Source organism: Schistocerca serialis, unplaced genomic scaffold, assembly GCF_023864345.2.
Source record: "Schistocerca serialis cubense isolate TAMUIC-IGC-003099 unplaced genomic scaffold, iqSchSeri2.2 HiC_scaffold_1417, whole genome shotgun sequence".
NCBI lineage: Eukaryota > Metazoa > Arthropoda > Insecta > Orthoptera > Acrididae > Schistocerca > Schistocerca serialis.
In genome coordinates, this window is record NW_026047644.1 from 18,618,643 (window position 1) to 18,690,731 (window position 72,089).

Below are 72,089 nucleotides of genomic sequence, written 5' to 3' on the forward strand. Positions count from 1 at the left end.
TTTAATTCCGATGCAATTTCTGTGTTTCATCGTCAATAAGAAGGTCAGAGGGATACAGTTAACCTGAAGTGAAGCATCGGAATCTATAACTAGTGTCACATGAATGGTTCAAAGCATAGACAGTAAGAAGAGTCAGTTTTCTTGTACTTAAGTCGGCATTGTGCCTTTTGTATTTAATTCCGATGCAATATCTGTGTTTCATCGTCAATAAGAAGGTCTGAGGGATACTGTAAGCCTGAAGTGAAGCATCGGAATCTATAAGTGGTGTCACAGGAATGGTTCAAAACATAGTGAGTGAGAAGTGTCAGTCTTCTTGTACTTAAGTCGGCATTGTGCCTTTCGTATTTAATTCCGATGCAATTTCGGTGTTTCATCGTCAATAAGAAGGTCCAAGGGATACAGTAAACCTGAAGTGAAGCATCGGAATCTCAAACTAGTGTCACAGGATCGGTTCAAAACATAGACAGTAGGAAGAGTCAGTCTACATGTACTTAAGTCGGGATTGTCCCTTTTGTATTTAATTCCGATGCAATTTTTGTGTTTCATCGTCAATAAGAAGGTCCAAGGGATAAAGTAAGCCTGAAGTGAAGAATCGGAATCTATAACTAGTGTCACTGGAATGGTTCAAAACATAGTCAGTAAGAAGAGTCACGCGTCTTGTACTTAAGTCGCCATTGTGCATTTTCTATTTACTTCCGATGCAATTTCTGTGTTTCATCGTCAATAAGAAGGTCTGAGGGATACAGTAAACCTGAAGTGAAGCATCAGAATCTATAACTAGTGTCACAGGAATGGTTCAAATCATAGACAGTAAGAAGAGTCAGTCTTCTTGTACTTATGTCGGCATTGTGCCTTTTGTATTTAATTCCGATGCAATTTATGTGTTTCATCGTCAATAAGAAGGTCCAAGGGATGCAGTACACCTGAAGTGAAGCATCGGAATCTATAACTAGTGTCACAGGAATGGTTCAAAACATAGACGGTAAGAAGAGTCAGTCCTCTTGTACTTAAGTCGGCATTGTGCCTTTTCTATTTAATTCCGATGCAATTTCTGTGTTTCATCGTCAATAAGAAGGTCAGAGGGATACACTAAACCTGAAGTGAAGCATCGGAATCTATAACTAGTGTCACAGGAATGGTTCAAATCATAGTCAGTAGGAAGACTCAGTCTTCTTGTACATAAGTCGGCATTGTGCCTTTTGTATATAATTCCGATGCAATTTCTGTGTTTCATCGTCAATAAGAAGGTCCAAGGGATACAGTAAACCTGAAGTGAGGCATCGGAATCTATCACTAGTGTCACAGGAATTTTTCAAAACATAGTAAGAAGAGTCAGTCTTCTTGAACTTAAGTCGGCATTGTGCTTTTTCTATTTAATTCCGAAGCAATTAATGTGTTTCATCGTCAATAAGAAGGTCCAAGGGATGCAGTACACCTGAAGTGAAGCATCGGAATCTGTAACTAGTGTCACAGGAATGGTTCAAAACATAGACCGTAAGAAGAGTCAGTCTTCTTGTACTTAAGTCGGCATTGTGCCTTTTGTATTTAATTCCGGTGCAATTTCTGTGTTTCATCGTCAATAGGAAGGTCCAAGGGATACAGTAAACTTGAAGTGAGGCATCGGAATCTATAACTAGTTTCACAGGAATGGTTCGAAACAGAGTCAGTAATAAGAGTCAGTCTTCTTGTACTTAAGTCGGCATTGTGCCTTTTCTATTTAATTCCGAAGCAATTTATGTGTTTCATCGTCAATATGAAGGTCCAAGGGATGCAGTACACCTGAAGTGAAGCATCGGAATCTATAATTAGTGTCACAGGAATGGTTCAAATCAAAGACAGTAAGAAGAGTCAGGCTTCTTGTACTTAAGTCAGCATTGTGCCTTTTCTCTTTAATTCCGATGCAATTTATGTGTTTCATCGTCAATAAGAAGGTCCAAGGGATGCAGTACACCTGAAGTGAAGCATCGGAATCTATAACTAGTGTCACAGGAATGGTTCAAAACATAGACAGTAAGAAGAGTCAGTCCTCTTGTACTTAAGTCGACATTGTGCCTTTTCTATTTAATTCCGATGCAATTTCTGTGTTTCATCGTCAATAAGAAGGTCAGAGAAATACAGTTAACCTGAAGTGAAGCATCGGAATCTATAACTAGTGTCACATGAATGGTTCAAAACATAGACAGTAAGAAGAGTCAGTTTTCTTGTACTTAAGTCGGCATTGTGCCTTTTGTATTTAATTCCGATGCTATATCTGTGTTTCATCGTCAATAAGAAGGTCTGAGGGATACTGTAAGCCTGAAGTGAAGCATCGGAATCTATAAATGGTGTCACAGGAATGGTTCAAAACATAGTGAGTAAGAAGTGTCAGTCATCTTGTACTTAAGTCGGCATTGTGCCTTTCTTATTTAATTCCGATGCAATTTCGGTTTTTCATCGTCAATAAGAAGGTCCAAGGGATACAGTAAACCTGAAGTGAAGCATCGGAATCTATAACTAGTGTCACAGGAATGGTTCAAAACATAGACAGTAAGAAGAGTCAGTCCTCTTGTACTTAAGTCGGCATTGTGCCTTTTCTATTTACTTCCGATGCAATTTCTGTGTTTCATCGTCAATAAAAAGGTCAGGGGGATTCAGTAAACCTGAAGTGAAGCATCAGAATCTATAACTAGTGTCACAGGAATGGTTCAAAACATAGACAGTAGGAAGAGTCAGTCTACATGTACTTAAGTCGGGATTGTGCCTTTTGTATTTAATTCCGATGCTATATCTGTGTTTCATCGTCAATAAGAAGGTCTGAGGGATACTGTAAGCCTGAAGTGAAGCATCGGAATCTATAAATGGTGTCACAGGAATGGTTCAAAACATAGTGAGTAAGAAGTGTCAGTCATCTTGTACTTAAGTCGGCATTGTGCCTTTCTTATTTAATTCCGATGCAATTTCGGTGTTTCATCGTCAATAAGAAGGTCCAAGGGATACAGTAAACCTGAAGTGAAGCATCGGAATCTATAACTAGTGTCACAGGAATGGTTCAAAACATAGACAGTAGGAAGAGTCAGTCTACATGTACTTAAGTCGGGATTGTGCCTTTTGTATTTAATTCCGATGCAATTTTTGTGTTTCATCGTCAATGAGAAGGTCCATGGGGTAAAGTAAGCCTGAAGTGAAGAATCGGAATCTATAACTAGTGTCACTGGAATGGTTCAAAACATAGTCAGTAAGAAGAGTCAGTCGTCTTGTACTTAAGTCGCCATTGTGCATTTTCTATTTACTTCCGATGCAATTTCTGTGTTTCATCGTCAATAAGGAGGTCAGAGGGATACAGTAAACCTGAAGTGAAGCATCAGAATCTATAACTAGTGTCACAGGAATGGTTCAAATCATAGACAGTAAGAAGAGTCAGTCTTCCTGTACTTAAGTCGGCATTGTGCCTTTTGTATTTAATTCCGATGCAATTTCTGTGTTTCATCGTCAATAAGAAGGTCCAAGGGATATAGTACACCTGAAGTGAAGCATCGGATTCTATAATTAGTGTCACAGGAATGGTTCAAATCATAGTCAGTAGGAAGACTCAGTCTTCTTGTACTTAAGTCGGCATTGTGCCTTTTGTATTTAATTCCGATGCAATTTCAGTGTTTCATCGTCAATAAGAAGGTCCAATTGATACAGTAAACCTGAAGTGAGGCATCGGAATCTATAACTAGTGTCACAGGAATGGTTCAAAACATAGTAAGAAGAGTCAGTCTTCTTGAACTTAAGTCGGCATTGTGCCTTTTCTATTTAATTCCGAAGCAATTTATGTGTTTCATCGTCGATAAGAAGGTCCAAGGGATGCAGTACACCTGAAGTGAAGCATCGGAATCTATAACTAGTGTCACAGGAATGGTTCAAAACATAGACCGTAAGAAGAGTCAGTCTTCTTGTACTTAAGTCGGCATTGTGCCTTTTGTATTTAATTCCGGTGCAATTTCTGTGTTTCATCGTCAATAAGAAGGTGCAAGGGATACAGTAAACCTGAAGTGAGGCATCGGAATCTATAACTAGTTTCACAGGAATGTTTCAAAACAGAGTCAGTAATAATTGTCAGTCTTCTTGTACTTAAGTCGGCATTGTGCCTTTTCTATTTAATTCCGAAGCAATTTATGTGTTTCATCGTCAATAAGAAGGTCCAATGGATGCAGTACACCTGAAGTGAAGCATCGGAATCTATAATTAGTGTCACAGGAATGGTTCAAATCATAGACATTAAGAACTGTCAGGCTTCTTGTACTTAAGTCAGCATTGTGCCTTTTCTCTTTAATTCCGATGCACTTTATGTGTTTCATCGTCAATAAGAAGGTCCAAGGGATGCAGTACACCTGAAGTGAAGCATCGGTATCTATAACTAGTGTCACAGGAATGGTTCAAAACATAGACAGTAAGAAGAGTCAGTCCTCTTGTACTTAAGTCGACCTTGTGCCATTTCTATTTAATTCCGATGCAATTTCTGTGTTTCATCGTCAATAAGAAGGACAGAGGGATACAGTTAACCTGAAGTGAAGCATCGGAATCTATAACTAGTGTCACATGAATGGTTCAAAGCATAGACAGTAAGAAGAGTCAGTTTTCTTGTACTTAAGTCGGCATTGTGCCTTTTGTATTTAATTCAGATGCAATATCTGTGTTTCATCGTCAATAAGAAGGTCTGAGGGATACTGTAAGCCTCAAGTGAAGCATCGGAATCTATAAGTGGTGTCACAGGAATGGTTCAAAACATAGTGAGTAAGATGTGTCAGTGTTCTTGTACTTAAGTCGGCATTGTGCCTTTCGTATTTAATTCCGATGCAATTTCGGTGTTTCATCGTCAATAAGAAGGTCCAAGGGAATCAGTAAACCTGAAGTGAAGCATCGGAATCTCTAACTAGTGTCACACGATCGGCTCAAAACATGGACAGTAAGAAGAGTCAGTCTTCTTGTACTTAAGTCGGCATTGTGCCTTTTCTATTTAATTCCGATGCAATTTCTGTGTTTCGTCGTCAATACGAAGGTTAGAGGGATACAGTAAACCTGAAGTGAGGAATCGGAATCTATAACTAGTGTCACAGGAATTGTTCAAAACAAAGTCAGTAAGAAGAGTCAGTCTCCTTGTACTTAAGTCGGCATAGTGCCTTTTCTATTTACTTCCGATGCAATTTCTGTGTTTCATCGTCAATAAGAAGGTCAGAGGAATACAGTAAACCTGAAGTGTAGCATCGGAATCTATAACTAGTGTCACAGGCATGGTTCAAAACATACACAGTAGGAAGAGTCAGTCTTGTTGTACTTAAGTCGGCATTGTGCCTTTCGTATTTAATTCCGATGCAATATCTGTGTTTCATCGTCAATAAAAAGGTCAGGGGGATACAGTAAACAGGAAGTGAAGCATCAGAATCTATAACTAGTGTCACAGGAATGGTTCAAAACATAGACAGTAGGAAGAGTCAGTCTACATGTACTTAAGTCGGGATTGTGCCTTTTGTATTTAATTAAGATGCAATTTTTGTGTTTCATCGTCAATAAGAAGGTCCAAGGGATAAAGTAAGCCTGAAGAGAAGAATCGGAATCTATAACTAGTGTCACTGGAATGGTTCAAAACATAGTCAGTAAGAAGTGTCAGTCGTCTTGTACTTAAGTCGCCATTGTGCATTTTCTATTTACTTCCGGTGCAATTTCTGTGTTTCATCGTCAATAAGAAGGTCAGAGGGATACAGTAAACCTGAAGTGAAGCATCAGAATCTATAACTAGTGTCACAGGAATGGTTCAAATCAGAGACAGTAAGAAGAGTCAGTCTTCTTGTACTTAAGTCGGCATTGTGCCTTTTGTATTTAATTCCGATGCAATTTCTGTCTTTCATCGTCAATAAGAAGGTCTGATTGACACAGTAAACCTGAAGTGAAGCATCAGAATCTATAACTAGTGTCACAGGAATGGTTCAAACATAGACAGTAAGAAGAGTCTGTGTACTTGTACTTATGTCGGCATTGTGCCTTTTGTATTTAATTCCGATGCAATTTCTGTGTTTCATCGTCAATAAGAAGGTCCAAGGGATATAGTACACCTGAAGTGAAGCATCGGATTCTATAATTAGTGTCATAGGAATGGTTCAAATCATAGACAGTATGAAGAGTCAGGCTTCTTGTACGTAAGTCAGCATTGTGCCTTTTCTCTTTAATTCCGATGCAATTTATGTGTTTCATCGTCAATAAGAAGGTCCAAGGGATGCAGTACACCTGAAGTGAAGCATCGGAATCTATAACTAGTGTCACAGGAATGGTTCAAAACATAGACAGTAAGAAGAGTCAGTCCTCTTGTACTTAAGTCGGCATTGTGCCTTTTGTATTTAATTCCGATGCAATTTCTGTGTTTCATCGTCAATAAGAAGGTCAGAGGGATACAGTATACCTGAAGTGAAGCATCGGAATCTATAACTAGTGTCACATGAATGGTTCAAAGCATAGACAGTAAGAAGAGTCAGTTTTCTTGTACTTAAGTCGGCATTGTGCCTTTTCTATTTAATTCCGATGCATTTTCTGTGTTTCATCGTCAATAAGAAGGTCAGAGGGATACACTAAACCTGAAGTGAAGCATCGGAATCTATAACTAGTGTCACAGGAATGGTTCAAATCATAGTCAGTAGGAAGACTCAGTCTTCTTGTACTTAAGTCGGCATTGTGCCTTTTGTATTTAATTCCGATGCAATTTCTGTGTTTCATCGTCAATAAGAAGGTCCAAGGGATACAGTAAACCTGAAGTGAGGCAACGGAATCTATAACTAGTGTCACAGGAATGGTTCAAAACATAGTCAGTAAGAAGAGTCAGTCTTGTTGTACTTAGGTCGGCATTGTGCCTTTCGTATTTAATTCCGATGCAATTTCGGTGTTTCATCGTCAATAAGAAGGTCCAAGGGATACAGTAAACCTGAAGTGAAGCATCGGAATCTCTAACTAGTGTCACAGGATCGGTTCAAATCATAGACAGTATGAAGAGTCAGGCTTCTTGTACGTAAGTCAGCATTGTGCCATTTCTCTTTAATTCCGATGCAATTTATGTGTTTCATCGTCAATAAGAAGGTCCAAGGGATGCAGTACACACGAAGTGAAGCATCGGAATCTATAAGTAGCGTCACAGGAATGGTTAAAAACATAAACAGTAAGAAGAGTCAGTCCTCTTGTACTTAAGTCGGCATTGTGCCTTTTCTATTTAATTCCGATGCAATTTGTGTGTGTCATCGTCAATAAGAAGGTCAGAGGGATACAGTAAACCTGAAGTGAAGCATCGGAATCTATAACTAGTGTCACAGGAATGGTTCAAAACATAAACCGGAAGAAGAGTCAGTCTTCTTGTACTTAAGTCGGCATTGTGCCTTTTGTATTTAATTCCGATGCAATTTCTGTGTTTCATCGTCAATAAGGAGGTCCAAGGGATACAGTAAACCTGAAGTGAGGCATCGGAATCCATAACTAGTCTCACAGGAATGGTTCAAAACATAGTCAGTAAGAGGAGTCAGTCTTCTTGTACTTAAGTCGGCATTGTGCCTTTTCTATTTAATTCCGAAGCATTTTATGTGTTTCATCGTCAATAAGAAGGTCCAAGGGATGCAGTACACCTGAAGTGAAGCATCGGAATCTATAACTAGTGTCACACGAATGTTTCAAAACATAGACCGTAAGAAGAGTCAGTCTTCTTGTACTTAATTCGGCATTGTGCCTTTTCTATTTAATTCCGATGCAATTTCTGTGTTTCGTCGTCAATACGAAGGCCTGAGGGATACTGTAAACCTGAAGTGAAGCATCGGAATCTATAAGTGGTGTCACAGGAATGGTTCAAAACATAGTCAGTAAGCAGTGTCAGTCTTCTTGTACTTAAGTCGGCATTGTGCCTTTCGTATTTAATTCCGATGCAATTTCGGTGTTTCATCGTCAATAAGAAGGTCCAAGGGATACAGTAAACCTGAAGTGTAGCATCGGAATCTCTAACTAGTGTCACAGGATCGGTTCAAACATAGACAATAAGAAGAGTCAGTCTTCTTGTACTTAAGTCGGCATTGTGCCTTTTCTATTTAATTCCGATGCAATTTCTGTGTTTCATCGTCAATAAGAAGGTCAGAGGGATACAGCAAACCTGAAGTGAAGAATCGGAATCTATAACTAGTGTCACAGGAATGGTTCAAATCAAAGTCAGTAAGAAGATTCAGTCTTCTTGTACTTAAGTCGGCATTGTGCCTTTCGTATTTAGTTCCTATGCAATATCTGTGTTTCATCGTCAATAAGAAGGTCAGAGGGATACAGTAAACCTGAAGTGAAGCATCAGAATCTATAACTAGTGTCACAGGAATGGTTCAAAACATAGACAGTAAGAAGTGTCAGTCTACTTGTACTTAAGTCGGCATTGTGCCTTTTGTATTTAATTCCGATGCAATTTCTGTATTTCATCGTCAATAAGAAGGTCCAAGGGATATAGTACACCTGAAGTGAAGCATCGGAATCTATAATTAGTGTCACAGGAATGGTTCAAATCATAGACAGTATGAAGAGCCAGGCTTCTTGTACGTAAGTCAGCATTGTGCCTTAACTCTTGAACTCCGATGCAATTTATGTGTTTCATCGTCAATAAGAAGGTCCAAGGGATGCAGTACACCTGAAGTGAAGCATCGGAATCTATAACTAGTGTCACAGGAATGGTTCAAATCAAAGTCAGTAAGAAGATTCAGTCTTCTTGTACTTAAGTCGGCATTGTGCCTTTTCTATTTAATTCCGTTGCAATTTCTGTGTTTCATCGTCAATAAGAAGGTCAGAGGGATACAATAAACCTGAAGTGAAGCATCGGAATCTATAACTAGTGTCACATGAATGGTTCAAAGCATAGACAGTAGGAAGAGTCAGTTTTCTTGTACTTAAGTCGGCATTGTGCCTTTTGTATTTAATTCCGATGCAATATCTATGTTTCATCGTCAATAAGAAGGTCAGAGGGATACAGTAAACCTGAAGTGAATAATCGGAATCTATAACTAGTGTCACAGGAATGGTTCAAAATATAGATAGTAAGAAGAATCAGTTTTCATGTACTTAAGTCGGCATTGTGCATTTTCTATTTAATTCCGATGCAATTTCTGTGTTTCATCGTCAATAAGAAGGTCAGAGGTATACACTAAACCTGAAGTGAAGCATCTGAACCTATAACTAGTGTCACAGGAATGGTTCAAATCATAGTCAGTAGGAAGACTCAGTCTTCTTGTACTTAAGTCGGCATTGTGCCTTTTGTATTTAATTCCGATGCAATTTCTGTGTTTCATCGTCAATAAGAAGGATGTAGAGGCCTATCTCACTAGGGGTAAGATAGATACCGCCTACAGGAAAATTAAAGAGACCTTTGGAGGTCAGAGAACGACTTGTATGAATATCAAGAGCTCAGATGGAAACCCAGTTCTAAGCAAAGAAGGGAAAGCAGAAAGGTGGGAGGAGTATATAGAGGGTCTATACAAGGGCGATGTACTTGAGGACAATATTATGGAAATGGAAGAGGATGTAGATGAAGATGAAATGGGAGATACGATACTGCGTGAAGAGTTTGACAGAGCACTGAAAGACCTGAGTCGAAACAAGGCCCCCGGAGTAGACAATATTCCATTGGAACTACTGACGGCCGTGGGAGAGCCAGTCCTGACAAAACTCTACCATCTGGTGAGCAAGATGTATGAAACAGGCGAAATACCCTCAGACTTCAAGAAGAATATAATAATTCCAATCCCAAAGAAAGCAGGTGTTGACAGATGTGAAAATTACCGCACTATCAGCTTATTAAGTCACAGCTGCAAAATACTAACACGAATTCTTTACAGACGAATGGAAAAACTAGTAGAAGCCAACCTCGGGGAAGATCAGTTTGGATTCCGTAGAAACACTGGAACACGTGAGGCAATACTGACCTTACGACTTATCTTAGAAGAAAGATTAAGGAAAGGCAAACCTACGTTTCTAGCATTTGTAGACTTAGAGAAAGCTTTTGACAATGTTGACTGGAATACTCTCTTTCAAATTCTAAAGGTGCCAGGGGTAAAATACAGGGAGCGAAAGGCTATTTACAATTTGTACAGAAACCAGATGGCAGTTATAAGAGTCGAGGGACATGAAAGGGAAGCAGTCGTTGGGAAGGGAGTAAGACAGGGTTGTAGCCTCTCCCCGATGTTGTTCAATCTGTATATTGAGCAAGCAGTAAAGGAAACAAAAGAAAAATTCGGGATAGGTATTAAAATTCATGGAGAAGAAATAAAAACTTTGAGGTTCGCCGATGACATTGTAATTCTGTCAGAGACAGCAAAGGACTTGGAAGAGCAGTTGAATGGAATGGACAGTGTCTTGAAAGGAGGATATAAGATGAACATCAACAAAAGCAAAACAAGGATAATGGAATGTAGTCTAATTAAGTCGGGTGATGCTGAGGGAATTAGATTAGGAAATGAGGCACTTAAAGTAGTAAAGGAGTTTTGCTATTTGGGGAGCAAAATAACTGATGATGGTCGAAGTAGAGAGGATATAAAATGTAGGCTGGCAATGGCAAGGAAAGCGTTTCTGAAGAAGAGAAATTTGTTAACATCCAGTATTGATTTAAGTGTCAGGAAGTCATTTCTGAAAGTATTCGTATGGAGTGTAGCCATGTATGGAAGTGAAACATGGACGATAAATAGTTTGGACAAGAAGAGAATAGAAGCTTTCGAAATGTGGTGCTACAGAAGAATGCTGAAGATTAGATGGGTAGATCACATAACTAATGAGGAAGTATTGAATAGGATTGGGGAGAAGAGAAGTTTGTGGCACAACTTGACCAGAAGAAGGGATCGGTTGGTAGGACATGTTCTGAGGCATCAAGGGATCACCAATTTAGTATTGGAAGGCAGTGTGGAGGGTAAAAATCGTAGAGGGAGACCAAGAGATGAATACACAAAGCAGATTCAGAAGGATGTAGGTTGCAGTAGGTACTGGGAGATGAAAAAGCTTGCACAGGATAGAGTAGCATGGAGAGCTGCATCAAACCAGTCTCAGGACTGAAGACCACAACAACAACAAAGAAGGTCCAAGGGATACAGTAAACCTGAAGTGAGGCATCGGAATCTATAACTAATGTCACAGGAATTGTTCAAATCATAGTCAGTAAGAAGAGTCAGTCTTCTTGTACTTAAGTCGGCATTGTGCATTTTCTATTTAATTCCGAAGCAATTTATGTGTTTCATCGTCAATAAAGAGGTCCAAGGGATGCAGTACACCTGAAGTGAAGCATCGGAATCTATAACTAGTGTCACAGGAATGGTTCAAAACATAGACTGTAAGAAGAGTCAGTCTTCTTGTACTTAAGTCGTCATTGTGCCTTTTCTATTTAATTCCGATGCAATTTCTGTGTTTCATCGTCAATAAGAAGGTCTGAGGGATACTGTAAACCTGAAGTGAAGCATCGGAATCTCTAACTAGTGTCACAGGATGGGTTCAAAACATAGGCAGTAAGAAGAGTCAGTCTTTTTGTACCTAAGTCGGCATTGTGCCTTTTGTATTTAATTCCGATGCAATTTCTGTGTTTCATCATCAATAAGAAGGTCCAAGGGATACAGTAAACCTTAAGTGAGAATTCGGAATCCATAACTAGTGTCACAGGAAAGGTTCAAAGCATAGTCGGTAAGAAGAGTCAGTCTTCTTGTACTTAAGTCGGCATTGTGCATTTTGTATTTAATTCCGATGCAATTTCTGTGTTTTATGGTCAATAAGAAGGTCAGAGGGATACAGTAAACCTGAAGTGAAGAATCGAATTCTATTACTAGTGTCACAGGAATGGTTCAAAACAAAGTCCGTAAGAAGAGTCAGTCTTCTTGTACTGAAGTCGGCATTGTGCCTTTTCTATTTACTTTCGAAGCAATTTCTGTGTTTCATCGTCAATAAGAAGGTCAGAGGGATACAGTAAACCTGAAGTGAAGCATCGGAATCTATTAATAGTGTCACAGGAATGGTTCAAAACATAGACAGTAAGAAGAGTCAGTGTACTTGTACTTAATTCGGCATTGTGCCTTTTGTACTTAATTCCGATTCAATTTCTGTGTTTTATCGTCAATAAGAAGGTCCAAGGGATATGGTACTCCTGAAGTGAAGCATCGGAATCTATAATTAGTGTCACAGGAATGTTTCAAATCATAGACAGTATGAAGAGTCAGGCTTCTTGTACGTAAGTCAGCATTGTGCCTTTTCTCTTTAATTCCGATGCAATTTATGTGTTTCATCGTCAATAAGAAGGTCCAAGGGATGCAGTACACCTGAAGTGAAGCATCGGAATCTATAACTAGTGTCACAGGATTGGATCAAAACATAGACAGTAAGAAGAGTCAGCCCTCTTGTACTTAAGTCGGCATTGTGCCTTTTCTATTTAATTCCGATGCAATTTCTGTGTTTCATCGTCAATAAGAAGGTCAGAGGGATACAGTAAACCTGAAGTGAAGCATCGGAATTTATAACTAGTGTCATATGAATGGTTCAAAGCATAGACAGTAAGAAGAGTCAGTTTTCTTGTACTTAAGTCGGCATTGTGCCTTTTGTATTAATTTCCGCTGCAATATCTGTGTTTCATCGTCAATAAGAAGGTCAGAGGGATAAAGTAAACCTGAAGTGAATAATCGGTATCTATAACTAGTGTCACAGGAATGGTACAAAACATAGATAGTAAGATGAATCAGTTTTCATGTACTTAAGTCGGCATTGTGCCTTTTCTATTTAATTTCGATGCAATTTCTGTGTTTCACCGTCAATAAGAAGGTCAGAGGGATACACTAAACCTGAAGTGAAGCATCGGAATCTATAACTAGTGTCACAGGCATGGTTCAAATCATAGTCAGTAGGAAGATTCAGTCTTCTTGTACTTAAGTCGGCATTGTGCCGTTTTTATTTAATTCCGATGCAATTTCTGTGTTTCATCGTCAATAAGAAGGTCCACGGGATACAGTAAACCTGAAGTGAGGCATCGGAATCTATAACTAGTGTCACAGGAATGGTTCAAAACATAGTCAGTAAGAAGAGTCAGTCTTCTTGTACTTAAGTCGGCATTGTGAGTTTTTCTATTTAATTCCGAAGCAATTATTGTGTTTCATCGTCAATAAGAAGGTCCGACGGATGCAGTACACCTGAAGTGAAGCATCGGAATCTATAACTAGTGTCACAGGAATGGTTCAAAACATAGACCGTAAGAAGAGTCAGTCTTCTTGTACTTAAGTCGACATTGTGCCTTTTGTATTTAATTCCGATGCAATTTCTGTGTATCATCGTCAATAAGAAGGTCCAAGGGATACAGTAAACCTGAAGTGAGGCATCGGAATCTATAACTAGTGTCACAGGAATGGTTCAAAGATAGTCAGTAAGAAGAGTCAGTCTTCTTGTACTTAAGTCGGCATTGTGCCTTTTCTATTTAATTCCGAAGCATTTTATGTGTTTCATCGTCAATAAGAAGGTCCAAGGGATGCAGTACACCTGAAGTGAAGCATCGGAATCTATAACTAGTGTCAGAGGAATGGTTCAAAACATACACAGTAGGAAGAGTCAGTCTTCTTGTACATAAGTCGGCATTGTGCCTTTCGTATTTAATTCCGATGCAATATCTGTGTTTCATCGTCAATAAGAAGGTCAGAGGGATACAGTAAACCTGAAGTGAAGCATCAGAATCTATAACTAGTGTCATGGGAATGGTTCAAACATAGACAGTAAGAAGTGTCAGTCTACTTGTACTTAAGTCGGCATTGTGCCTTTTGTATTTAATTCCGATGCAATTTCTGTGTTTCATCGTCAATAAGAAGGTCCAAGGGATATAGTACACCTGAAGTGAAGCGTCGGAATCTATAATTAGTGTCACAGGAATGGTTCAAATCATAGACAGTATGAAGAGTCAGGCTTCTTGTACGTAAGTCAGCATTGTGCCTTTTCTCTTGAATTCCGATGCAATTTATGTGTTTCATCGTCAATAAGAAGGTCCAAGGGATGCAGTACACCTGAAGAGAAGCATCGGAATCTATAACTAGTGTCACAGGAATGGTTCAAAACATAGACAGTAAGAAGAGTCAGTCCTCTTGTAGTTAAGTCGGTATTGTGCCTTTTCTATTTAATTCCGATTCAATTTCTGTGTTTCATCGTCCATAAGAAGGTCAGAGGGATACAGTAAACCTGAAGTGAAGCATCGGAATCTATAACTAGTGTCACATGAATGGTTCAAAGCATAGACAGTAAGAAGAGTCAGTTTTCTTGTACTTAAGTCGGCATTGTGCCTTTTGTATTTAATTCCGATGCAATATCTGTGTTTCATCGACAATAAGAAGGTCAGAGGGATACAGTAAACATAAAGTGAATAATCGGAATCTATAACTAGTGTCACAGGAATGTTTCAAAATATAGATAGTAAGAAGAATCAGTTTTCATGTACTTAAGTCGGCATTGTGCCTTTTCTATTTAATTCCGATGCAATTTCTGTGTTTCATCGTCAATACGAAGGTCAGTGGGATACACTAAACCTGAAGTGAAGCATCTGAACCTGTAACTTGTGTCACAGGAATGGTTCAAAACATAGACAGTAGGAAGACTCAGTCTTCTTGTACTTAAGTCGGCATTGTGCCTTTTGTATTTAATTCCGAAGCAATTTCTGTGTTTCATCGTCAATAAGAAGGTCCAAGGGATGCAGTACACCTGAAGTGAAGCATCGGAATTAATAACTAGTGTCACAGGAATGGTTCAAAACATAGACCGTACGAAGAGTCAGTCTTCTTGTACTTAAGTCGTCATTGTGCCTTTTCTATTTAATTCCGATGCAATTTCTGTGTTTCATCGTCAATAAGAAGGTCTGAGGGATACTGCAAACCTGAAGTGAAGCATCGAAATCTATAAGTGGTGTCACAGGAATGGTTCAAAACATAGTCAGTAAGAAGGGTCAGACTTCTTGTACTAAAGTCGGCATTGTGCCTTTCGTATTTAATTCCGATGCAATTTCGGTGTTTCATCGTCAATAAGATGGTCCAAGGTATACAGTAAACCTGAAGTGAAGCATCGGAATCTCTAACTAGTGTCACAGGATCGGTTCAAAACATAGACAGTAAGAAGAGTCAGTCTTCTTGTACCTAAGTCGGCATTGTGCATTTTGTATTTAATTCCGATGCAATTTCAGTGTTTCATCATCAATAAGAAGTTCGAAGGGATACAGTAAACCTGAAGTGAGAATTCGGAATCGATAACTAGTGTCACAGGAAAGGTTCAAAGCATTGTCAGTAAGAAGAGTCAGTCTTCTTGTACTTAAGTCGGCATTGTGAATTTTGTATTTAATTCCGATGCAATTTCTGTGTTTTATCGTCAATAAGAAGGTCAGAGGGATACAGTAAACCTGAAGTGAAGAATCGGATTCTATTACTAGTGTCACAGGAATGGTTCAAAACAAAGTCAGTAACAAGAGTCAGTCTTCTTGTACTTAAGTCGGCATTGTGCCTTTTCTATTTACTTCCAAAGCAATTTCTGTGTTTCATCGTCAATAAGAAGGTCAGAGGGATACAGTAAACCTGAAGTGAAGCATCGGAATCTATTAATAGTGTCACAGGAATGGTTCAAAACATAGACAGTAGGAAGAGTCAGTCTTCTTGTACTTAAGTCGGCATTGTGCCTTTCGTATTTAATTCCGATGCAATATCTGTTTTTCATCGTCAATAAGAAGGTCAGAGGGATACAGTAAACCTGAAGTGAAGAATCGGAATCTATAACTAGTGTCACAGGAATGGTTCAAAGCAAAGTCCGTAAGAAGAGTCAGTCTTTTTGTACTTAAGTCGGCATTGTGCCTTTTCTATTTACTTCCGATGCAATTTCGGTGTTTCATCGTCAATAAGAAGGTCAGAGGAATACAGTAAACATGAAGTGTAGCATCGGAATCTATAACTAGTGTCAGAGGAATGGTTCAAAACATACACAGTAAGAAGAATTAGTCTACTTGCACTTAAGTCGGCATTGTGCCTTTTGTATTTAATTCCGATGCAATTTCTGTGTTTCATCGTCAATAAGAAGGTCCAAGGGATATAGTACACCTGAAGTGAAGCATCGGAATCTATAATTCGAGTCACAGGAATGGTTCAAATCATAGACAGTATGAAGAGTCAGGCTTCTTGTACGTAAGTCAGCATTGTGCCTTTTCTCTTTAATTCCGATGCAATATATGTGTTTCATCGTCAATAAGAAGGTCCAAGGGACGCAGTACACCTGAAGTGAAGCATCGGAATGTATAACTAGTGTCACAGGAATGGTTCAAAATATAGACAGTAAGAAGAGTCAGTCCTCTTGTACTTAAGTCGGCATTGTGCCTTTTCTATTTAATTCCGATGCAAATTCTGTGTTTCATCCTCAATAAGAAGGTCAGAGGGATACAGTAAACCTGAAGTGAAGCATCGGAATCTATAACTAGTGTCACATGAATGGTTCAAAGCATAGACAGTAAGAAGAGTCAGTTTTCTTGTACTTAAGTCGGCTTTGTGCCTTTTGTATTTAATTCCGATGCAATATCTGTGTTCCATCGTCAATAAGAAGGTCAGAGGGATACAGTAAACCTGAAGTGAATAATCGGAATCTATAACTAGTGTCACAGAAATGGTTCAAAACATAGATAGTAAGAAGAATCAGTTTTCATGTACTTAAGTCGGTATTGTGCATTTTCTATTTAAATCCGATGCAATTTCTGTGTTTCATCGTCAATAAGAAGGTCAGAGGGATACACTAAACATAAAGTGAAGCATCAGAATCTATAACTAGTGTCACAGGAATGGTTCAAATCATAGTCAGTAGGAAGAGTCAGTCTTCTTGTACTTAAGTCGTCATTGTGCCTTTTCTATTTAATTCCGATGCAATTTCTGTGTTTGATCGTCAATAAGAAGGTCTGAGGGATAATGTAAACCTGAAGTGAAGCGTCGGAATCTATAAGTGGTGTCACAGGAATGGTTCAAACATAGTCAGTAAGAAGGTTCAGTCTTCTTGTACTTAAGTCGGCATTATGCCTTTTGTATTTAATTCCGATGCAATTTCTGTGTTTCATCGTCAATAAGAAGGTCCAAGGGATATAGTAAACCTGAAGTGAGGCATCGGATTCTATAACTAGTGTCACAGGAATGGCTCAAAACAGAGAAAGTTAGAAGAGTCTGTCTTCCTGTACTTAAGCCGGCATTGTGCATTTTCTATTTAATTCCGATGCAATTTCTGTGTTTCATCGTCAATAAGAAGGTCAGAGGGATGGTTCAAAACATAGACAGTAAGAAGAATCAGTTTTCTTGTACTTATGTCCGCATTGTGCCTTTTCTATTTAATTCCGATGCAATGTCTGTGTTTCTTCGTCAATAAGACGGTCCAAGGGATGCAGTTATCATATAGTGACGCATCGGAATCTAAAACTGGTCTCACAGGAAATGTTGAAATCATAGTCAGTAGGAAGAGTCAGTCTTCTTGTACTTATGTCAGCATTATGCTATTTGTATTTACTTCTGATGCAATTTCTGTGTTTCATCGTCAATAAGAAGGTCCAAGGGATACAGTAAACATATAGTGAAGCATCGGAATCTAGAACTGGTCTCACAGGAAATGTTCAAAACATTGTCAATAAGAAGAGCCAGTCTTCTAGTACTTGAGTCGGCAATGTGCCTTTTGTATTCAATTCCGATGCAATTTTTGTGTTACATCGTCAATAGCAAGGTCAGAGGGATACAGTAAACCTGAAGTGAAGCATCGGAATCTATAACTAGTGTCACACGAATGGCTCAAACATATACAGTAAGAAGAGTCAGTTTTCTTGTACTTAAGTCGACATTGTGCCTTTTCTATTTAATTCCGATGCATTTTCTGTGTTTCGACGTCAATAAGTAGGTCCATGGGATACAGTAAACCTGAAGTGAAGCATCGGAATCTATAACTAGTGTCACAGGAATGGTTCAAAACATAGACAGTCGGAAGAGTCCGTTTTCTTGTACTTAATTCGGCATTGTGCCTTTTGTATTTCATTCCGATGCAATTTCTGTGTTTCATCGTCAATAAGAAGGTAATGAGCGATACAGTAAACCTGAAGTGAAGCATCGGAAACGATAACTAGTGTCACAGGAATGGTTCAAAACATTGACAGTAAGAAGAGTCAGATTTCTTGTACTTAAGTCGGCATTGTGCCTTTTGTATTTATTTCGGATGCAATTCCTGTGTTTCATCGTCAATAAGATGGTGAGAGGGATACAGTTAACCTAAAGTGAAGCATCGAAGTCTATAACTAGTGTAACAGGAATGGTTCAAGAAAGACAGTAAGAAGGGTCAGATTTCTTGTACTTAAGTTGGCATTGTGCCTTTTGTATTTAATTCGGATGCAATTTCTGTGCTTCGTCGTCAATAAGAAGGTCCAAGGGATACAGTAAACCTGAAGCGAAGCATCGGAATCTATAACTAGTGTCACAGGAATGGTTCAAAAAATAGACAGTAAGAAGAGCCAGTCTTCTTGTACTTGAGTCGGCATTGTGCCTATGTATTTAATTCCGATGTAATTTCTTTGTTACATCGTCAATAAGAAAGTCAGAGGGATACAGTAAATCTGAAGTGAATAATCGGAATCTGTAACTAGTGTCACTGGAATGGTTCAAAACATAGAGAATAAGAAGAGTCAGTCTTCTTGTACTTAAGTGGCATTGTGCCATTTGTATTTAATTCCGATGCAGTTTCTGTCTTTCATCGTCAATAAGAAGGTCCAAGGGATACAGTAAACCTGAAGTGAAACATCGGAATCTATAACTAGTGTCACAGGAATGGTTCAAAACATAGACAGTAAGAAGAGCCAGTCTTCTTGTACTTGAGTCGGTATTGTGACTATGTATTTAATTCCTATGCAATTTCTGTGTTTCATCGTCAATAAGAAGGTCCAAGGGATACAGTAAACCTGAAGCGAAGCATCGGAATCTATAACTAGTGTCACAGGAATTGTTCAAAAAATAGACAGTTAGAAGAGCCAGTCTTCTTGTACTTGAGTCGGCATTGTGCCTATGTATTTAATTCCGATGTAATTTCTGTGTTTCATCGTCAATAAGAAGGTCAGAGGGATACAGTAAACCTGAAGTGAATAATCGGAATCTGTAACTAGTGTCACTGGAATGGTTCAAAACATAGACAGTAAGAAGAGTCAGTCTTCTTGTACTTAAGTCGGCATTGTGCCTTTTGTATTTAATTACGATAAAATTCCTGTGTTGCATCGTCAATAAGAAGGTCAGAGGGATACAGTAAACTTGAAGTGAAGCATCGGAATCTATAACTAGTGTCACAGTAATGGTTAAAAAAATAGACAGTAAGAAGAGTCAGTTTTCTTGTATTTAATTCGGCATTGTGCCTTTTGTATTTAATTCCGAAGCAATTTCTGTGTTTCATCGTCAATAAGAAGGCACAGAGGCATACAGTAAACCTGAAGTGAAGCATCGGAATCTATAACTAGTGTCACTGGAATGGTTCAAAACATGGACAGCAAGAAAAGTCAGTTTTCTTGTACTTAAATCGTCATTGTGCTTTTTCTATTTAATTCCGATGCAATTTCTGTGTTTCATCGTCAATAAGAAGGTCAGAGGGATACAGTTAACCTAAAGTGGAGCATCGGAATCCATAACTAGTGTCACAGGAATGGTTCAAAACATAGACAGTAAGAGGAGCCAGTCTTCTTGTACTTGAGTCGGATTTGTGCCTTTCCTATTTAATTCCGATGCAATTTCGATGTTTCATCGTCAGTAAGAAGGTCAGAGGGATACAGTAAACCTGAAGTGAAGCATCGGAATCTATAACTAGTGACACAGGATTGGTTCAAAACATAGACAGTAGGATGAGTCAGTCTTCTTGTACTTAAGTCGGCATTGTGCCTTTTGTATTTAATTCCGATGCAATATGTGTGTTTCATCGTCAATAAGAAGGTCTGTGGGATACAGTAAACCTGAAGTGAAGCATCGGAATCTATAACTAGTGTCACAGAAATGGTTCAAAACATAGACAGTAAGAAGAGTCAGTTCTCTTGTACTTAAGTCGGCATTGTGCTTTTGTATTTAATTCCGATGCAATTTCTGTGTTCCATCGTCAATAAGGTCAGAGGGATACAGTAAACCTGAAGTGAAGCATCGGAATCTATAACTAGTGTCACGGGAATGGGTCAAAACATAGACAGTAAGAAGAGTCAGTTTTCTAGCACTTAAATCGGCATTGTCCCTTTTCTATTTAATTCCGATGCAATTTCTGTTTCTTCGTCAATAAGAAGATCCAAGGGATACAGTAAACCTGAAGTGAAGCATCGGAATCTAAAACAGGTCTCACAGGAAAAGTTTCAGAACAGAGACAGTAAGAAGAGCCAGTCTTCTTGTACTTGAGTCGGCATTGTGCCTTTTGTATTTCATTCCGATGCAATTTCTGTGTTTCATCGTCAATAAGAAGGTCAGAGTGATACAGTATACCTGAAGTGAAGCATCGGAATCTATAACTATTGTCACAGGAATGGTTCAAACATAGACAATAAGAAGAGTCAGTTTGCTTGTACTTAAGTCCGCATTGTGCCTATTCTATTTAATTCTGATGCAATTTCTGTGTTTCATCGTCAATAAGAAGGTCAGAGGAATACAGTAAACCTGAAGTGAAGCATCGGAATCTATAACTATTGTCACAGGAATGGTTCAAACATAGACAGTAAGAAGAGTCAGTTTGCTTGTACTTAAGTCCGCATTGTGCCTATTCTATTTAATTCTGATGCAATTTCTGTGTTTCATCGTCAATAAGAAGGTCCAAGGGATACAGTAAACATATAGTGAAGCATCGGAATCTAAAACTGGTCTCACAGGAAATGTTCAAAACATAGTCAATAAGAAGAGCCAGTCTTCTAATACTTGAGTCGGCAATGTGCCTTTTGTATTCAATTCCGATGCAATTTTTGTGTTACCTCGTCAACAGCAAAGTCAGAGGGATACAGTAAACCTGAAGTGAAGCATCGGAATCTATAACTAGTGTCACAGGAATGGTTCAAAACATATACAGTAAGATGAGTCAGTCTTCTTGTACTGAAGTCGGCATTGTGCCTTTTGTATTGAATTCCGATACAATTTCTGGGTTTCATCGTCAATAAGAAGGCACAGAGAAATACAGTAAACCTGAAGTGAAACATCGGAATCTATAACTAGGGATACAGGAATGGTTCAAAACATAGACAGTAGGATGAATCAGTCTTCTTGTACATAAGTCGGCATTGTGCCTTTTGTATTTAATTCGGATGCAATTTCTGTGTTTCATCGTCAATAACATGGTGAGAGGGATACAGTTAACCTAAAGTGAAGCATCGAAGTCTATAACTAGTGTAACAGGAATGGTTCAACAAAGACAGTAAGAAGGGTCAGATATCTTGTTCGTAAGTCGGCATTGTGCCATTTGTATTTAATTCCGATGCACTTTCTGTCTTTCATCGTCAATAAGAAGGTCCAAGGGATACAGTAAACCTGAAGTGAAGCATCGGAATCTATAACTAGTGTCACAGGAATGGTTCAAAACATAGACAGTAAGAAGAGCCAGTCTTCTTGTACTTGAGTCGGTATTGTGCCTATGAATTTAATTCCGATGCAATTTCTGTGTTTCATCGTCAATAAGAAGGTCCAAGGGATACAGTAAACCTGAAGCGAAGCATCGGAATCTATAACTGGTGTCACAGGAATGGTTCAAAAAATAGACAGTAAGAAGAGCCAGTCTTCTTGTACTTGAGTCGGCATTGTGCCTATGTAGTTAATTCCGATGTAATTTCTGTGTTACATCGTCAATAAGAAAGTCAGAGGGATACAGTAAATCTGAAGTGAAGAATCGGAATCTATAACTAGTGTCACTGGAATGGTTCAAAACATATACAGTAAGATGAGTCAGTCTTCTTGTACTTAAGTCGGCATTGTGCCTTTTGTATTTAATTCCGATGCAATATCTGTGTTTCATCGTCAATAAGAAGGTCAGAGAGATACTGTAAACGGGAAGTGAATCATCAGAATCTATAACTAGCGTCACAGGAATGGTTCAAAAATAGACAGTAAGAAGAGCCAGTCTTCTTGTACTTAAGTCGGCATTGTGCCTTTTCTATTTAACTCCGATGCAATTTCTGTGTTTCATCGTCAATAAGAAGGTCCAAAGGATACAGTAAACATATAGTGAAGCATCAGAATCTAAAACTGGTCTTTCAGGACATGTTAAAACATAGTCAGTAAGAAGAGTCAGTCTTTTTGTACCTAAGTCGACATTGTGTTTTGTATTTAATTCCGATGCAATTTCTGTGTTTCATCGTCAATAAGAAGGTCAAGGGATACAGTAAAACTGAATTGAAGCATCGGAATCTAAAATTGGTTCCACAGGAATGGTTCAAAACATAGACAGTAAGAAATGTCAGTCTTCTTGTACTTAAGTAGCATTGTGCTTTATCTATTTAATTCCGATTCAATTTCTGTGTTTCATCGTCAATAAGAAGGTCAGAGAGATACAGTAAACCGGAAGTGAATCATAGGAACCTATAACTAGAGTCACGGGAATGCTTCAAAACCTCGACAGTAAGAAGAGTCAGTGTTCTTGTACTTGAGTCGGCATTGTGCCTTTTCTATTTAATTCCGTTGCAATTTCTGAGTTTCATCGTCAATAAGAAGGTAAGAGGGATACAGTAAACCTGAAGTGAAGTATCGGAATGTATAACTAGTGTCACAGGAATGGTTCAAAACATAGACAGTAAGAAGAGCCAGTCTTCTTGTACTTGAGTCGGTATTGTGCCTATGTATTTAATTCCGATGCAATTTCTGTGTTTCATCGTCAATAAGAAGGTCCAAGGGATATAGTAAACCTGAAGTGAGGCATCGGATTCTATAACTAGTGTCACAGGAATGGCTCAAAACAGAGAAAGTTAGAAGAGTCTGTCTTCCTGTACTTAAGCCGGCATTGTGCATTTTCTATTTAATTCCGATGCAATTTCTGTGTTTCATCGTCAATAAGAAGGTCAGAGGGATGGTTCAAAACATAGACAGTAAGAAGAATCAGTTTTCTTGTACTTATGTCCGCATTGTGCCTTTTCTATTTAATTCCGATGCAATTTCTGTGTTTCTTCGTCAATAAGACGGTCCAAGGGATGCAGTTATCATATAGTGACGCATCGGAATCTAAAACTGGTCTCACAGGAAATGTTGAAATCATAGTCAGTAGGAAGAGTCAGTCTTCTTGTACTTATGTCAGCATTATGCTATTTGTATTTACTTCTGATGCAATTTCTGTGTTTCATCGTCAATAAGAAGGTCCAAGGGATACAGTAAACATATAGTGAAGCATCGGAATCTAGAACTGGTCTCACAGGAAATGTTCAAAACATTGTCAATAAGAAGAGCCAGTCTTCTAGTACTTGAGTCGGCAATGTGCCTTTTGTATTCAATTCCGATGCAATTTTTGTGTTACATCGTCAATAGCAAGGTCAGAGGGATACAGTAAACCTGAAGTGAAGCATCGGAATCTATAACTAGTGTCACACGAATGGCTCAAACATATACAGTAAGAAGAGTCAGTTTTCTTGTACTTAAGTCGACATTGTGCCTTTTCTATTTAATTCCGATGCATTTTCTGTGTTTCGACGTCAATAAGTAGGTCCATGGGATACAGTAAACCTGAAGTGAAGCATCGGAATCTATAACTAGTGTCACAGGAATGGTTCAAAACATAGACAGTCGGAAGAGTCCGTTTTCTTGTACTTAATTCGGCATTGTGCCTTTTGTATTTCATTCCGATGCAATTTCTGTGTTTCATCGTCAATAAGAAGGTAATGAGCGATACAGTAAACCTGAAGTGAAGCATCGGAAACGATAACTAGTGTCACAGGAATGGTTCAAAACATTGACAGTAAGAAGAGTCAGATTTCTTGTACTTAAGTCGGCATTGTGCCTTTTGTATTTATTTCGGATGCAATTCCTGTGTTTCATCGTCAATAAGATGGTGAGAGGGATACAGTTAACCTAAAGTGAAGCATCGAAGTGTATAACTAGTGTAACAGGAATGGTTCAACAAAGACAGTAAGAAGGGTCAGATTTCTTGTACTTAAGTTGGCATTGTGCCTTTTGTATTTAATTCGGATGCAATTTCTGTGCTTCGTCGTCAATAAGAAGGTCCAAGGGATACAGTAAACCTGAAGCGAAGCATCGGAATCTATAACTAGTGTCACAGGAATGGTTCAAAAAATAGACAGTAAGAAGAGCCAGTCTTCTTGTACTTGAGTCGGCATTGTGCCTATGTATTTAATTCCGATGTAATTTCTTTGTTACATCGTCAATAAGAAAGTCCGAGGGATACAGTAAATCTGAAGTGAATAATCGGAATCTGTAACTAGTGTCACTGGAATGGTTCAAAACATAGAGAGTAAGAAGAGTCAGTCTTCTTGTACTTAAGTGGCATTGTGCCATTTGTATTTAATTCCGATGCAGTTTCTGTCTTTCATCGTCAATAAGAAGGTCCAAGGGATACAGTAAACCTGAAGTGAAACATCGGAATCTATAACTAGTGTCACAGGAATGGTTCAAAACATAGACAGTAAGAAGAGCCAGTCTTCTTGTACTTGAGTCGGTATTGTGACTATGTATTTAATTCCGATGCAATTTCTGTGTTTCATCGTCAATAAGAAGGTCCAAGGGATACAGTAAACCTGAAGCGAAGCATCGGAATCTATAACTAGTGTCACAGGAATGGTTCAAAAAATAGACAGTAAGAAGAGCCAGTCTTCTTGTACTTGAGTCGGCATTGTGCCTATGTATTTAATTCCGATGTAATTTCTGTGTTTCATCGTCAATAAGAAGGTCAGAGGGATACAGTAAACCTGAAGTGAATAATCGGAATCTGTAACTAGTGTCACTGGAATGGTTCAAAACATAGACAGTAAGAAGAGTCAGTCTTCTTGTACTTAAGTCGGCATTGTGCCTTTTGTATTTAATTACGATAAAATTCCTGTGTTGCATCGTCAATAAGAAGGTCAGAGGGATACAGTAAACTTGAAGTGAAGCATCGGAATCTATAACTAGTGTCACAGTAATGGTTCAAAAAATAGACAGTAAGAAGAGTCAGTTTTCTTGTATTTAATTCGGCATTGTGCCTTTTGTATTTAATTCCGAAGCAATTTCTGTGTTTCATCGTCAATAAGAAGGCACAGAGGCATACAGTAAACCTGAAGTGAAGCATCGGAATCTATAACTAGTGTCACTGGAATGGTTCAAAACATGGACAGCAAGAAAAGTCAGTTTTCTTGTACTTAAATCGTCATTGTGCTTTTTCTATTTAATTCCGATGCAATTTCTGTGTTTCATCGTCAATAAGAAGGTCAGAGGGATACAGTTAACCTAAAGTGGAGCATCGGAATCCATAACTAGTGTCACAGGAATGGTTCAAAACATAGACAGTAAGAGGAGCCAGTCTTCTTGTACTTGAGTCGGATTTGTGCCTTTCCTATTTAATTCCGATGCAATTTCGATGTTTCATCGTCAGTAAGAAGGTCAGAGGGATACAGTAAACCTGAAGTGAAGCATCGGAATCTATAACTAGTGACACAGGATTGGTTCAAAACATAGACAGTAGGATGAGTCAGTCTTCTTGTACTTAAGTCGGCATTGTGCCTTTTGTATTTAATTCCGATGCAATATGTGTGTTTCATCGTCAATAAGAAGGTCTGTGGGATACAGTAAACCTGAAGTGAAGCATCGGAATCTATAACTAGTGTCACAGAAATGGTTCAAAACATAGACAGTAAGAAGAGTCAGTTCTCTTGTACTTAAGTCGGCATTGTGCTTTTGTATTTAATTCCGATGCAATTTCTGTGTTCCATCGTCAATAAGGTCAGAGGGATACAGTAAACCTGAAGTGAAGCATCGGAATCTATAACTAGTGTCACGGGAATGGGTCAAAACATAGACAGTAAGAAGAGTCAGTTTTCTAGCACTTAAATCGGCATTGTCCCTTTTCTATTTAATTCCGATGCAATTTCTGTTTCTTCGTCAATAAGAAGATCCAAGGGATACAGTAAACCTGAAGTGAAGCATCGGAATCTAAAACAGGTCTCACAGGAAAAGTTTCAGAACAGAGACAGTAAGAAGAGCCAGTCTTCTTGTACTTGAGTCGGCATTGTGCCTTTTGTATTTCATTCCGATGCAATTTCTGTGTTTCATCGTCAATAAGAAGGTCAGAGGAATACAGTAAACCTGAAGTGAAGCATCGGAATCTATAACTATTGTCACAGGAATGGTTCAAACATAGACAGTAAGAAGAGTCAGTTTGCTTGTACTTAAGTCCGCATTGTGCCTATTCTATTTAATTCTGATGCAATTTCTGTGTTTCATCGTCAATAAGAAGGTCCAAGGGATACAGTAAACATATAGTGAAGCATCGGAATCTAAAACTGGTCTCACAGGAAATGTTCAAAACATAGTCAATAAGAAGAGCCAGTCTTCTAATACTTGAGTCGGCAATGTGCCTTTTGTATTCAATTCCGATGCAATTTTTGTGTTACATCGTCAACAGCAAGGTCAGAGGGATACAGTAAACCTGAAGTGAAGCATCGGAATCTATAACTAGTGTCACAGGAATGGTTCAAAACATATACAGTAAGATGAGTCAGTCTTCTTGTACTGAAGTCGGCATTGTGCCTTTTGTATTGAATTCCGATACAATTTCTGGGTTTCATCGTCAATAAGAAGGCACAGAGAAATACAGTAAACCTGAAGTGAAACATCGGAATCTATAACTAGTGATACAGGAATGGTTCAAAACATAGACAGTAGGATGAATCAGTCTTCTTGTACATAAGTCGGCATTGTGCCTTTTGTATTTAATTCGGATGCAATTTCTGTGTTTCATCGTCAATAACATGGTGAGAGGGATACAGTTAACCTAAAGTGAAGCATCGAAGTCTATAACTAGTGTAACAGGAATGGTTCAACAAAGACAGTAAGAAGGGTCAGATATCTTGTTCGTAAGTCGGCATTGTGCCATTTGTATTTAATTCCGATGCACTTTCTGTCTTTCATCGTCAATAAGAAGGTCCAAGGGATACAGTAAACCTGAAGTGAAGCATCGGAATCTATAACTAGTGTCACAGGAATGGTTCAAAAAATAGACAGTAAGAAGAGCCAGTGTTCTTGTACTTGAGTCGGCATTGTGCCTATGTATTTAATTCCGATGTAATTTCTGTATTACATCGTCAATACGAAAGACAGAGGGATACAATAAATCTGAAGTGAAGAATCGGAATCTATAACTAGTGTCACTCGAAAGGTTCAAAACATAGACAGTAAGAAGAGTCAGTCTTCTTGTACTTAAGTCGGCATTGTGCCTTTTGTATTTAATTACGATAAAATTCCTGTGTTTCATCGTCAATAAGAAGGTCAGAGGGCTACAGTAAACCTGAAGTGAAGCATCGGAATCTATAACTAGTGTCACAGGAATGGTTCAAAACATAGACAGTAAGAAGAGTCAGTTTTCTTGTACTTAATTCGGCATTGTGCCTTTTGTATTTAATTCCGATGCAATTTCTGTGTTTCATCGTCAATAAGAAGGCACAGAGGCATACAGTATACCTGAAGTGAAGCATCGGAATCTATAACTAGTGTCACTGGAATGGTTCAAAACATGGACAGCAAGAAAAGTCAGTTTTCTTGTACTTAAATCGGCATTGTGCATTTTCTATTTAATTCCGATGCAATTTCTGTGTTTCATCGTCAATAAGAAGGTCAGAGCGATACAGTAAACCTGAAGTGAAACATCGGAATCGATAACTAGTGTCACAGGAATGGTTCAAAAAATAGACAGTAAGAAGAGCCAGTCTTCTTGTACTTGAGACGGCATTGTGCCTATGTATTTAATTCCGATGTAATTTCTGTGTTACATCGTCAATAAGAAAGTCAGAGGGATACAGTAAATCTGAAGTGAAGAATCGGAATCTATAACTAGTGTCACTGGAATGGTTCAAAACATACACAGTAAGATGAGTCAGTCTTCTTGTACTGAAGTCGGCATTGTGCCTTTTGTATTTAATTACCATAAAATTCCTGTGTTTCATCGTCAATAAGAAGGTCAGAGGGGTACAGTAAACTTGAAGTGAAGCATCGGAATCTATAACTAGTGTCACAGGAATGGTTCAAAACATAGACAGTAAGAAGAGTCAGTATTCTTGTACTTAATTCGGCATTGTGCCTTTTGTATTTAATTCCGATACAATTTCTGTGTTTCATCGTCAATAAGAAGGCACAGAGGCATACAGTAAACCTGAAGTGAAGCATCGGAATCTATAACTAGTGACACAGGAATGGTTCAAAACATAGACAGTAGGATGAATCAGTCTTCTTGAACTTAAGTCGGCATTGTGCCTTTTGTATTTAATTCGGATGCAATTTCTGTGTTTCATCGTCAATAAGATGGTGAGAGGGATACAGTTAACCTAAAGTGAAGCATCGAAGTCTATAACTAGTGTAACAGGAATGGTTCAACAAAGACAGTAAGAAGGGTCAGATATCTTGTTCGTAAGTCGGCATTGTGCCATTTGTATTTAATTCCGATGCACTTTCTGTCTTTCATCGTCAATAAGAAGGTCCAAGGGATACAGTAAACCTGAAGTGAAGCATCGGAATCGATAACTAGTGTCACAGGAATGGTTCAAAACATTGATAGTAAGAAGAGTCAGATTTCTTGTACTTAAGTCGGCATTGTGCCTTTTGTATTTAATTCGGATGCAATTTCTGTGTTTCATCGTCAATAAGATGGTGAGAGGGATACAGTTAAACTAAAGTGAAGCATCGAAGTTTATAACTAGTGTAATAGGAATGGTTCAATAAAGACAGTAAGAGGGGTCAGATTTGTTGTTCTAAAGCCGGCATTGTGCCTTTTGTATTTAATTCGGATGCAATTTCTGTGTTTCATCGTCAATAAGAAGGTCAGAGGGATACAGTAAACCTGAAGTGAAGCATCGGAACCTATAACTAGTGTCTAGGGAATGCATCAAAACATAGACAGTAAGAAGAGTCAGTTTTCTTGTACTTAAGTCAGCATTGTGCCTTTTCTATTTAATTCCGATGCAATTTCTGAGTTCCATCGTCAATAAGAAGGTCAGAGGGATACAGTAAACCTGAAGTGAAGTATCGGAAATTATAACTAGTGTCACAGGAATGGTTCAAAACATAGACAGTAAGAAGAGCCAGTCTTCTTGTACTTGAGTCGGCATTGTGCTTATGTATTTAATTCCGATGCAATTACTGCGTTTTATCGTCAATAAGAAGGTCAAAGGGATACAGTAAACCTGAAGTGAAGCATCGGAATCTATAACCGATCTCACAGGAAAGTTTCAAAACATAGGCAGTAAGAAGAGCCAGTCTTCTTGTACTTGAGACGGCATTGTGCCTTTTGTATTTAATTCCGAAGCAATTTCTGTGTTTCATCGTCAATACGAAGGTCAGAGAGATACAGTATACCTGAAGTGAAGCATCGGAGTCTATAACTAGTGTCACAGGAATGGTTAAAAACATAGACAGTAAGAAGAGTCAGTTTGCTTGTACTTAAGTCGGCATCTTGCCTTTTCTATTTAATTCCGATGCAATTTCTGTGTTTCATCGTCAGTAAGGTTGTCCAAGGGATACACTAAACATATAGTGAAGCATCGGAATCTAAAACTGGTCTCACAGGAAATGTTGAAATCATAGTCAGTAGGAAGAGTCAGTCTTTTTATACTTATGTCGGCATTGTGCCTTTTGTATTTAATTCCGTTGCAATTTCTGTGTTTCATTGTCAATAAGAAGGTCCAAGGGATACAGTAAACATATAGTGAAGCATCAGAATCTAAAACTGGTCTCACAGGATATGTTCAAAAGATAGTCAGTAAGAAGAGTCAGTCTTCTTGTACTTAAGTCGGCATTGTGCCTTTTCTATTTAATTCCGATGCAATTTCTGTGTTTCGACGTCAATAAGAAGGTCCATGGGATACAGTAAACCTGAAGTGAAGCATCGTAATCTAATACCGGCCTCACAGGAAAGGTTCAAAACTGGAGCAGTAAGATGATCCAGTATTCTTGGACTTGAGTCGGCATTGTGCCATTTGTATTTAATTCCGATGCAATTTCCGGGTTTAATCGTCAATAAGAAGGTCAGAGGGATACAGTAAACATATAGTGAAGCACCGTAATCTAAAACTGGTCTCACAGGAAATGTTCAAAACACAGTCAGTAAGAAGAGTTAGTCTTCTTGTACTTAAGTCGGCAATGTGACTTTTATATTTAATACCGATGCAATTTCCGTGTTTCATCGTCAATAAGAAGGTCCAAGAGATACAGTAAGCCCGAAGTGAAGCATCGGAATCTATAACTAGTGTCACAGGAAAGGTTCAAGGCATAGACAGTAGGCAGAGTCAGTGTTCTTGTACTTAAGTCGTCATTGTGCCTTTTGTATTTAATTCCGATGCAATTTCTGTGTTTCATCGTCAATAAGAAGGTCCAATGGATACAGTAAACCTGAAGTGAAGCATCGGTATCTATAACAAGTGTCACAGGAATGATTCAAAACATAGACAGTTGGATGAGTCAGTCATCCTGACGTCGGCATTGTGCCTTTTCTATTTAATTCCGAAGCAATTTCTGTGTTCCATCGTCAATAAGATGGTCAGAGGGATACAGTAAACCTGAAGTGAAGCATCGAGATCCATAACAAGTGTCACAGGAATGGTTCAAAACAAAGACAGTAAGAAGAGTCAGTTTTCTTGTAATTAAGTCGGAATTTTGCCTTTTTCATTTAATTCCGATGCAATATCTGTGTTTCATCGTCAATAAGAAGGTCAGAGGGATACAGTAAACCTGAAGTGAAGCATCGGAATGTGTAACTAGTGTCACAGGAATGGTTCAAATCATAGACAGTAAGAAGAGTCAGTTTTCTTGTACTTAAGTCGGCTTTGTGCCTTTTGTATTTAATTCCGATGCAATTTCTGTGTGACATCGTCAATACGAAGGTCCAAGGGATACAGTAAACCTGAAGTGAAACATCGGAATCTATAACTAGTGTCACAGGAAAGGTTCAAGGAATAGACAATAGGAAGAGTCAGTTTTCTTGTAATTAAGTCGGAATTTTGCCCTTTGTATTTAATTCCGATGCAATATCTGTGTTTCATCGTCAATAAGATGGTCCAAGGGATACAGATAACATATAGTGAAGCATCGGAATCTAAAACTGGTCTCACAGGAAATGTTGAAATCATAGTGAGAAGGAAGAGTCAGTCTTCTTGTACTTAAGTCGGCATTGTGCCTTTTGTATTTAATTCCGATGCAATTTCTGTGTTTCATCGTCAATAAGAAGGTCTAAGGGATACAGTAAACATATAGTGAAGCATCAGAATCTAAAACTGGTCTCACAGGAAATGTTCAAAAAATAGTCGGTAAGAAAAGTCAGTCATCTTATACCGAAGACGGCATTGTGCCTTTTGTATTTAATTCCGATGCAATTTCTGTATTTCATCGTCAATAAGAAGGTCCAAGGGATAGAGTAAACCTGAAGTGAAGCATCGGAATCTAAAACCGGTCTCACAGAAATGCTTCAAAACATAGACAGTAAGAAGAGCCAGTCCACTTGTACTTGAGTCGGCATTGCGCCTTTTGTATTAAATTCCGATGCAATTTCTGTGACTCATCGTCTATAAGAAGGTCAGAGGGATACAGTAAACCTGAAGTGAAGCATCGGAATCTATAACTAGTGTCACAGGAATGGCTTAAAACATAGACAGTAAGAAGAGTCAGTTTTCATGAACTTAAGTCGGCATTGTGCCTTTTGAATTTAATTCCGATGCAGTTTCTGTGTTTCATCGTCAATAAGAAGGTCAGAGGGATACAGTAAACCTGAAGTGAAGCATCGAGATCCATAACAAGTGTCACAGGAATGGTTCAAAACAAAGACAGTAAGAAGAGTCAGTTTTCTTGTAATTAAGTCGGAATTTTGCCTTTTTCATTTAATTCCGATGCAATATCTGTGTTTCATCGTCAATAAGAAGGTCAGAGGGATACAGTAAACCTGAAGTGAAGCATCGGAATGTGTAACTAGTGTCACAGGAATGGTTCAAATCATAGACAGTAAGAAGAGTCAGTTTTCTTGTACTTAAGTCGGCTTTGTGCCTTTTGTATTTAATTCCGATGCAATTTCTGTGTTTGATCGTCAATAAGAACGTCTAAGGGATACAGTAAACATATAGTGAAGCATCAGAATCTAAAACTGGTCTCACAGGAAATGTTCAAAAAATAGTCGGTAAGAAAAGTCAGTCTTCTTATACCGAAGACGGCATTGTGCCTTTTGTATTTAATTCCGATGCAATTTCTGTATTTCATCGTCAATAAGAAGGTCCAAGGGATAGAGTAAACCTGAAGTGAAGCATCGGAATCTAAAACCGGTCTCACAGAAATGCTTCAAAACATAGACAGTAAGAAGAGCCAGTCCACTTGTACTTGAGTCGGCATTGCGCCTTTTGTATTAAATTCCGATGCAATTTCTGTGACTCATCGTCTATAAGAAGGTCAGAGGGATACAGTACACCTGAAGTGAAGCATCGGAATCTATAACTAGTGTCACAGGAATGGCTCAAAACATAGACAGTAAGAAGAGTCAGTTTTCATGAACTTAAGTCGGCATTGTGCCTTTTCTATTTAATTCCGATGCAATTTCTGTTTTTCGACGTCAATAAGAATGTCCATGGAATACAGTAAACCTGAAGTGAGACATCGGAATCTAATACCTGCCTCACAGGAAAGGTTCAAAACTAAGGCAGTAAGATGATCCAGTATTCTTGTACTTGAGTCGGCATTGTGCCATTTGTATTTAATTCCGATGCAATTTCCGGGTTTAATCGTTAATAAGAAGGTCAGAGGGATACAGTAAACATATAGTGAAGCACCGGAATCTAAAACTGGTCTCACAGGAGGTGTTCAAAACACAGTCAGTAAGAAGAGTTAGTCTTCTTGTAGTTAAGTCGGCAATGTGACTTTTATATTTAATACCGATGCAATTTGCGTGTTTCATCGTCAATAAGAAGGTCCAAGGGGTACAGTAAGCCCGTAGTGAAGCATCGGAATCTATAACTAGTGTCACAGGAAAGGTTCAAGGCACAGACAGTAGGAAGAGTCAGGTTCTTGTACTTAAGTCGGCATTGTGCCTTTTGTATTTAATTCCGATGCAATTTCTGTGTTTCATCGTCAATAAGAAGGTCAGAGGGATACAGTTAACCTGAAGTGAAGCGTCGGAATCTACAACTAGTGTCACAGGAATGGTTCAAAACATAGACAGTAAGAAGAGCCAGTCATCTTGACGTCGGCATTGTGCCTTTTCTACTTAATTCCGATGCAATTTCTGTGTTTCGTCGTCAATAAGAAGGTCCAAGGGATACAGTAAACCTGAAGTGAAGCATCGGAATCTATAACTAGTGTCACAGGAGTGGTTCAAAATATAGACAGTAAGAAGAGTCAGTTATCTTGAACTTAAGTCAGCATTGTGCCTTTTGTATTTAATTCCGATGCAATTGCTGTGTTTCATCGTCAATAAGAGGTCAGAGGGATACAGTTAACCTGAAGTGAAGCGTCGGAATCTACAACTAGTGTCACAGGAATGGTTCAAAACATAGACAGTAAGAAGAGCCAGTCTTCTTGTACTTGAGTCGGAATTGTGCCTTTTCTATTTAATTCAGATGCAATTTCTTTGTTTCATCGTCAATAAGAAGGTCAGAGGGATACAGTAAACCTGAAGTGAAGCATCGGAATCTATAACTAGTGTCACAGGAATGGTTCAAAACATAGACAGTAAGAAGAGTCAGTTTTCTTGTACTTAAGTCGGCATTGTGCCTTTTGTATTTAATTCCGATGCAATTTCTATGTTTCATCGTCAATAAGAAGGTCAGAGCGATACAGTAAAGCTGAAGTAAAGCATCGTAATCGATAACTAGTGTCACAGGAATAGTTCAAAACACAGACATTAAGAAGAGTCAGATATCTTGTACTTATGTCGGCATTGTACCTTTTGAATTTAATTCCGATGCAAATTCTGTGTTTCATCGTCAATAAGAAGGTCAGAGGGATACAGTAAACCTGAAGTGAAGCATCGAAACCTATAACTAGTCTCACAGGAATGGTTCAAAACAAACACAGTAAGAAGAGTCAGTTTTCTTGTACTTAAGTCGGCATTGTGCCTTTTGTATTTAATTCCGATGCAATTTCTGTGTTTCATCGTCAATAAGAAGGTCAGAGGGATACAGTAAACCTGAAGTGAAGCATCGGAATGTGTAACTAGTGTCACAGGAATGGTTCAAAACATAGTAAGAAGAGTCAGTTTTCTTGTACTTAAGTCGGCATTGTGCCTTTTCTATTTCATTCCGATGCAATTTCTGTGGTTCGTCGTCAATAAGAAGGTCCAAGGGATACAGTAAACCTGAAGTGAAGCATCGGAATCTAAAACCGATCTCACAGGAAAGTTTCACATCATAGACAGTAAGAAGAGCCAGTCTTCTTGTACTTGAGTCGGCATTGTGCCTTTTCTATTTAATTCCGATGCAATTTCTGTGATTCATCGTCAATAAGAAGGTCCAAGGGATACTAAACATATAGTGAAGAATCGGAATATGAAACTGGTCTCACAGGAAATGTTGAAATCATAGTCAGTAGGAAGAGTCAGTCTTTTTGTACTTATGTCGGCATTGTGCCTTTTGTATTTAATTCTGATGCAATTTCTGTGTTTCATCGTCAATAACAAGGTCCAAGGGATACAGTAACAATATAGTGAAGCATAGGAAATAAAACTGGTCTCACAGGAAATGTTCAAAACATAGTCAGTAAGAAGGGACAGTCTTCTTGTGCTTAAGTCGGTATTGTGCCTTTTGCATTTAATTGCGATGCTATTTCTGTGTTTCATCGTCAATAAGAAGGTCCAAGGGATACAGTAAACATATAGTGAAGCATCAGAATCTAAAACTGGTCTCACAGGAAATGTTCAAAACATAGTCAGTGAGAAGAGTTAGTCTTCTTGTACCTAAGTCGGCATTGCGCCTTTTGTATTTAATTCCGATGCAATTTCTGTGTTTCGACGTCAATAAGAAGGCCCATGGGATACCGTAAACCTGAAGTGAAGCGTCGGAAACTAATACCGGTCTCACAGGAAAGGTTCAAAACACAGGCAGTAAGAAGAGCCAGTCTTCTTGTACTTGAGTCGGCATTGTGCCTTTTGTATTTAATTCCGATGCAATTTCTGTGTTTCATCATCAATAAGAAGGTCAGAGGGATACAGTAAACCTGAAGTGAAGCATCGAATCAATAACTAGTGTCACAGGAATGGTTCAAAACATAGACAGTAAGAAGAGTCAGTTTTCTTGTACTTAAGTCGGCATTGTGCCTTTTCTATTTAATTCCGATGCAATTTCTGTGTTTCGACGTCAATAAGAAGGCCCATGGGATACCGTAAACCTGAAGTGAAGCGTCGGAATCTAATACCGGTTTCACAGGAAAGGTTCAAAACACAGGCAGTAAGAAGAGGCAGTCTTCTTGTACTTGAGTCGGCATTGTGCCTTTTGTATTTAATTCCGATGCAATTTCTGGGTTTAATCGTCAACAAGAAGATCAGAGGGATACAGGAAACATATAGTGAAGCACCGGAATCTAAAACTGGTCTCACAGGAAATGTTCAAAACATAGTCAGTAAGAAGAGTCAGTCTTCTTGTACTTAAGTCGGCAATGTTAATTTTATATTTAATACCGATGCAATTTCTGTGTTTCATCGTCAATAAGAAGGTCCAATGGATACAGTAAACCTGAAGTGAAGCATCGGAATCTATAACTAGTGTCACAGGAATGGTTCAAAACATAGACAGTTGGAAGAGTCAGTCTTCTTGAAATTAATTCGGCATTGTGCCTTTTCTATTTCATTCCGATGCAATTTCTGTGTTTCGTCGTCAATAAGAAGGTCCAAGGGATACCGTAAACCTGAAGTGAAGCATCGGAATCTATAACTAGTGTCACAGGAATGGTTAAAAACATAGAAAGTAACAAGAGTCAGTTTGCTTGTACTTAAGTCGGCATTGTGCCTTTTCTATTTAATTCCGATGAAATTTCTGTGTTTCATCGTCAATAAGATGGTCCAAGGGATACTAAACATATAGTGAAGCATCGGAATATGAAACTGGTCTCACAGGAAATGCTGTAAACATAGTCAGTAGGAAGAGTCAGCATTTTGTACTTATGTCGGCATTGTGCCTTTTGTATTTAATTCTGATGCAATTTCTGTGTTTCATCGTCAATATCAAGGTCCAAGGGATACAGTAAAAATATAGTGAAGCATAGGAAATAAAACTGGTCTCACAGGAAATGTTCGAAACATAGTCAGTAAGAAGGGTCAGTCTTCTTGTGCTTAAGTCGGTATTGTGCATTTTGTATTTAATTCCAATGCTATTTCTGTGTTTCATCGTCAATAAGAAGGTCCAAGGGATACAGTAAACACATAGTGAAGCATCAGAATCTAAAACTGGTCTCACAGGAGATGTTCAAAAGATAGTCGGTAAGAAAAGTAAGTCTTCTTGTACCGAAGTCGGCATTGTGCCTTTTGTATTTAATTCCGATGCAATTTCTGTGTTTCATCGTCAATAAGAACGTCCAAGGGATACAGTAAAACTGAAGTGAAGCATCGGAATCTAAAACTGGTCTCACAGGAAAGGTTCAAAACATAGACATTTAAGAAGAGTTAGTTTTCTTGTACTTAAGTCAGCATTGTACCATTTATACTTAATTCTGATTCAATTTCTGTGTTTCGTCATCAATAAGAAGGTCCAAGGGATATAGTAAACCTGAAGTGAAGCATCGGAATCTAAAACCGGTCTCACAGAAAAGCTTCAAAACATAGACAGTAAGAAGAGCCAGTCCACTTGTACTTGAGTCGGCATTGCGCCTTTTGTATTTAATTCCGATGCAATTTCTGTGATTCATCGTCTATAAGAAGGTCAGAGGGATACAGTAAACCTGAAGTGAAGCATCGGAATCTATAACTAGTGTCACAGGAATGGCCCAAAGCATTGACAGTAAGAAGAGTCAGTTTTCATGTACTTAAGTCGGCATTGTGCCTTTTCTATTTAATTCCGATGCAATTTCTGTGTTTCGACGTCAATAAGAATGTCCATGGGATACAGTAAACCTGAAGTGAGACATCGGAATCTAATACCGGCCTCACAGGAAAGGTTCAAAACTGAGGCAGTAAGATGATCCAGTATTCTTGTACTTGAGTCGGCATTGTGCCATTTGTATTTAACTCCGAAGCAATTTCCGGGTTTCATCGTCAATAAGCAGGTCAGAGGGATACAGTAAACATATAGTGTAGCACCGGAATCTAAAACTGGTCTCACAGGAAATGTTCAAAACACAGTCAGCTAGAAGAGTTAGTCTTCTTGTACTTAAGTCGGCAATGTGACTTTTATATTTAATACCGATGCAGTTTCCGTGTTTCATCGTCATTAAGAAGGTCCAAGGGATACAGTAAGCCCGTAGTGAAGCATCGGAATCTATAACTAGTGTCACAGGAAAGGTTCAAGGCATAGCCAGTAGGAAGAGTCAGTGTTCTTGTACTTAAGTCGGCATTGTGCCTTTTGTATTTAATTCCGATGCAATTTCTGTGTTTCATCGTCAATAAGAAGCTCCAAGGGATACAGTAAACCTGAAGTGAAGCATCGGAATCTATAACAAGTGTCACAGGAATGGTTCAAAACATAGACAGTTGGAAGAGTCAGTCATCTTGACGTCGGCATTGTGCCTTTTCTATTTAATTCCGATGCAATTTCTGTGTTTCATCGTCAATAAGAAGGTCAGAGGGATACAGTTAACCTGAAGTGAAGCATCGGAATCTATAACTAGTGTCACAGGAATGGTTCAAAACATAGACAGTAAGAAGAGGCAGTCTTCATGTACTTAAGTCGGCATTGTGCCTTTTGTATTTAATTCCGATGCAATTTCTATGTTTCATCGTCAATAAGAAGGTCGGAGCGATACAGTAAAGCTGAAGTGAAGCATCGGAATCGATAACTAGTGTCACAGCAATAGTTCAAAACACAGACATTAAGAAGAGTCAGATATCTTGTACTAATGTCGGCATTGTGCCTTTTGAATTTAATTCCGATGCAATTTCTGTGTTTCATCGTCTATAAGAAGGTCAGAGGGATACAGTAAACCTGAAGTGAAGCATCGGAATCTAAAACCGGTCTCACAGAAAAGCTTCAAAACATAGACAGTAAGAAGAGCCAGTCTACTTGTACTTGAGTCGGCATTGCGCCTTTTATATTTAATTCCGATGCAATTTCTGTGTTTCATCGTCAATAAGAAGCTCAGAAGGATACAGTAAACCTGAAGTGAAGCATCGGAATCTAAATCCGATCTCACAGGAAAGTTTCAGATCATAGACAGTAAGAAGAGCCAGTCTTCTTGTACTTGAGTCGGCATTGTGCCTTTTGTATTTATTTCCGATGCAATTTCTGAGTTTCATCGTCAATACGAAGGTCAGAGAGATACAGTATAGCTGAAGTGAAGCATCGGAATCTATAACTAGTGTCACAGGAATGGTTAAAAACATAGACAGTAACAAGAGTCAGTTTGCTTGTACTTAAGTCGGCATTGTGCCTTTTCTATTTACTTCCGATGCAATTTCTGTGTTTCATCGTCAATAAGAAGGTCCAAGGGATACTAAACATATAGTGAAGCATCGGAATATGAAACTGGTATCACAGGAAATGCTGAAAACATAGTCAGTAGGAAGAGTCAGCCTTTTTGTACTTATGTCGGCATTGTGCTTTTTGTATTTAATTCTGATGCAATTTCTGTGTTTCATCGTCAATATCAAGGTCCAAGGGATACAGTAAAAATATAGTGAAGCATAGGAAATAAAACTGGTCTCACAGGAAATGTTCGAAACATAGTCAGTAAGAAGGGTCAGTCTTCTTGTGCTTAAGTCGGTATTGTGCATTTTGTATTTAATTCCTATGCTATTTCTGTGTTTCATCGTCAATAAGAAGGTCCAAGGGATACAGTAAACACATAGTGAAGCATCAGAATCTAAAACTGGTCTCACAGGAAATGTTCAAATCATAGTCAGTGAGAAGAGTCAGTCTTCTTGTACCTAAGTCGGCATTGTGCCTTTTGTATTTAACTCCGATGCAATTTCTGTGTTTCATCGTCAATAAGAAGGTCCAAGGGATACAGTAAACCTGAAGTGAAGCATCGGAATCTAAAACCGGTCTCACAGAAAAGCTTCAAAACCTAGACAGTAAGAAGAGCCAGTCTACTTGTACTTGAGTCGGCATTGCGCCTTTTATATTTAATTCCGATGCAATTTCTGTGTTTCATCGTCAATAAGAAGCTCAGAAGGATACAGTAAACCTGAAGTGAAGCATCGAATCAATAACTAGTGTCACAGGAATGGTTCAAAACATAGACAGTAAGAAGAGTCAGTTTTCTTGTACTTAAGTCGGCATTGTGTCTTTTCTATTTAATTCCGATGCAATTTCTGTGTTTCGACGTCAATAAGAAGGCCCATGGGATACCGTAAACCTGAAGTGAAGCGTCGGAATCTAATACCGGTCTCACAGGAAAGGTTCAAAACACAGGCAGTAAGAAGAGCCAGTCTTCTTGTACTTGAGTCGGCATTGTGCCTTTTGTATTTAATTCCGATGCAATGTCTGGGTTTAATCGTCAACAAGAAGGTCAGAGGGATACAGGAAACTTATAGTGAAGCACCGGAATCTAAAACTGGTCTCACAGGAAATGTTCAAAACATAGTCAGTAAGAAGAGTCAGTCTTCTTGTACTTAAGTCGGCAATGTTATTATTATATTTAATACCGATGCAATTTCTGTGTTTCATAGTCAATAAGAATGTCCAATGGATACAGTAAACCTGAAGTGAAGCATCGGAATCTATAACTAGTGTCACAGGAATGGTTCAAAACATAGAGAGTTGGAAGAGTCAGTCTTCTTGAAATTAATTCGGCATTGTGCCTTTTCTATTTCATTCCGATGCAATTTCTGTGTTTCGTCGTCAATAAGAAGGTCCAAGGGATACCGTGAACCTGAAGTGAAGCATCGGAATCTATAACTAGTGTCACAGGAATTGTTCAATACTTAGACAGTAAGAAGAGTCAGTCTTCTTGTACTTAAGTCGTCATTGTGCCTTTTGTATTTAATTCCGATGCAATTTCTGTGTTTCATCGTCAATAAGAAGGTCTAATGGATACAGTAAACATATAGTGAAGCATCAGAATCTAAAACTGGTCTAACAGGAAATGTTCAAAAGATAGTCGGTAAGAAAAGTAAGTCTTCTTGTACCGAAGTCGGCATTGTGCCTTTTGTATTTAATTCCGATGCAATTTCTGTGTTTCATCGTCAATAAGAACGTCCAAGGGATACAGTAAAACTGAAGTGAAGCATCGGAATCTAAAACTGGTCTCACAGGAAAGGTTCAAAACATAGACAGTAAGAAGAGTTATTTTTCTTGTACTTAAGTCTGCATTGTACCATTTCTACTTAATTCTGATTCAATTTCTGTGTTTCGTCATCAATAAGAAGGTCCAAGGGATATAGTAAACCTGAAGTGAAGCATCGGAATCTAAAACCGGTCTCACAGAAAAGCTTCAAAACATAGACAGTAAGAAGAGCCAGTCCACTTGTAGTTGAGTCGGCATTGCGCCTTTTGTATTTAATTCCGATGCAATTTCTGTGATTCATCGTCAATAAGAAGCTCCAAGGGTTACAGTAAACCTGAAGTGAAGCATCGGAATCTATAACAAGTGTCACAGGAATGGTTCAAAACATAGACAGTTGGAAGAGTCAGTCATCTTGACGTCGGCATTGTGCCTTTTCTATTTAATTCCGATGCAATTTCTGTGTTTCGTCGTCAATAAGAAGGTCCAAGGGATACAGTAAACCTGAAGTGAAGCATCGGAATCTATAACTAGTGTCACAGGAGTGGTTCAAAACATAGACAGTAAGAAGAGTCAGTCTTCTTGAACTTAAGTCAGCATTGTGCCTTTTGTATTTAATTCCGATGCAATTTCTGTGTTTCATCGTCAATAAGTAGGTCCGAGGGATACAGTTAACCTGAAGTGAAGAATCGGAATCTATAACTAGTGTCACAGGAATGGTTCAAAACATAGACAGTAAGAAGAGGCAGTCTTCTTGTACTTAAGTCGGTATTGTGCCTTTTGTATTTAATTCCGATGCAATTTCTATGTTTCATCGTCAATAAGAAGGTCAGAGCGATACAGTAAAGCTGAAGTGAAGCATCGGAATCGATAACTAGTGTCACAGGAATAGTTCAAAACACAGACATTAAGAAGAGTCAGATATCTTGTACTAATGTCGGCATTGTGCCTTTTGAATTTAATTCCGATGCAATTTCTGTGTTTCATCGTCTATAAGAAGGTCAGAGGGATACAGTAAACCTGAAGTGAAGCATCGAAATCCATAACTAGTGTCACAGGAATGGTTCAAAACAAAGACAGTAAGAAGAATCAGTCTTCTTGTACTTAAGTCGGCACTTTGCGTTTTGTATTTAATTCCGATGCAATTTCTGTGTTTCATCGCCAATAAGAAGGTCAGAGGGATACAGTAAACCTGAAGTGAAGCAACGGAATGTGTAACTAGTGTCGCAGGAATGGTTCAAAACATAGTAAGAAGAGTCAGTTTTCTTGTACTTAAGTCGGCATTGTGCCTTTTCTATTTCATTCCGATGCAATTTCTGTGTTTCGTCGTCAATAAGAAGGTCCAAGGGATACAGTAAACCTGAAGTGAAGCATCGGAATCTAAATCCGATCTCACAGGAAAGTTTCAGATCATAGACAGTAAGAAGAGCCAGTCTTCTTGTACTTGAGTCGGCATTGTGCCTTTTGTATTTATTTCCGATGCAATTTCTGAGTTTCATCGTCAATACGAAGGTCAGAGAGATACAGTATACCTGAAGGGAAGCATCGGAATCTATAACTAGTGTCACAGGAATGGTTAAAAACATAGAAAGTAACAAGAGTCAGTTTGCTTGTACTTAAGTCGGCATTGTGCCTTTTCTATTTAATTCCGATGCAATTTCTGTGTTTCATCGTCAATAACAAGGTCCAGGAGATACTAAATATATAGTGAAGCATTGGAATATGAAACTGGTCTCACAGGAAATGCTGAAAACATAGTCAGTAGGAAGAGTCAGCCTTTTTGTACTTATGTCGGCATTGTGCCTTTTGTATTTAATTCTGATGCAATTTCTGTGTTTCATCGTCAATAAGAAGGTCCAAGGGATACAGTAAACATATAGTGAAGCATCAGAATCTAAAACTGGTCTCACAGGAAATGTTCAAATCATAGTCAGTGAGAAGAGTCAGTCTTCTTGTACCTAAGTCGGCATTGTGCCTTTTGTATTTAACTCCGATGCAATTTCTGTGTTTCATCGTCAATAAGAAGGTCCAAGGGATACAGTAAACCTGAAGTGAAGCATCGGAATCTAAAACCGGTCTCACAGAAAAGCTTCAAAACATAGACAGTAAGAAGAGCCAGTCTACTTGTACTTGAGTCGGCATTGCGCCTTTTATATTTAATTCGGATGCAATTTCTGTGTTTCATCGTCAATAAGAAGCTCAGAAGGATACAGTAAACCTGAAGTGAAGCATCGAATCAATAACTAGTGTCACAGGAATGGGTCAAAACATAGACAGTAAGAAGAGTCAGTTTTCTTGTACTTAAGTCGGCATTGTGCCTTTTCTATTTAATTCCGATGCAATTTCTGTGTTTCGACGTCAATAAGAAGGCCCATGGGATACCGTAAACTTGAAGTGAAGCGTCGGAATCTAATACCGGTCTCACAGGAAAGGTTCAAAACGCAGGCAGTAAGAAGAGCCAGTCTTCTTGTACTTGAGTCGGCATTGTGCCTTTTGTATTTAATTCCGATGCAAGTTCTGGGTTTAATCGTCAACAAGAAGGTCAGAGGGATACAGGAAACATATAGTGAAGCACCGGAATCTAAAACTGGTCTCACAGGAAATGTTCAAAACATAGTCAGTAAGAAGAGTCAGTCTTCTTGTACTTAAGTCGGCAATGTTAATTTTATATTTAATACCGATGCAATTTCTGTGTTTCATCGTCAATAAGAAGGTCCAATGGATACAGTAAACCTGAAGTGAAGCATCGGAATCTATAACTAGTGTCACAGGAATGGTTCAAAACATAGACAGTTGGAAGAGTCAGTCTTCTTGAAATTAATTCGGCATTGTGCCTTTTCTATTTCATTCCGATGCAATTTCTGTGTTTCGTCGTCGATAAGAAGGTCCAAGGGATACCGTAAACCTGAAGTGGAGCATCAGAATCTATAACTAGTGTCACAGGAATTGTTCAATACTTAGACAGTAAGAAGAGTCAGTCTTCTTGTACTTAAGTCGGCATTGTGCATTTTTTATTTAATTCCGATGCACGTTCTAAGTTTCATCGTCGATAAGAAGGTCTAAGGGATACAGTAAACATATAGTGAAGCATCAGAATCTAAAACTGGTCTCACAGGAAATGTTCAAAAGATAGTCGGTAAGAAAAGTAAGTCTTCTTGTACCGAAGTCGGCATTGTGCCTTTTGTATTTAATTCCGATGCAATTTCTGTGTTTCATCGTCAATAAGAACGTCCAAGGGATACAGTAAAACTGAAGTGAAGCATCGGAATCTGAAACTGGTCTCACAGGAAAGGTTCAAAACATAGACAGTAAGAAGTGTTAGTTTTCTTGTACTTAAGGCAGCATTGTACCATTTCTCCTTAATTCTGATTCAATTTCTGTGTTTCGTCATCAATAAGAAGGTCCAAGGGATATAGTAAACCTGAAGTGAAGCATCGGAATCTAAAACCGGTCTCACAGAAAAGCTTCAAAGCATAGACAGTAAGAAGAGCCAGTCCACTTGTACTTGAGTCGGCATTGCGCCTTTTGTATTTAATTCCGATGCAATTTCTGTGATTCATCGTCTATAAGAAGGTCAGAGGGATACAGTAAACCTGAAGTGAAGCATCGGAATCTATAACTAGTGTCACAGGAATGGCCCAAAACATAGACAGTAAGAAGAGTCAGTTTTCATGTACTTAAGTCGGCATTGTGCCTTTTCTATTTAATTCCGATGCAATTTCTGTGTTTCGCCGTCAATAAGAATGTCCATGGGATACAGTAAACCTGAAGTGAGACATCGGAATCTAATACCGGCCTCACAGGAAAGGTTCAAAACTGAGGCAGTAAGATGATCCAGTATTCTTGTACTTGAGTCGCATTGTGCCATTTGTATTTAATTCCGAAGCAATTTCCGGGTTTCATCGTCAATAAGCAGGTCAGAGGGATACAGTAAACATATAGTTAAGCACCGGAATCTAAAACTGGTCTCACAGGAAATGTTCAAAACACAGTCAGCTAGAAGAGTTAGTCATCTTGTACTTAAGTCGGCAATGTGACTTTTATATTTAATACCGATGCAGTTTCCGTGTTTCATCGTCATTAAGAAGGTCCAAGGGATACAGTAAGCCCATAGTGAAGCATCAGAATCTATAACTAGTGTCACAGGAAAGGTTCAAGGCATAGACAGTAGGAAGAGTCAGTGTTCTTGTACTTAAGTCGGCATTGTGCCTTTTGTATTTAATTCCGATGCAATTTCTGTGTTTCATCGTCAATAAGAAAGTCCAAGGGATACAGTAAACCTGAAGTGAAGCATCGGAATCTATAACTAGTGTCACAGGATTGGTTCAAAACATAGACAGTTGTAAGAGTCAGTCATCTTGACGTCGGCATTGTGCTTTTTCTATTTAATTCCGATGCAATTTCTGTGTTTCGTCGTCAATAAGAAGATCCAAGGGATACAGTAAACCTGAAGTGAAGCATCGGAATCTATAACTAGTGTCACAGGAGTGGTTCAAAACATAGACAGTAAGAAGAGTCAGTCTTCTTGAACTTAACTCACCATTGTGCCTTTTCTATTTAATTCTGATTCAATTTCTGTGTTTCGTCATCAATAAGAAGGTCCAAGGGATACAGTAAACCTGAAGTGAAGCATCGGAATCCTAAACCGGTCTCACAGAAAAGCTTCAAAACATAGACAGTAAGAGGAGCCAGTCTACTTGTACTTGAGTCGGCATTTCGCTTTTTATATTTAATTCCTATGCAATTTCTGTGATTCATCGTCAATAAGAAGGTCCAAGGGATACAGTAAACCTGAAGTGAAGCATCGGAATCTAAAACCGATCTCACAGGAATTGTGATTCATCGTCAATAAGAAGGTCCAAGGGATACAGTAAACCTGAAGTGAAGCATCGGAATCTAAAACCGATCTCACAGGAAAGTTTCAGATCATAGACAGTAAGAAGAGCCAGTCTTCTTGTACTTGAGTAGCATTGTGCCTTTTGTATTTATTTCCGATGCAATTTCTCAATTTCATCGTCAATACGAAGGTCAGAGAGATACAGTATAGCTGAAGTGAAGCATCGGAATCTATAACTAGTGTCACAGGAATGGTTAAAAACATAGACAGTAACAAGAGTCAGTTTGCTTGTACTTAAGTCGGCATTGTGCCTTTTCTATTTAATTCCGATGCAATTTCTGTGTTTCATCGTCAATAAGAAGGTCCAAGGGATACTAAACATATAGTGAAGCATCGGAATATGAAACTGGTATCACAGGAAATGCTGAAAACATAGTCAGTAGGAAGAGTCAGCCTTTTTGTACTTATGTCGGCATTGTGCCTTTTGTATTTAATTCCGATGCTATTTCTGTGTTTCATCGTCAATAAGAAGGTCCAAGGGATACCGTAAACATATAGTGAAGCATCAAAATCTAAAACTGGTCTCACAGGAAATGTTCAAATCATAGTCAGTGAGAAGAGTCAGTCTTCTTGTACCTAAGTCGGCATTGTGCCTTTTGTATTTAACTCCGATGCAATTTCTGTGTTTCATCGTCAATAAGAAGGTCCAAGGGATACAGTAAACCTGAAGTGAAGCATCGGAACCTAAAACCGGTCTCACAGAAAAGCTTCAAAACATAGACAGTAAGAAGAGCCAGTCTACTTGTACTTGAGTCGGCATTGCGCCTTTTGTATTTAATTCCGATGCAATTTCTGTGTTTCATCGTCAATAAGAAGCTCAGAAGGATACAGTAAACCTGAAGTGAAGCATCGAATCAATAACTAGTGTCACAGGAATGGTTCAAAACATAGACAGTAAGAAGAGTCAGTTTTCTTGTACTTATGTCGGCATTGTGCCTTTTCTATTTAATTCCGATGCAATTTCTGTGTTTCGACGTCAATAAGAAGGCCCATGGGATACCGTAAACCTGAAGTGAAGCGTCGGAATCTAATACCGGTCTCACAGGAAAGGTTCAAATCACAGGCAGTAAGAAGAGCCAGTCTTCTTGTACTTGAGTCGGCATTGTGCCTTTTGTATTTAATTCCGATGCACTTTCTGGGTATAATCGTCAATAAGAAGGTCAGAGGGATACAGGAAACATATAGTGAAGCACCGGAATCGAAAACTGGTCTCACAGGAAATGTTCAAAACATAGTCAGTAAGAAGAGTCAGTCTTCTTGTACTTAAGGTGGCATTGTGCCATTTCTATTTAATTCCGATGCAACTTCTGTGTTTCGTCGTCAATACGAAGGTCCAATGGATACAGTAAACCTGAAGTGAAGCATCGGAATCTATAACTAGTGTCACAGGAATGGTTCAAAACATAGACAGTAAGAAGAGTCAATGTTCTTGTACTGAAGTCGGCATTGTGCCTTTTCTATTTAATTCCGATGCAATTTCTGTGTATTGTCGTCAGTAAGAAGGTCCAAGGGATACAGTAAAACTGAAGTGAAGCATCGGAATCTAAAACTGGTCTCACAGGAAAGGTTCAAAACATAGACAGTAAGAAGAGTTAGTTTTCTTGTACTTAAGTCACCATTGTGCCTTTTCTATTTAATTCTGATTCAATTTCTGTGTTTCGTCATCAATAAGAAGGTCCAAGGGATACAGTAAACCTGAAGTGAAGCATCGGAATCTAAAACCGATCTCACAGGAAAGTTTCAAAACATAGACAGTAAGAAGAGACAGTCTTCTTGTACTTGAGACGGCATTGTGCCTTTTGTATTTAATTCCGATGCAATTTCTGTGTTTCATCGTCAATACGAAGGTCAGAGAGATACAGTATACCTGAAGTGAAGCGTCGGAATCTAATACCGGTCTCACAGGAAAGGTTCAAAACACAGGCAGTAAGAAGAGCCAGTCTTCTTGTACTTGTGTCGGCATTGTGCCTTTTGTATTTAATTCCGATGCAATTTCTGTGTTTCATCGTCAATAAGAAGGTCCAATGGATACAGTAAACCTGAAGTGAAGCATCGGAATCTATAACTAGTGTCACAGGAATGGTTCAAAACATAGACAGTTGGAAGAGTCAGTCATCTTAAACTTAAGCCGGCATTGTGCCTTTTCTATTTCATTCCGATGCAATTTCTGTGTTTCGTCGTCAATAAGATGGTCCAAGGGATACAGTAAACCTGAAGTGAAGCATCGGAATCTATAACTAGTGTCACAGGAATGGTTCAATACTTAGACAGAAAGAAGAGTCAGTCTTCTTGTACTTAAGTCGGCATTGTGCCTTTTGTATTTAATTCCGATGCAATTTCTGTGTTTCATCGTCAATAAGAAGGTCAGAGGGATACAGTAAACCTGAAGAGAAGCATCGGAATCTAAAACTGGTCTCACAGGAAATGTTGAAATTATAGTCAGTAGGAAGAGTCAGTCTTTTTGTACTTATGTCGGCATTATGCCTTTTGTATTTAACTCTGATGCAATTTCTGTGTTTCAACGACTATAAGAAAGTCCAAGGGATACAGTAAAAATATAGTGAAGCATCGGAATCTAAAACTGGTCTCACAGGAAATGTTCAAAACATAGTCAGTAAGAAGAGTCAGTCTTCTTGTGCTTAAGTCGGTATTGTGCCTTATGTATTTCATTACGATGCAATTTCTGTGTTTCATCGTCAATAAGAAGGTCCAAGGGATACAGTAAACATATAGTGAAGCATCTGAATCTAAAACTGGTCTTACAGGAAATGTTCAAAAGATAGTCAGTAAGAAGAGTCAGTCATCTTGTACTTATGTCGGCATTGTGCCTTTTGTACTTAATTCCGATGCAATTTCTATGTTTCGTCGGCAATAAGAAGGTCCAAGGGATAGAGTAAACATATAGTGAAGCATCAGAATCTAAAACTGGTCTCACAGGAAATGTTCAAAAGATAGTCGGTAAGAAGAGTCAGCCTTCTTGTACCTAAGTCGGCATTGTGCCTTTTGTATTTAATTCCGATGCAATTTCTGTGTTTCATCGTCAGTAAGAAGGTCCAAGGGATACAGTAAAACTGAAGTGAAGCATCGGAATCTAAAACTGGTCTCACAGGAAAGGTTCAAAACATAGATAGTAAGAAGAGTTAGTTTTCTAGTACTTAAGTCAGCATTGTGCCTTTTCTATTTAATTCTGATTCAATTTCTGTGTTTCGTCATCAATAAGAAGGTCCAAGGGATACAGTAAACCTGAAGTGAAGCATCGGAATCCTAAACCGGTCTCACAGAAAAGCTTCAAAACATAGACAGTAAGAGGAGCCCGTCTACTTGTACTTGAGTCGGCATTGCGCTTTTTATATTTAATTTCGATGCAATTTCTGTGATTCATCGTCTACAAGAAGGTCAGAGGAATACAGTAAACCTGAAGTGAAGCATCGGAATCTGTAACTAGTGTCACAGGAATGGTTCAAAACATAGACAGTAAGAAGAGTCAGTTTTCTCGTACTTAAGTCGGCATTGTGCCTTTTCTATTTAATTCCGATGCAATTTCTGTGTTTCGACGTCAATAAGATGGTCCATGGGATACAGTAAACCTGAAGTGAAGCATCGGAATCTAATAACGGTCTCACAGGAAAGGTTCAAAGCACAGGCAGTAACACGAGCCAGCCTTCTTGTACTTGAGTCGGCATTGTGCCTTTTGTATTTAATTCCGATGCAATTTCTGGGTTTAATCGTTAATAATAAGGTCAAAGGGATACAGTAAACATATAGTGAAGTACCGGAATCTAAAACTGGTCTCACAGGAAATGTTCAAAGCATAGTCAGTAAGAAGAGTCAGTCTTCTTGTACTTAAGTCGCCAATGTGACTTTTATATTTAATACCGATGCAATTTCCGTGTTTCATCGTCAATAAGAAGGTCCAAGGGATACAGTAAAAATATAGTGAAGCATCGGAATCTAAAAATGGTCTCACAGAAAATGTTCAAAACATAGTCAGTAAGAAGAGTCAGTCTTCTTGTGCTTAAGTTGGTATTGTGCCTTTTGTATTTAATTCCGATTCAATTTCTGTGTTTCATCGTCAATAAGAATGTCCATGGGATACAGTAAACATATAGTGAAGCATCGGAATCTAAAACTGGTCTCACAGGAAATGTTGAAATCATAGTCAGTAGGAAGAGTCAGTCTTTTTATACTTATGTCGGCATTGTGCCTTTTGTATTTAATTCTGTTGCAATTTCTGTGTTTCATCGTCAATAAGAAAGTCCAAGGGATACAGTAAAAATATAGTGAAGCATCGGAATCTAAAAATGGTCTCACAGAAAATGTTCAAAACATAGTCAGTAAGAAGAGTCAGTCTTCTTGTGCTTAAGTTGGTATTGTGCCTTTTGTATTTAATTCCGATTCAATTTCTGTGTTTCATCGTCAATAAGAAGGTCCAAGGGATACAGTAAACCTGAAGTAAAGCACCGGAATCTAAAACCGGTCTCACAGCAAAGCTTCAAAACATAGACAGTAACAAGAGCCAGTCTACTTGTACTTGAGTCGGCATTGCGCCTTTTGTATTTAATTCCGATGCAATTTCGGTGTTTCATCGTCAATAAGAAGGTCAGAGGGATACAGTAAACCCGAAGTGAAGCATCGGAATGTATAACTAGAGTCACAGGAATGGTACAAGGCATAGACAGTAGGAAGAGTCAGTGTTCTTGTACATAAGTCGGCATTGTGCCTTTTGTATTTAATTCCGATGCAATTTCTGTGTTTCATCGTCAATAAGAACGTCCAAGGGATACAGTAAACCAGAAGTGAAGCATCGGAATCTATAACTAGTGTCACAGGAATGGTTATAAAACGTAGACAGTAAGAAGAGTCAGTTTTCTTGTACTTAAGTCGGCATTGTGCATTTTCTATTTAATTCCGATGCAATTTCTGTGTTTCGACGTCAATTAGATGGTCCATGGGATACAGTAAACCTGAAGTGAAGCATCGCAATCTAATAACGGTCTCACAGGAAAGGTTCAACGCACAGGCTGTAAGACGAGCCAGTCTTCTTGTACTTGAGTCGGCATTGTGCCTTTTGTATTTAATTCCGATTCAATTTCTGTGTTTCATCGACTATAAGAAAGTCCAAATGATACAGTAAAAATATAGTGAAGCATCGGTATCTATAACTAGTGTCACAGGAGTGGTTCAAATCATAGACAGTAAGAAGAGTCAGTCTTCTTGTACTTATCTCGGCATTGTGCCTTTTGTATTTAATTCCGATGCAATTTCTGTGTTTCATCGTCAATAAGAAGGTCAGAGGGATACAGTTAACATGAAGTGAAGCATCGGAATCTATAACTAGTGTCACAGGAATGGTTCAAATCATAGACAGTAAGAAGAGCCAGTCTTCTTGTACTTGAGTCGGAATTGTGCCTTTTCTATTTAATTCCGATGCAATTTCTGTGTTTCATCGTCAATAAGAAGGTCAGGGGGATACAGTAAACCTGGAGTGTAGCACCGGAATCTATAACTAGTGTCACAGGAATGATTCAAAAAATAGACAGTAAGAAGAGCCAGTCTTCGTGTACTTAAGTCGGCATTCTGCCTTTTGTATTTAATTCCGATGCAATTTCTGTGTTTCATCGTCAATAAGAAGGTCAGAGGGATACAGTTAACATGAAGTGAAGCATCGGAATCTATAACTAGTGTCACAGGAATGATTCAAAGCAAAGACATTAAGAAGAGTCAGTTTTTTTGTACTTAAGTCGGCATTTTGCCTTTTGTATTTAATTCTGATGCAATTTCTGTGTTTCATCGTCAATAAGAAGGTCAGAGCGATACAATAAAGTTGAAGTGAAGCATCGGAATCGATAACTAGTGTCACAGGAATGGTTCAAAGCACAGACATTAAGAAGAGTCAGATTTCTTGTACTTAAGTCGGCTCTGTGCCTATTGTATTTAATTCCGATGCAATTTCTGAGTTTCATCGTCTATAAGAAGGTCAGGGGGATACAGTAAACCTGAAGTGAAGAATCGAAATCCATAACTAGTGTCACAGGAATGGTTCAAAACATAGACAGTAAGAAGATCCAGTCTTCTTGTACTTGAGTCGGCATTGTGCCTCTTATATTTATTTCCGATGCAATTTCTGTGTTTCATCGTCAATACGAAGGTCAGAGAGATACACTATACCTGAAGTGAAGCATCGGAATATATAACTTGTGTCACAGGAATGGTTAAAAACATAGACAGTAAGAAGAGTCAGTTTGCTTGTACTTAAGTCGGCATTGTGCCTTTTCTATTTAATTCCGATGCAATTTCTGTGTTTCATCGTCTATAAGAAGGTCCAAGGGATACAGTAAACATATAGTGAAGCATCGGAATCTAAAACTGGTTTCACAGGAAATGTTGAAATCATACTCAGTAGGAAGAGACAGTCTTTATATACTTATGTCGGCAGTGTGCCTTTTGTATTTAATTCTGATGCAATTTCTGTGTTTCATCGACAATAAGAGAGTCCAAGGGATACAGTAATAGTATAGTGAAGCATCGGAATCTAAAACTGGTCTCACACGAAATGCTCAAGACACAGTCAGTAAGAAGAGTCAGTCTTCTTGTGCTTAAGTTGGTATTGTGCCTTTTGTATTTAATTCCGATGCAATTTCTGTGTTTCATCGTCAATAAGAAGGTCCAAGGTATACAGTAAACCTGACGTAAAGCATCGGAATCTAAAACCGGTCTCACAGCAAAGCTTCAAAACATAGACAGTAAGAAGAGCCAGTCTACTTGTACTTGAGTCGGCATTACGCCTTTTGTATTTAATTCCGATGCAATTTCTGTGATTCATCGTCAATAAGAAAGTCGGAGGGATACAGTAAACCTGAAGTGAAGCATCGGAATCTATAACTAGTGTCACAGGAATGGTTCAAAACATAGACAGTAAGAAGTGTCAGTTTTCTTGTACTTAAGTCGGCATTGTGCCTTTTCTATTTAATTCCGATGCAATTTCTGTGTTTCGACGTCAATAAGAAGGTCCATGGGATTCCGTAAACCTGAAGTGAAGCATCGGAATCAAATACCGGTCTCACAGGAAAGGTTCAAAACACAGGCAGTAAGAAGAGCCAGTCTTCTTGTACTTGAGTCTGCATTGTGCATTTTGTATTTAATTCCGATGCAATTTCTGGGTTTAATCGTCAATAAGAAGGTCAGAGGGATACAGTAAACATATACTGAAGCACCGGAATCTAAAACTGGTCTCACAGGAAATGTTCTGAACATAGTCAGTAAGAAGAGTCAGTCTTCTTGTACTAAGTCGGCAATGTTATCTTTATATTTAATACCGATGCAATTTTCGTGTTTCATCGTCAATAAGAAGGTCCAAGGGGTACAGTAAACCCGAAGTGAAGCATCGGAATCTATAACTAGTGTCACTGGAATGGTTCAAGGCATAGACAGTAGGAAGAGTCAGTGTTCTTGTACATAAGTCGGCATTGTGCCTTCTGTATTTAATTCCGATACAATTTCTGTGTTTCATCGTCAATAAGAAGGTCCAAGGGATACAGTAAACCTGAAGGGAAGCATCGGAATCTATAACTAGTGTCACAGGAATGGTTCAAAACATAGACAGTATGAAGAGTCAGTCTTCTTGTACTTGAGTCGGCATTGTGCCTTTTGTATTTAATTCCGATACAATTTCTGTGTTTCATCGTCAATAAGAAAGTCAGAGGGATACAGTAAACATGAAGTGAAGCATCGGAATCTATAACTAGTGTCACAGGAATGGTTCAAAGCATAGACAGAAAGAAGAGTCAGTCTTCTTGTACTTAAGGAGCCATTGTGCCTTTTGTATTTAATTCCGATGCAACTTCCGTGTTTCGTCGGCAATAAGAAGGTCAGAGGAATACAGTAAACCTGAAGTGAAGCATCGGAATCTATAACTAGTGATACAGGAATGGTTCAAAGTATAGACTGTAGGAAGAGTCAGTCTTGTTGTACTTAAGTCGGCATTGTGCCTTTTCTATTTAATTCCGATGCAATTTCTGTGTTTTGTCGTCAATAAGACGGTGCAAGGGATACAGTAAACATATAGTGAAGCATCTGAATCAAAAACTGGACACACAGGAAATGTTCAATACATAGTCAGTAAGAAGAGTCAGTCTTCTTGTATGTAAGTCGTCATTGTGCCTTTTCTATTTAATTCCGATGCAATATCTGTGTTTCAATGTCAATAAGAATGTCAGGGGGATACAGTAAACCTGAAGTGAAGCGTCGGAATCTATAACAAGTGTCACAGGAATGGTTTGAACATAGACAGTACGAAGAGTCAGTCTTGTACTTAAGTCTGCATTATGCCTTTTGTATTTAATTCCGATGCAGTATCTGTGATTCATTATCAATAAGAAGGTCAGAAGGTTACAGTAAACATGAGGTGAAGCATCGGAATCTTCAACTAGTGTCACAGGAATGGTTCAAAACATAGACAGTAAGAAAAGTCAGTCTTCTTGTACTTAAGTTGTCATTGTGCCTTTTGTATTTAATTTCGATGCAATTTCTGTGTTTCATCGTCATTAAGAAGGTCAGAGGGATACAGCAAACCTGAAGTGAAGCATCGGAATCTATAACTAGTGTCACAGGAATGGTTCAAAACATAGACAGTAGGAAGAGTCAGTCTTCTTGTACATAAGTCGGCATTGCGCCTTTTCTATTTAATTCCGATGCAATTTTTGTGTTTCGTCGTCAATAAGAAGATCCAAGGGATACAGTAAACCTGAAGTGAAACATCGGAATCTATAACTAGTGTCACAGGGAAGGTTAAAATCATAGACAGTAAGAAGAGTCAGTCTTCTTGTACTTAAGTCGGCATTGTGCCTTTTCTCCTTAATTCCGATGCAATTTCTGTTTTTCATCGTCAATATGAAGGTCCAAGGGATACAGTAAGCCTGAAGTGAAGCATCGGAATCTATAACTAGTGTCACAGGAATGGTTCAAAACATAGACAGTAGGAAGAGTCAGTCTTCTATAAACTTAAGTCGGCATTGTCCCTCTTCTATTTAAATCCGATGCAATTTCTGTGTTTCGTCGTCAGTAAGAAGGTCCAAGGGATACAGTAAACATATAGTGAAGCATCGGAATCTAAAACTGGTCTCTCAGGAAATGTTCAAAACATAGTCAGTAAGAAGAGTCAGACTTCTTGTACTTAAGTTGGCATTCTGCCTTTTCTATTTGATTCCGATGCAATTTCTGTTTTTCGTCGTCAATAAGAAGGTCCAAGGGATACAGTAAACCTGAAGTGAAGCATAGGAATCTATAACTAGTGTCACAGGAATGGTTCAAACATAGACAGTAGTAAGATTTAGTCTTCTTGTACTTAATTCGGCATTGTGCCTTTTGTATTTAATTCCGATGCAATCTCTGTTTTTCATCGTCAATAAGAACGTCAGAGGGATACAGTAAACCTGAAGTGAAGCATCGGAATCTATAACTAGTGTTACAAGATTGGTCCATAACATAGACTGTTAGAAGAGTCAGTCTTCTTGTACTTAAATCGGTATTGTGCCTTTTGTATTTAATTCAGATGCAATTTCTGTGTTTCATCGTAAATAAGAAGGTCCAAGCGATACAGTAAACCTGAAGTGATGCATCGGAATCTATAACTAGTGTCACAGGAATGGTTCATATCATAGACAGTAGGAAGAATCAGTCTTCTTGTACTTAAGTCGGCATTGTGAGTTTTGTATTTTATTGCGATGCAATTTCTGTGTTTCATCGTCAATAAGAAGGTGCAAGGGATACAGTAAACCTGAATTGAAGCATCGGAATCTGTAGTGACGTAACAAGACTGTTATGCCACTTGAGGTAGCCAATTGAAAGAAAGGCACGCGTACACACACGCCGACTGGCGTCAATTTTGGAACAGGATAACTATTGAATTGTAGCAAGAAAAGTACGTAGCTGCTTTATACTTAACTTTTATTATGTGATGAATACAGCGTTCTTCTTGAGACATTTATACTATAACTCTCAAAGTAGGTAAGGCTAATTGCGCCTTGCTAGGTCGTAGCCATGGACTTAGCAGAAGGCTATTCTTACTGTCTCTCGGCAAATGAGAGGAAGGCTTCGTCCGTATGGTCGCTAGCAATGTCCTCGTACAACTGGGGCGAGTGCTTGTTCGTATCACGAGACCTGCCTTGTGGTGGCGCTAGGCCTGCGATCACTCAGTGGCGACACGCGGGTCCGACATGTACTAAATGGACCGCGGCCGATTTAAGCTACCACCTAGCAAGTGTGGTGTCTGGCGATGTCACCACATTCCTCTCCCGCAAATCGGCGAACGGTCGTGGGATAAGGCTTCCGCCCGCCGTGGGGAGGACCACATGTTGACGTATCCGATGAGGTTGGGAGCCTAACAACAGGCGAGGCTGTGCCACCCGCACCCGGCCATTCGGTCCGAGGGGATCCAGGAAACACCTGAAAACCTAGTCCAGGGTGCACGTCAACAAGCGGTGTATGCGCCCGGAAAGAAACAGGAGGGGCGGAAGGGTCGACCTCCATTGCGTCGGGGTACCCGACGCGCGAAGACGTCATGTGGTCCGGAGCGGGCAAGAGTTCCATGGCGGAGGACAGCTGGTCACGGGAAGCGGTCTGCGGCGCGTGACCCAAGGAGGCGCTTGGCGGCTGCAGCGAAGCCTCGAATGCGGGCGGCGCCGGCGGGATAACAGGCGGCGGCGGCGTCGGCGGCGGCGGCTGCTGCGGCGTCGCGTCGCCATGGGGCAAAATGGAAGGCATCGTCGGTAACACCTGGGGATGAGGCGAGCCAGTAGATGGGTCCCCAGGGCGCTGACCGGACGGCACCGTCGCTGAAAGCAGACGGGGAGCGGCAGAACCCGTCCGACGACAGAGGCGCAGCTGATTGAGATGCCGACGCACCTCACCAGAGGCCCCCAAAACCAAATACATCGCGCGGCCGAGGCAGCGAAGAATGCGCCCTGCGAGCCAACGCCGTGAACCTCGATAGTTGCTATAAAATACAATGTCGCCTGAAGCAAAAGCAGGAGTCTGCCGCTGCACAGGAACCTGATGCGGCGGATGCAGCAAAGACATCATGGTGCGATGAGGACGGCCGTGGAGCAACTCAGCCGGCGAGCGACCATCTCGGGGCTGAGAGCGATACGAAGACAAAAAGAGCATCAATGCGTCCTCCCGAGAATGCGACTCTTGCAATTTCAACATCTTTGACTTGAAAGTCCGGACCAGTCGTTCAGCGGCACCGTTTGACTGAGGCGAAAACTGCGTGGATGTCAGATGTTGAATGCCATTGGCCTGGCAGAAGGACTGAAATTCTGCGGACATGACTTGTGGGCCATTGTCGGAAACAATAGTCTGCGGAAGACCTTCAATGCAAAAGATAGCAGACAACGCTTGGATGGTGGTGGAGGACGTCGTGGAAGACATCCGGACAACAAAAGGAAAATTACTGAAGGCATCGACCAGAACCAACCATCGAGCATTCCAGAATGGACCAGCAAAATCAATGTGCAAGCGTTGCCAAGGGGAAGTGGCTTTCGGCCATGCAAAGACTTTCTGCGGCGGTGCGGATTGTTGTTCGGCACACGCCATGCAAGAAGAACACATATTCGTAATCGCAGCATCGATTCCGAACCAAGTACAGTGCTGACGAGCAAGTTGTTTCGTTCGCACTATACCCCAATGTCCTTGGTGAAGAAGCCGTAAGACAGAGGACTGTAACGAACGTGGGACCACGGGACTGATCATTATCAGAACGCAACAACAAAACACCACGTCGAACAAAAAGTCTCTCCTTGTGAGCAAAAAATCGGCGAACCAACGGATCCTCGATCCGAGACTTTGCCAAAGGCCATTGCGTAGCAACAAAACGTAAAACAGTAGCAAGGACAGGGTCAGCAGCTGTGGCTGTAGCTACACGACGAAAATCGATCGGAAACGATTCGACCACTTCATTGGTTTCCGAATCAATGAACATGCAAGCAAGTTCGGAAGAATCGAATGCTTTATCCTTAGCAACAGGCAACGGGACAACGCATCAGCGTTGCCGTGCTGAGCAGTGGACCGATACAAGATATCGTAGCGGTACTGCGAGAGGAAAATAGACCAGCGAATGAATTTCTGCGCTGTACGCGGAGGCACAGGCTTGTTCGGATGAAAAAGCGATGTCAAAGGTTTGTGGTCTGTGATGATGGTAAAGTGACGACCATACAAGAAATCATGGAACTTTGTAACACCAAACACGAGAGCCAAAGCTTCTTTCTCTATCTGTGAATAATTTCTTTGCGCAGACGAGAGCAATTTGGACGCAAAGGCAATAGGGCGATCATGGGAGCCAACTTTGTGCGCAAGCACAGCACCGATCCCGAAATCCGATGCATCTACCATCAACAAACGGGGTTTCTGGGTATCGAATGGCGTATGGCAAGTATTAGAAAGCAACGCCGATTTCAACTGGCGAAAGGCGCGTTCGCATTGCGTCGTCCAGACGAACGGAACACCTTTACGGCGTAAGCGATGAAGCGGAGCTGAAAGGGAAGAGGCATTGCGCACATTCACTCACACCTTGTGATTCTACATTGATCAATGTTCTTGCGACCTCCTCACGCAATGCGTGAGGAACATTGCGCGCTCTGAAAAATTGCGGTTGCGCGTTTACTTTCAGTTCCAAATGTGCTGCATAGTTTTTAGCGCAACCTAAGTCCGGTGCAAAAATGTCTGCAAATTCGTCACATAGACGAGAAACACTGTCTGAAGGCACAGTTTGATTCACTGATAGGACCTGATTTACAATAGACATTTAAACAACTGAAATAAATCTAAACCAAACAAGTTCACTGCAGTAGAAGAACGAAGAACGTAAAATGACACAAGTTTTGTTTGTCCCTTGTATGTTGCAAGAAGGCTGCACTGTCCTAACACAGGAATTTTCTGTCCTGAATATGTGGTTAGCTTAACATTTGCAGAACGCAACGGAGGTTTGCCCAGTTGTTTGTACGTGTCGTGATTGAGCAATGAAACTGCAGCTCCGGTATCGAGCTGGAATAGTATGACCTTGCCATTAAAGTCCAAATCTACAAAACGTTTATTGTCCTGCTGACGACAAGAGCGACTGTCTCGCGCAATTTGAACAGACACTGGTACAGAATCACTTGCTAATGGACGTGATTTCCGGCGACGTTGATGCACTCGTTTTGTGGGACGATCACAGTCACTGTTAGAGAAAGTGTCACTGGACGAAGTGGAATTAACGACATGAATGTCCATGGGCGAAGGTCCACGAGCCTGAGTGTCCTTGGTTTGATACCGGCGCGAAGCAAAGGGCCTGGAATGATTAAGAGTGTCTGATCGGAGCTTTTTCTGGCAAACACTTTGAACATGTCCTTTCTTATTGCAGAAAAAGCAAATAGCTTGGCATGACGGGCAATGTTCACGCGAATGTCTAGTAGCACACCTCGGGCATGATTTCACTGCATTTGTGGGCTGGCACGGCACACCTGGTTTAGCGCGCGGCGGCAGCTGCGTTTGTTTGCGCGAGGGCAGTTGACCGGGCCGCGCAGCTCGCCCGGCGGGCCGGTTAATGTTACACACGGCTGGCGAAGTTTCAAAAGATTCCTGAGCACAGTCAAGTGTGTCTTGTCTATCCAATATGTCTATCACTTGTTGAAGGGAGGGATTAACTAGTTTCAAAATTTACTCCCGTATGCGAACATCAGAAACGTTCTGTGCAATTGCATCACGCACCATTGTATCTGAATAAGAAAGGCCACAGTCACAGTCAAAGGCACAGTCCCTAGTAAGTCCTTGCAATGTTGCTACCCACTCCCTATTAGTTTGACCGGCCGTACGTTTTGTACGAAAGAACGTATACCGTTTTGCAACCACATTAACTGTTTCTTTGAAATAGGCATCTAATGCAGACAAAATTTCCTCGTAGGACAGAGTTGCTACGTCGCGTCGGGGAAACAATTTCACTATCACACGGTATGTGGACACACCGACACAAGAAAGCAAAAACGGCTGCCGCTCATTACCTTGAATTCTGTAGGCGGCGAGGTGGAAGGCAAACTGACGGGACCACTCTTGCCAGGACTCGTGGGTTGCATCAAATGGTGAGAATTGAGGTGCAACAGCATGTTGTGGCTGCGGTAGCGACGAAGCGGCGGCGGCCGCATCGGTTTGAATGGCACGTTGACCCTGGACGAGCTGTCCAAGGGCATCCAATAACGCCTGCGTCTGCTGATTCTGCAAGCGATAAAATTCGGACAGTACATCTGGAGAATGTGCCGAAGGCATTACACAAATAAATCAGAGCAATCAGAAAAAACCTTTCTACTCGTCGCCAGTCTGTAGTGACGTAACAAGACTGTTACGCCACTTGAGGTAGCCAATTGAAAGAAAGGCATGAGTACACACACGCCGACTGGCGTCAATTCTGGAACAGGATAACTATTGAATGGTAGCAAGAAAAGTACGTAGCTGCATTATACTTAACTTTTATTATGTGATGATTACAGCGTTCTTCTTGAGACATTTATACTATAACTCTCAAAGTAGGTAAGGGTAATGGCGCCTTATTAGGTCGTAGCCATGGACTTAGCAGAAGGCTATTCTAACTGTCTCTCGGCAAATGAGAGGAAGGCTTCGTCCGTATGGTCGCTAGCAATGTCCTCGTACAACTGGGGCGAGTGCTTGTTCGTATCACGAGACCAGCCTTGTGGTGGCGCTAGGTCTGCGATCACTCAGTGGCGACACGCGGGTCCGACATGTACTAAATGGACCGCGGCCGATTTAAGCTACAACCTAGCAAGTGTGGTGTATGGCGGTGACACCGCAGAATCTATAACTAGTGTCACAGGAATGGTTCAAAACATAGGCAGTAAGAAGTGTCAGTCTTCTTGTACTTAAGTCGGCATTTTGCCTTTTGTATTTAATTCCGCTGCAATGTCTGTGTTTCATCGTCAATAAGAAGGTCCAAGGGATACAGTAAACCTGAAGTGAAGCATCGGAATCTATAACTAGTGTTACAGGAATGGTTCAAAACATAGACTGTAAGAAGAGTCAGTCTTCCTGTACTAAAATCGGCATTGTGCCTTTTCTATTTAACTCCGATGCTATTTCTGTGTTTCATCGTCAATAAGAATGTCAGAGGGATACAGTAGACCTGAAGTGAAGCATCGGAATCTATAACTAGTGACACAGGTATGGTTCAAAACATAGACACTAGGAAGAGTCAGTCTTCTTGTACTTAAGTCGGCATTGTGACTTTTCTTCTTAATTCCGATGCAATTCTGTGTTTCGTCGTCAACAATAAGGTCAAAGGGATACAGTAAACATGAAGTGAAGCATCGGAATCTATAACTAGTGTCTCAGGAGAGGTTCAAAACATAGACAGTAAGAAGAGTCAGTCTTCTTCTACTTAAGTCGGCAATGTGCCTTTTGTATTTAATTCCGATGCAATTTCTGTGTTTCATCGTCAATAAGAAGGTCAGAGGGATACAGTAAAACCTGAAGTGAAGCATCGGAATCTATAACTAGTGTCACAGGACTGGTTCAAAGCATAGACAGTAGGAGGAGTCAGTCTTCTTGTACTTAAGTCGACATTGTGCCTTTTCTATTTACTTCCGATGCAATTTCTGTATTTTGTCGTCAATAAGAATGTCACAGGGATACAGTAAACCTGAAGTGAAGCATCGGAATCTATAACTAGTGTCACAGGAATGGTTCGAAACATACACAGCAAGAAGAGTCAGCCTTCTTGTACTTTAGTCGGCATTGTGGATTTTGTATTTAATTCCGATGCAATTTCAGTGTTTCATCGTCAATAAGAAGGTCCAAGGGATACAGTAAACCTGAAGTGATGCATCGGAATCTATAAATAGTGTCACAGGAATGGTAAAAAACATAGACAGTAGGAAGAGTCAGTCTTCTTGTACTTATGTCTGCATTGTGCATTTTGTATTTAATTCCGATGCAATTTCTGTGTTTCATCGTCAATAAGAAGGTCCAAGGGATACAGTAAACATATAGTGAAGCATCGGAATCTAAAACTGATCTCACAGGAAATGTTCAAATCATAGTCAGTAAGAAGAGTCAGTCTTCTTGTACATGAGTCGACATCGTGCCTTTTGTATTTAATTCCGATGCAATTACTGTGTTTCATCGTCAATAAGAATGTCAGAGGGATACAGTAAACCTGAAGTGAAGCATCGGAAACTATAACTAGTGTCACAGGTATGGTTCAAAACATAGACACTAGGAAGAGTCATTCTTCTTGTACTTAAGTCGGCATTGTGCCTTTTCTATTTAATTCCGATGCAATTTCTGTGTTTCGTCGTCAATAATAAGGTCCAAGGGATACAGTAAACCTGAAGTGAAGCATCGGAATCTATAACTAGTGTCTCAGGAAAGGTTCAAAACGTAGAGAGTAAGAAGAGTCAGTCTTCTTGTACTTAAGTCGGCAATGTGCCTTTTGTATTTCATTCCGATGCAATTTCTGTGTTTCATCGTCAATAAGAAGGTCAGAGGGATACAGTAAAACCTGAAGTGAAGCATCGGAATCTATAACTAGTGTCACAGGACTGGTTCAAAGCGTAGACAGTAGGAGGAGTCAGTCTTCTTGTACTTAAGTCGACATTGTGCCTTTTCTATTTACTTCCGATGCAATTTCTGTATTTTGTCGTCAATAAGAATGTCACAGGGATACAGTAAACCTGAAGTGAAGCATCGGAATCTATAACTAGTGTCACAGGAATGGTTCAAATCATACACACCAAGTAGAGTCAGTCTTCTTGTACTTTAGTCGGCATTGTGCCTTTTGTATTTAATTCCGATGCAAATTCTGTGTTGCAACGTCAATAAGACGGTCCAAGGGATACAGTAAAACTGAAGTGAAGCATCGTAATCTATAAATAGTGTCACAGGAATGGTTCGAAACATAGACAGTAAGAAGAGTCAGTCTTCTTGTACTTAAGTCGGCATTGTGCCTATTGTATTTGATTCCGATGCAATTTCTGTGTTTCATCGTCAATAAGAGTGTCAGAGGGATACAGTAAACCTGAAGGGAAACATCGGAATCTAGAACTAGTGTCACAGGAATGGTTCAAAACATAGACAGTTGGAAGAGTCAGTGTTCTTGTACTTAAGACGGCATTGTGCCTTTTCTATTTAATTCCGATGCAATTTCTGTGTATCGTCGTCAATATGAAGGTCAAAGGGATACAGTAAACCTGAAGTGAAACATCGGAATCCATATTTAGTGTCACAGGAATGGTTCAAAACTTAGACAAATGGAAGAGTCAGTCTTCTTGTACTTAAGTCCGCATTGTGCTTATTGTATTTAATTCCGATGCAATTACTGTGTTTCACCGTCAAAATGAAGGTCAGAGGGATACAGTAAACCTGAAGTGAAGCATCGGAATCTATAACTAGTATTACAGGAATGGTTCAAAATATAGACTGTAAGAAGAGTCAGTCTTCCTGTACTTAAGTCGGCACTGTCCCTTTTCTATTTAATTCCGATGCTATTTCTGTGTTTCATCGTCATTAGGAATGTCAGAGGGATACAGTAAACCTGAAGTGAAAAATCGGAATCAATAACTAGTGTCACAGGAATGGTTCAAAACATAGACACTAGTGAGAGTTTCTCTTCTTGTACTTAAGTCGGCATTGTGTTTTTCTATTTAATTCCGATGCACTTTCTGTGTTTCGTCGACAATAAGAAGGTCCAAGGGATACAGTAAACCTGAAGTGAAGCATCGGAATCTATAACTAGTGTCACAGAAAAGGTTAAAAACATAGACAGTAAGAATAGTCGGTGAGCTTGTACTTAAATCGGCATTGTGCCTTTTGTATTTAATTCCGATGCAATTTCTGTGTTTCGTCGTGAATAAGAAGGTCAGAGGGATACAGTAAACCCGAAGTGAAGCATCGGAATCTATAACAAGTGTCTCAGGAATGTTTCAAAGCATTCACAGCAAGAAGAGTCAGGCTTCTTGTACTTAAGTCCTCATTGTGCCTTTTGTATTTAATTCCGATGCAATTTCTGTGTTTCATCGTCAATAAGAAGGTCCAAGGGATACAGTAAACCTGAAGTGATGCATCGGAATCTATAACTAGTGTTACAGGAATGGTTCAAGGCATAGACAGTAGGAAGAGTCAGTCTTCTTGTACTTAAGTCGGCATTGTGCTTTTGTATTTAATTCCGATGTAATTTCTGTGTTTCATCGTCAATAAGAGGGTCCAAGGGATACAGTAAACCTGAAGTGAAGCATGGGAATCTATAACTAGTGTCACAGAAAAGGGCCAAAGCATAGACAGTAAGAAGAGTCAGTCTTCTTGTACTTAAGTCGGCATTGTGCCTTTTCTATTTAATTCCGATGCAATTTGTGTGTTTCATCGTGAATAAGATTGTAGAGGGATACAGTAAACCTGAAGTGAAGCATCGGAATCTATAACTAGTGTCACACTAATGGTTCAATACATAGACACTAGGAAGAGTCAGTCTTATTGTACTTAAGTCGGCATTGTGCCTTTTCTAATTCATTCCGATGCAATTTCTGTGTTTCGTCATCAATAAGAAGGTCAGAGGGATACAGTAAACCTGAAGTGAAGCATCGGAATCTATAACTAGTGTCACAGGAATAATTCAAAACATACACAGCAAGAAGAGTCTGTCTTCCTGTACTTAAGTCGGCATTGTGCCTTTTGTATTTAATTCCAATGCAATTTCTGTGTTTCATCGTCAGTAAGAAGGTCCAAGGGATACAGTAAACCTGAAGTGAAGCATTGGAATCTATAACTAGTGTCCCAGGAATGGTTCAAAACATAGACAGTAAGAAGAGTCAGTCTTCTTGTACTTAAGTCGGCATTGTGCTTTTTGTATTTAGTTCCGATGCAATTTCTGTGTTTCTTCGTGAATAAGAAGGTACAAGGGATACAGTAAACGCATAGTGAAGCATCGGAATCTAAAACTGGTCTCACAGGAAACGTTCAAATCATAGTCAGTAAGAAGAGCCAGTCTTGTTGTACTTAAGTCGGCATTGTGCCTTTTCTACTTAATTCCGATGAAATTTCTGTGTTTCGTCGTCAATAAGAAGGTCCAAGGGATACAGAAAACCTGAAGTGAAGCACCAGAATCTAAAACAGGTCTCTCAGGAAAGGTTCAAAACATAGAGAGTAAGAAGAGCCAGTCATCTTGTATTTGAGTCGGCATTGTGCCTTTTGTATTTAATTCCGATTCAGTTTCTGTGTTTCATCGTCAATAGGAAGGTCAGAGGGAATCAGTTAACCAGAAGTGAAGCATCGGAATCTATAACTAGTGTCACAGGAATTGCTCAAAAGATAGACAGTAAGAACAGTCAGTCTTCTTGTACTTAAGTTGCCATTGTGCCTTTTGTATTTAATTCCGATGCAGTTTCTGTGTTTCATCGTCAATAAGAAGGTCCAAGGGATACAGTAAACATATAGTGAAGCATCGGAATCTAAAATTGGTCTCACGGGAGACGTTCACAACATAGTCAGTAAGATGAGTCAGTCTTCTTATACTTAAGTCGGCATTGTGCATTTTGTATTTAATTCCGATGCAATATCTGTGTTTGATCATCAATAAGAAGGTCAGAGGGTTACAGTAAACCTGAAGTGAAGCATCGGAATCTATAACTAGTGACACAGGAACGGTTCAAAACATAGACAGTAGGAAGAGTCAGTCTTCTTGTACTTAAGTCGGCATTGTGCGTTTTCTATTTAATTCCGATGCAATTTCTGTGTTTCGTCGTCAATAAGAAGGTCCAAGGGATAAAGTACACCTGAAATGAAGCGTCGGAATCTATAACTAGTGTCACAGGAATGGTTCAAAACATAGACAGTAAGAGGAGTTAGTCTTCTTGTACTTATGTCGGCATTGTGCCTCTTGTATTTAATTCCGATGCTATTTTTGTTTTCATCGTCGATAAGAAGGTCCAAGGGATACAGTAGACCTGAAGTGAAGAATCGGAATCTCTAACTAGTGTCACAGGAATTGTTCAAAACATAGACAGTAAGAAGAGTCACTCTTCTTGTACTTATGTTGGCATTGTGCCTTTTGTATTTAATTCCGATGCAATTTCTGTGTTTCATCGTCAATAGAAGGTCCACGTGATACAGTAAACCTGAAGTATAGCATCGGAAACTATAACTAGTGTCACCGGAAAGTTTCAAAACATAGACAGTAAGAAGAGTCAGCTTTCTTATACTTACGTCGGCATTATGCCTTTTGTATTTAATTCCGATGCAATTTCTGTGTTTCATCGTAAATAAAAAGGTCAGAGGGATACAGTAAACCTGAAGTGAAGCTTCGGAATCTATAACTAGTGTCACAGGAATGGTTCTAAACATAGACAGTAGGAAGAGTCAGTCTTCTTGTACTTAGGTCGGCATTGTGCCTTTTGTATTTAATTCGGATGCAATTTCTGTGTTTCATCGTCAATAAGAAGGTCCAAGGGATACAATAAACATATAGTGAAGCATCGGAATCTAAAACTCGTCTCACAGGAAATGTTTACAACATAGTCAGAGAGAAGAGTCAGTCTTCTTGTACTTAAGTCGGTATGGTGCCTTTTGTATATAATTCCGATGCAATTTCTGTTTTTCATCGTCAATAAGAAGGTCAGAGGGATACAGTAAACCTGAAGTGAAGCATTGGAATCTATAACTAGTGTCACAGGAATGATTCAAAACATAGACACTAATAAGAGTCAGTCTTCTTGTACATGAGTAGGCATTGCGCCTTTTGTATTTAATTCCGATGCAGTTTCTGTGTTTCATCGTCAATAAGAAGGTCCAAGGGATACAATAAACATATAGTGAAGCATCGGAATCTAAAACTGGTCTCAAAGGAAATGTTCACAACATAGTCAGTAAAAAGAGTCAGTCTTCTTGTACATAAGTCGGCATTGTGAATTTTGTATTTAATTCTGATGCAATTTCTGTATTTCATCATCAATAAGAAGGTCAGAGGGATACAGTAAAGCTGAAGTGAAGCATCGGAACCCATAACTAGTGTCACAGGAGTGGTTCAAAACATAGACAGTAGGAAAAGTCAGTCTTCTTGTACTTAAGTCGGCATTGTGCCCTTTCTATTTAATTCCGATGCAATTTCTGTGTTTCGTCGTCAATACGGTCGTCCAAGGGATACAGTAAACCTGAAGTAAAGCATCGGAATCTATAACTAGTGTCACAGGAAAGGTTCAAAACATAGACAAGAGGGCGAGTCAGTCTTCTTGTACTTAAGTCGGCATTGTGCATTTTCTATTTAATTCCGATGCAATTTCTGTGTTTCGTCGTCAATAAGAAGGTCCAAGGGTTACAGTAAACCTGAAGTGAAGCATCGGAATCCATAACTAGTGTCACAGAAAACCTACAAAACATAGACAGTAAGAAGAGTCAGTCTTCATGTACTTAAGTCGGCATTGTTCATTTTGTATTTAATTCCGATGCAATTTCTGTGTTTCATCGTCAATAACAAGGTCAGAGGGATACAGTAAATATGAAGTGAAGCATCGGAATCTATAACTACAGTCACAGGAATGGTTCAAAACATAGATAGTAGGAAGAGTCAGTCTTCTTGTACTTAAGTCGGCATTGTACCTTTTGTATTTAATTCCGATGCAATTTCTAAGTTTCATCGTCAATAAGAAGGTCCAAGGGATACAGTAAACCTGAAGTGATGCATCGGAATCTATAACTTGTGTTACAGGAATGGTTCAAAGCATATACAGTAGGAAGGGTAAGTCTTCTTGTACTTAAGTCGGCATTTGCCTTTTATATTTAATTCCGATGCAATTTCTGTTTTTCATCGTCAATAACAAGGTCCAAGGGATACAGTACACCTGAAGTGAAGCATCGGAATCTATAACTAGTGTCATAGCAATGGTTCAAAACAGAGACAGTAGGAAGAGTCAGTCTTCTTGTACTTAAGTTGGCATTGTGACTTTTCCATTTAATTCCGATGCAAATTCTGTGTTTCGTCGTCAATAAGAGGGTCCAAGGGATACAGTAAACCTGAAGTGAAGCTTCGGAATCTATAACTAGTGTCACAGGAATGGTTCAAGACATAGACAGTAAGAAGAGTCAGTCTTCTTGTACTTAAGTCGGCATTGTGCCTTTTCTATTAAATTCCGATGCAATATCTATGTTTCATCGTCAATAAGACGTTCAGAGGGATACAGTAAACCTGAAGTAAAGCATCGGAATCTATAACTAGTGTCACAGGAATGGTTCTAAACATAGACAGTAAGAAGAGTCAGTCTTCTTGTACTTAAGTCGGCATTGTGCCTTTTCCATTTAATTCCGATGCAAATTCTGTGTTTCGTCGTCAATAAGAAGGTCCAAGGGATATAGTAAACCTGAAGTGAAACATCGGAATCTATAACTAGTGTCACAGGAATGGTTCAAATCATAGACAGTAAGAAGAGTCAGTCTTCTTGTACTTAAGTCGGCATTGTGCCTTTTCTATTTAATTCCGATGCAATTTCTGTGTTTCATCGTCAATAAGAAGTTCAGAGGGATACAGTAAACCTGAAGTGAAGCTTCGGAATCTATAACTAGTGTCACAGGAATGGTTCAAAACATAGACAATAGGAAGAGTCAGGCTTCTTGTACTTAAGTCGGCATTGTGCCTTTCCTATTTAATTCCGATTCAATTTCTGCATTTCGTCGTCAATATAAAGGTCTAAGGGATGCAGTAAACCTGAAGTGAAGCACCGGAATCTATAACTAGTGTCACAGGAATGGTTCAAAACATAGACAATAGGATGAGTCAGTCTTCTTGTACTTAAGTCGGCGTTGTGCCTTTTCTATTTAATACCGAGGCAATTTTTGTGTTTCGTCGTCAATAAGAAGGTCAAAGGGATACAGTAAACCTGAAGTGAAGCATCTGAATCTGTAACTAGTGTCACAGGAATGGTTCAAAACATAGACAGTAAGATGAGTCAGTCTTCTTGTACGTAAGTCGGAATTGCGCCTTTTGTATTTAATTCCGATGCAATTTCTGTGTTTCGTCGTCAATAAGAACGTCCAAGGGATACAGTAAACCTGTAATGAAGCTTCGGAATCTAGAACTAGTGTCACAGGAATGGTTCAAAACATAGACAATAAGAAGAGTTAGTCTTCTTGTACTTAAATCGGCATTGTGCCTCTTGTACTTAATTCCGATGCAATTTCTGTTTTCATCGTCGATAAGAAGGTCCAAGGGATACAGTAGACCTGAAGTAAAGCATCGGAATCTATAACTAGTGTGGTGTCACAGCCAGACACCACACTTGCTAGGTGGTAGCTTAAATCGGCCGCGGTCCATGTAGTACATGTCGGACCCGCGTGTCGCCACTGTGATCGCAGACCTAGCGCCACCACCAAGGCAGGTCTCGTGAAACGAGAGTGGACTCGCCCCAGTTGTACGAGAACCTAGCTACCGCCCAGTTGTACGAAGCCTTTCTCTCTCATTAGCCGAGAGACAGAATAGCCATCAGCTAAGTTAATGGCTACGAACTAGCAAGGCGCCATTTGTATCAGTGCCTATAGCTTACGAGTATTCAAGAGAGATGTATTCCAAGGACTAATAAAAAGATAAGTAATAAGCATCTACATACTTTTCTTCTTATTCATTTATAAGTTCTCATGTTCCAGACTTCACGCCCGTCTGCTTTAGCCGTGCGTGCCCTATCGGCTACAGCGTTAGTCTAGAGTTCATTTTCAGCCATCTCAACTTCACGGTGTCGGCCCAGCTACCGACACAACAACTAGTGTCACAGGAAATGTTCAAAACATAGACAGTAAGAAGAGTCACTCTTCTTGTACTTACGTCGGCATTGTGCCTTTTGTATGTAATTCCGATGCAATTTTTGTGTTTCATCGTCAATTAGAAGCTCCAAGGGATACAGTAAACGCATAGTGATGCATCGGAATCTAAAACTGGTCTCACAGGAATTGTTCACAACATAGTCAGAAAGTAGAGTCAGTCTTCTTGTACTTAAGTCGGCATTGTGCCTTTTGTATTTACTTCCGATGCAATTTCTGTGTTTCATCGTCAATAAGAAGGTCAGAGGGATACAGTAAACCTGAAGTAAAGCATCGGAATCTATAACTAGTGTCACAGGAATGGTTCAAAACATAGACACTAATAAGAGTCAGTCTTCTTGTACTTAAGTCGGCATTGTGCCTTTTGTATGTAATTCCGATGCAATTTCTGTGTTTAATCGTAAATAAGAAGGTCAGAGGGATACAGTAAACCTGAAGTGAAGCATCGGAATCTATAATTAGTGTCACATGAATTGTTCAAAACAAAGACACTAGGGAGAATCAGTCTTCTTGTACTTAAGTCGGCATTGTGAATTTTCAATTTAATTCCGATGCAATTTCTGTGTTTCGACGTCAATAAGAATGTCCAAGGGATACAGTAAACCTGAAGTAAAGCATCGGAATCCATAACTAGTGTCACAGAAAAGGTACAAAACAAGGACAGTAAGAAGAGTCAGTCTTCTTGTACTTAAGTCGGCACTGTTCCTTTTGTATTTAATTCCGATGCAATTTCTGTGCTTCATCGTCAATAACAAGGTCAGAGGGATACAGTAAATATGAAGTGAAGCATCGGAATCTATAACTAGAGTCACAGGAATGGTTCAAAACATAGACAGTAGGAAGAGTCAGTCTTCTTGTACTTAAGTCGGCATTGTACCTGTTCTGTTTAATTCCGATGCAATTTCTGTGTTTCGTCGTCAATAAGAAGGTCAGAGGGATACAGTAAACCTGAAGTGAAGCATCGGACTCTATAACTAGTGTCACAGGAATGGTTCAAAGCATACACAGCAACAAGAGTCAGTCTTCTTGTACTTAAGTCGGCATTGTACCATTTGTATTTAATTCCGGTGCAATTTCTGTGTTTTATCGTCAATAAGAAGGTTCAAGGGATACAGTAAACTTGAAGTGATGCATCGGAATCTATAACTAGTGTCACAGGAATGGTTCAAAGCATAGACAGCATGATGAGTCAGTAATCTTGTACTTCAGTCGGCATTGTGCCTTTTGTATTTAATTCCGATGCAATTTCCGTGTTTCATCGTCAATAACAAGGTCCTAGGGATACAGTAAACCTGAAGTGAAGCATCGGGATCTATAACTAGTGTCACAGGAATGGTTCAAAACAGAGACAGTAGGAAGAGTCAGTCTTCTTGTACTTAAGTCGGCATTGTGCCTTTTCCATTTAATTCCGATGCAAATTCTGTGTTTCGTCGTCAATAAGAAGGTCCAATGGATACAGTAAATCTGAAGTGAAGCATCGGAATCTATAACTAGTGTCACAGGAATGGTTCAAAACATAGACAGTAAGAAGAGTCAGTCTTATTGTACTTAAGTCGGCATTGTGCATTTTCTATTTAATTACGTTGCAATTTCTGTGTTTCATCGTCAATGAGAAGTTCAGAGGGATACAGTAAACCTGAAGTGAAGCATCGGAATCTATAACTAGTGTCACAGGAATGGTTGAAAACATAGACAATAGGAAGAGTCAGTCTTCTTGTACTTAAGTCGGCAATGTGCCATTCCTAATTAATTCCGATGCAATTTCTGCGTTTCGTCGTCAATAAGAAGGTCCAAGGGATGCAGTAAACCTGAAGTGAAGCATCGGAATCTCTAACTAGTGTCACAGGAATGGTTCAAAACATAGACTGTAAGAAGAGTAAGTCCTCTTGTACTTAAGTAGGCATTGTGCCGTTTGTATTTAATTCCGATGCAAATTCTTTGTTTCATCGTCAATAAGAAGATCAGAGGGATACAGTAAACCTGAAGTGAAGCATCGGAATCTATAACTAGTGTCATGGGAATGGTTCAAAACATAGACAGTAGGAAGAGTCAGTCTTCTTGTACTTAAGTCGGCATTGTGCCTTTTCTATTTAATTCCGATGCAATTTCTGTGTTTCGTCGTCAATAAGAAGGTCCAAGGGATACAGTGAACCTGAAGTGAAGCATCGGAATCTATATCTAGTGTAACAGGAAAGGTTCAAAACATAGACAGTAAGAAGAGTCAGTCTTCTTTTACTTAAGTCGGCATTGTGCCTTTTGTATTTAATTCCGATGCAATTACTGTGTGTCATCGTCAATAGGAAGGTCAGAGGGATACAGTAAACCTGAAGTGAAGCATCGGAATCTATAGCTAGTGTTACAGGAATGGTTCAAAACATAGGCGTTAAAGAGAGACAGTCTTCATGCACTAAAATCGGCATTGTGCCTTTTCTATTTAATTCCGATGCATTTCTGTGTTTCATCGTCAATAAGAGTGTCAGAGGGATACAGTAAACATCAAGTGAAGCATCGGAATCTATAACTAGTGACACAGGAATGGTTCAAAACATAGACTGTAAGAAGAGTAAGTCCTCTTGTACTTAAGTCGGCATTGTGCCGTTTGTATTTAATTCCGATGCAATTTCGATGTTTCATCGTCAATACGAAGGTCAGAGGGATACAGTAAACCTGAAGTGAAGCATCGGAATCTATAACTAGTGTCACAGGAACGGTTCAAAACATAGGTAGTATGAAGATTCAGTCTTCTTGTACTTAAGTCGGCATTGTGCCTTTCCTATATAATTCCGATGCAATTTCTGCGTTTCGTTGTCAATAAGAAGGTCCAAGGGATGAAGTAAACC